Source organism: Varanus komodoensis, unplaced genomic scaffold (assembly GCF_004798865.1).
Source record: "Varanus komodoensis strain SLA01 unplaced genomic scaffold, ASM479886v1 scaffold53, whole genome shotgun sequence".
NCBI classification, from domain to species: Eukaryota; Metazoa; Chordata; class Lepidosauria; order Squamata; family Varanidae; genus Varanus; species Varanus komodoensis.
The window spans coordinates 3007199-3079287 of record NW_025336126.1 but is presented as its reverse complement, the minus strand read 5'-3'; the positions used below and the strand labels follow the sequence as shown (position 1 = coordinate 3079287).

The 72089-nt window shown below is 44.3% G+C and overlaps 3 protein-coding genes across 3 annotated transcripts in view; all 3 read left to right on the top strand.

The window, feature by feature from the left end:
- Nucleotides 1–19551, top strand: part of CACNG7 (calcium voltage-gated channel auxiliary subunit gamma 7) — a 22916-nt gene extending 3365 nt beyond the window's left edge. Inside the window, exons 3-5 of the mRNA XM_044448074.1 lie at nucleotides 9830–9970; nucleotides 14072–14217; nucleotides 19294–19551. Of these exons, the coding sequence (XP_044304009.1) occupies nucleotides 9830–9970; nucleotides 14072–14217; nucleotides 19294–19551 (545 nt within the window). The remainder of the gene's footprint in view (nucleotides 1–9829; nucleotides 9971–14071; nucleotides 14218–19293) is intronic.
- Nucleotides 19552–46416: 26865 nt separating this feature from the next.
- On the top strand, nucleotides 46417–57241 carry CACNG8 (calcium voltage-gated channel auxiliary subunit gamma 8). Its single transcript, XM_044447976.1, has 4 exons — nucleotides 46417–46666; nucleotides 50666–50749; nucleotides 54484–54624; nucleotides 56598–57241. The coding sequence occupies exons 1-4, from the start codon at nucleotides 46444–46446 to the stop codon at nucleotides 57239–57241; spliced, it is 1092 nt and encodes a 363-aa protein (XP_044303911.1). The 5' UTR covers nucleotides 46417–46443.
- A 12336-nt stretch (nucleotides 57242–69577) lies between these two features.
- CACNG6 (calcium voltage-gated channel auxiliary subunit gamma 6) overlaps nucleotides 69578–72089 on the top strand; it is a 25399-nt gene continuing 22887 nt past the window's right edge. The window contains exon 1 of the mRNA XM_044448069.1: nucleotides 69578–69902. Within this exon, the coding sequence (XP_044304004.1) occupies nucleotides 69578–69902 (325 nt within the window). The remainder of the gene's footprint in view (nucleotides 69903–72089) is intronic.

Sequence of the window (72089 nt, the reverse complement as noted above, 5' to 3'; positions counted from 1 at the left end):
GAACAGCGTCCCCAAATCCGGTGACTTCCAAAGGAGTTTGAATTACAACTCCCAGCATCCCTCAACCAACTGTGCTGTCTGGGGGCTGCGGTGCATTGCAGGAGAGCACCAGGTTGGGAGAGGGTAGGAGCATGAAGGGTCCTCCCTCGCTGGCTTCTTCCCACCTTCCCACCTGCACACCTGCATCCCCTCCAGGTTTTCACAGTTTAAAAGAAGGGCCTCTTTATGAACTCTGATTCTCAGTTGCTCAGGGCTGAAGGGCTCCCCCCACCCCAGCTATCTCCTGCATTATTATTTTATCCCACAACAGCTTGTCCTTGAAAGGAAGATATTTCCTCTCAGTTAAAGAGAAGCTAGAACAAAACAAATCTACTTGTCCTGCAATATACTAGCAATTGCCTGCAACCGCAGTGGCTGCTACTGCGTGCCAAATGGGAGGCAGAATTGTACAGTGGTTCAGCGTTCATCTGCAAGCTTTTCCCTTCACACGGACTAGAACGGATATCTGCCCACCCACGCAGAGATTTGCAATGGGCTCTGGGGTGGCTGAGGAACCATGAGCTAGAGATCTCGGATTGAGAGCTGAACCTTGAAGAATGGTAGTGCTAGCAAATCACACCAACATCATTTTAACAATCCATTCTGCCAAAAAGCAATCCCCAAGAATTTACTTATATTCCATCTTTTCTCCAAAGACATTCAAGGCAGAATAGAGGTTTCTCCTCCATGCATAGTTTCATCCTCATGGTGACCCTGTGAGGTAGGGGAGGCTGAGAGAAAGCGACTGGCCCAAGGTCACCTGGTGAGCTTCATGGCTGAACAGAGATGTGGATACAGGTTTTCCCTCTCTTTTTCCCACACTCTGACCATCAGATCACACTGAATGGGTCTGGACAGCATGATAACCCACACTCAGAGGCTGAATATGTGTTGAATTTGGGTTGTTGTTGAAATATGGGTTATTACGGTAATAAATAAATGTTATGCAACCATGCTGGCAAACCATGGTTTCTTAACCAGGAACGACCAACAGTTCACAAGCCAGCAACAAGCCATGGGTTGTCTTTATGGGTTGTTTGTGGTTAATAACCCATGGTTTCTTAGAGCAACAGGGTTCAAACAACTTGATAACCCATGTTTCAACAACAAACCATGGGTTATCTTGTTGTCTGAACCAGGCTGCTGCTCTCTGGCAGAGACAAAACTGGAGCGATTATTATTTTTTTTACAGATGACAGCATCTAGCAAATAAGCATCGCACGAGCATGTGCCTCTGTGGACGATGTGCCCTAACTTCCTCTTTGCCTTAGTCTAGTGTAGTGCTGAGCTGCATCAGGGAGAGTGAGGCTTCCTTCGGGAAGCAGGTGCTGACCAGCACAAGCTGCTTCATTCCACCTGAGCCCACGGCCGTGCCGCTCCCTTGGAGGACAGAGTTGCACCCTCCAAGCTCGCCTGCAAAGGAGGTTGCCCCCCCTTTACCAGCATTCATCTGCCAGTCTGGTCAGCTCCTGCATCTGCCAGTGGAGCTGGGGATGGGCCCTATCTTGTCCTTTCCCTCAAGCAGAAAAATATTTTGGGCCTGCCCTGGCAGCAAGCAGCCCCTTCTTGCATGGCCACTTGGAAGAAAGCCCGGCCATTAAGCATAGACAGGATTGCACTGTTGTGGGGGGGGGGGGAGGTGGGGAGTCCCCAGTTCAAATCTCGTCATAGCTGTGTGCTCACTGTGTGACTGGGGTCCAGCTGCCAATGTTTCAGCCTCAGCTGCCCATCTTAAAGACAAAGATCACAGTACCAAGCTATGCTGCAGGGCTGTTGTCAAGATTTGCTGAGCTAATGGCCCAGTTCAGATGTCACAGCCAAATTATACTTTGGCCATTATGAAGAGGCTCTGTGCTTCTGTTCTTTTATTCCCCGGGCTCCAAATCCTCTCCATATTTCTTTGCGTTTGTTTCTTTCTTTCTTTTTTTTCTTTTTCGCCATGTCAGCCAAACCAAGCAAACTGTGATGGGTGCAAACGGGTCCCCTCCAAACCCAGACTAAAAAACCTACTTTCAAACCATGGTTTCCGATTCTGGTTTGCAGGCAGAATGGGATCGGTGATGGTTTCTGGGATTTATGTTGCCAGCTCCAGGTTCTGGAGTGCCCTTGGAGATCTGCCCCTCAGTGAACCCACCTTCCCCCAGCCATCGCTGCCTGCTGCAGTCGGCCTCCCTGCTCCTCTTTCTCCACAGCTACTGCTGCAAAGAGCAAGCCGGCAGCAGCCTCTACTGCTTCTCCTTCCCATCCAGTTCTGCTTCTGGGAGGTGGATGAGCAGGCTTGTCTGTGAGCCCATGCCAGGGTGTGGGCCCTCAGCAAATGCCCAGTCATGCCTGCCCTTGACACCAGACCTGCCCTCTTAGCTGGCAGAGCAAATGATATAGTTCCAGGGACCAGAGAGTGAAGATACAGATTGATGTGAATTGCACAAGGGGAGAAATGGGTGGGGGGGTGGAAGAGGAAGAGGTGCACCAGCAGAAATCCTGCTGGTGATGCTCCAGCCGGGGTTTGGCTGCAGTACCTCGAAGCATAGGAAAACCATGCACTGCAGCATATCATGAACGGCCCTCCATCCGCTTAGACCAGGATTTGCAAAGCTGGCCGGCTATAGCTGCTCAGGCTTCCTGGCTTTTCCTGCCCCACCTGGGAGATGTCAAGAATCAAACCCAGGACCTTTGCATGCCAAGCGTGTGCCCCACCATCGAGCCGCAGCCCCCTGCTAGCTGAAACAGACTTTGAAGTGCTTTGAGGAGGAGCTATCTAAATGATGTTGCTGTTGCTCTTTCTTCTTTGTACTCCGGCCTCAGGCTGCAGGTCGGTTTTATCTGTAGCCATAGGACTGCTCCTCCCCCCCCCTTGGCTCGATTCCAGCTTTGCCCAGCTTCCTTGCCCTCCACACCAGATACATCGGACCTCAACTCCCACAACCCTCAGCCAGCACAGAGAGGTGCAACGGCTACATTCAGGAAAGGCAGAGCACCCCACCATGCAAGCCCCCCTCACACCCATTCTGCTTCACATAATGGGCAAGCAGAACTTGCTGAATTCGACAGGGCACCCTTCCAAGGAAGCACTAGCGCTCGGTTGGGCAACCCGGTCATACGGGAGCTTGCAGGAAGGCAGCTTCTGCCATGGCACGGACGGTGGAGCTGGTTGGCACCGACTCCCACACGCATCCAGCATGCTGCGCAGGCGCAACTAGATTTTCACAGCGAGGATGCAGTGCATTGTTGCCGCAGAAATCCACGGAGAATTGTGCATAGAGGAAAGGGTGGGTGGGTGGGTGGGTGGGTGGACAGATCAATACAGCAATAGATAATTGGATATATAATTACCTTAAGCCTACACAGCATGTGCTGCTCAAAAGGTCTCACTTGCTGTTCCAACGAGGCCAAACCTCTGGTTTTTGCAGCCTTCTTGGAACAAGGCATGTGTGTGTTTGTGTGTGTGTGTGAGAGAGAGAGAGGGAGAATGAGAGAGAGAGAGAGAGAGAGAGAGACCTGGCAGACTGCCAAAGATGGCAGGTGGGCCTGATCCCAGTGTTTTCTCCATGATCTTTGAGATATAGGCAGTGCTTGAAGGGGAGTTAAGTGGGGAAAGAGGGGTTAAGCATTAGGACCAGCACAAGTAGCTTCCCATTTTCCCCTATTGCAGAGCCTCTGTGGTTACTTGAAGGAAAGATACGGTTATCAGAATGCTTTTTCACATATAAATTCTAAAGAGCAGTTCCTTGACAGAACTAGGGTAGAGAAGAGAACTTTTAACTCCACCAGAATCAATAGGACATGCTTCAGAGGAGAAAAATACGGTACGGATGGGAGCGTTAATGTGAGCTATGCCGTCATGTCTCTTTCCAGAATCTATCATGTGGCACGAAAATCACTGAACCACAAAAATGCATGTTGACCCTTCTGTGCTCTCCCAGCTAATATTTCTTTTTCTGTTGCCACCACTTCTGTCGGCCCAGGAGGGAGGAGATGCAAGCAGCCTGTGGAAGCTCGCTCTCCTATTCTTCCCTTTGCTGAAGAGAGCTATGCAATCTGGTTAATGCTGCCATGTGCCTGAAGGGCCAGGAGAGGCGATGAAACACTAGGCAAACTGTGTGCATGTGTGTGTTTGTGCAGGGAGTGGGGAGCTGTAGGTTCGTGGCTGCAACATCAGCAGAGCTGTGTATCCACTCTGGATTTCACTCCGAACATTAAAAGAGCTCGCCTGTACTTTCAGCACCATGGATAGCTCCTGCAGTTTTCAAAGTAAAATCCAAAGTGGATATACAGCCCTGCAGATGATTTGGATCATCAGCCTCTTACAGGCAGGCAGTGGCCTGTAAGAGAAAACTACCTCCATCTCTGCTTCTCATCAGAACTTAGGTTTAAGCTGCCAACTTTTCAATCAGCCCCTGTGCCTATGCAGGCATTAAGAGGTGCCGGCATTTATTGCTAAGTCCTGAAAATCTTTTACCTGCTGATGTCTTCTAGCAGCCACCTGTTTTTAAAGGCACCAGAGCTGGGCAAACCAGCATTTTTCTGGTCAGGAAAAAAATTGGTTTTCCAGAACCACTGCTGTCTGAATATATCTTCTGGAATTTGTGAAAAGTTTCCCCTTTGGTGCACTGACTCTCTTCTGCAAATTTATTACATGCTGAAAGAGATTTCAGAGTGAATGTGATCTTGCAAAATAGAAAGGGAGGGATGTAGACTGACTCTCTCTCTCTCTCTCTCTCGCCCAAGAGAGAGAGAGAGAGGGGGGGGGGGGGGGGGGGAGGGGGGGGAGGGAGAGAGAGAGAGAGAATATGAATATATCACTGCCCCCTGCTGGAAAAAGGAAGAATAACCCAGCTCTTATAATTCAGGCTGGAAAAATATTTTGAATTTCCAGGCGCTTGTGTGAATTACAAAATGGTGCAGTCACAGCATACACGGAGTGAGGAAACTTCTGCAGCTGTCATTAGTGACATCATAAGCAACAGCCCATTTCCTGAGAGAAATTGCAATAGGAATGGATGCAGTTCCCAGGGTACCCTCATTTTCCCATCTACAAACACCTGCATGTTCAGTGACAGGAAAATGCAAAACACCCTCCCAACAGACATACGGCACCTTTAGAAAACAGCCACATTGCAGGTGGTGGAATGTGCACTTTAAATGAGAAATGAGTGCACAGGAAGCGTGGGCAAACACGCATACATGTGCGTCAGGGTTGCAGGGAAGGCTGGTGTCAGTGGGGCTCCTTTTCCCCTATGGTATTTATTTTGAGCTTTTTTGGAGCTATCCATGATGCTTCGTGGAAGTAGACCTATTTGGGGATGGAGTTTAGCACCAGGAATCACTCCTACAAAGCTTCAAATGAAAGTTGGAATGGATAAAGGCCCCACAGATGTAGGCAGCACCAGCCTCGCAGGAGGGTTGGGGAGAAACATGAAACATGCGAAAAAACACTTCTGTGTCTTTGGTTGGAATGAGATGTTGCAGGCAGCTGCCAAGCAGAGTGGCTCTGTGCCTCATTCTTCCTTTCTGCCCAGTTACATCTGGCAATACATGAATGCAGGACTCGACATCCTTGTGGGGGGCCAAGTTCTCTGTGCTCACAAACAGCACCTCATGAAGAGGGTCAGGAAAGGGGAAGTTTGCGACTTAATTGCATTTATATATTCACGAAAATCTTATAGCACGGTGTCCTTTTTGGATTGGTGAACAACAACAACAACACAGAATATTAGTTACTGAGTGGAGTAGAAGATAGGAATAAAATCAACATATACAAAAATCACAGAATGGATGCATTCACACAGCACAATAAGGAACCTTGTGTGGTTACCACAGTTTGCGTGGTGGGGTTACCATGATCGACCCGACAGATGATGATCCCTGCCTATGTCATCAGCCTTTTCCTCATTGGTCCACATGCAGAGGCTGGATAGCTTGCGAGACTCCTGCAGTCGCCTCTCTTTCCAATGGACTATATGGTAGTTGCATACCAGCCCTTTGGAAACCATGATCTTGGGTTCAGACAATACAATATGCCATAATGGCATGGAGATACCATAAAACAAACTGTTGTTCTTATTCCAGTTCCTAAAAACCAGATTAACCATGGTGCAATACCACAACTGTTTTTGGACAAACCAACAGTAGTAAAAAAAAACAAATCATGGCTTGTCATGTTGCCTGAACCCAGCCAATGTATGTTGTGTAACCCCGGAACAGGTCCGTGTCAACTGGAGCCAGGCATATGCCCCATCCCACACATGCATATTTTAGTGCAGAGGGATGGGGACAGATGCCTGTACACGGACATCCTGGGATTACTATATGGTGATAGAGGTGAAAGTTTTTTGGAAAACAGAGTCATTCCAAGTTACCTCTCTCTAATCCCTGGCAAGCTCGCTGTCGCAGCATTGCTAACAGAGCAGGCACAGCTTTTTCTCCCACTGCTTCAGCTGGTCAACATGCAGCTTAAAGGTTTTGCACCCCTGCTCTTGATTGTGATGGAAGGAAGGCAGCAAATTCCAGCATCTGTCATACTTACAAGTATCATGCATACAGCCACATATTTTTTACATTTTGTATTTTAGTATCTGGTTTGGCATTTGCTGTGACATAAATTGTGACCCTCCTGGAGAGTTTTGGTTATTAGGCAGTGTGAAATAATAAGCATCATCATCATCACCATCATCATCATCATCATCAGAATGAGGTGGTGGAGTGCTGGGATGGTAGAATGGCCCAAATGACTTCACCCTGCAGCACTCAATCACACTTGAACACCCTCCTGCCTTATGCAAAGGGCCAACCTGTAAGCAGAAGTCAGGCACAGCAGAGGGAGGGCTAGGGACAGACCTTGTTCCCTTAGGTCTCTTGTTTACTACTTGTAGGGAGTTTTTACATGGAAGAGCATTAAAAATGGTATCTTCCACCCGCAGTCCAGTACATGCTTCCTCCTCAGATATCCTCCCAACACCATCCTGTGCATGGGCCAACCCTACAGAATGAGTCGTAAATTCCTAAGGTGGCCAAACAAAGGTTATCACATCCGCTTGCAGCTGGTGTTCACATTTTAATGCTCCCCGTGAAAGAAAACTCCTTGCAAATACAAGCAAACAAGCACAACAGGTAACAAGCTGGGCAAGCGCCTTTCTCCCTCATGTTATAGCTGAGGTTTGTTTTTTAACTTATAGGGAGGGTTGCTTGGTTTTGAGTCTTCTGCTCAATTCTGAGGAATATTAACAATGCATCACACACTGCCTGACACACACACAATACTATAGCACACCTGACTACCGTCTCAGCACTCGGTCACCACATTCTGCTTCGTGGGCCTGAATCACTGCCCCAAAGGCCTGCCTGTCCAGTGTTTGGAGTCCTCCAGGTGCTTTGGAGAGCAAACTGCTGCCGGGCAGCTTCAAGGCCTCCTCTGCTATTCCTGAAACTGGACTTGGACAGTCAACTCATCAGGTGGAGGACCCTATCCTGTCGAGGCCTTGTCTCTACCAGCTCACCAAAAAAGAGGACTGTCCTCCATAAAGTAGGGCATTCAACCACCCTGCTGGGAAAGGCCATACACTCTGCATATATTATATCTTGACATTGTCCAGGGAAGCACCAAGAACAGGGCCGAGCCCTTTGTTCAAATGTGGAGCCCTTAGGCCAGCTGCACGTGTGTCTTTGCAGAGTCACCATACACAACAGGGCAGGGTGAGATCCTGCACTGTTGATACAAGCTGGGGAACATTGGCAAATGCAGCTCATCCAACAGGGGTCAGAGTAGCTGCACTTCACAGATTCCTTCCTCTCCACTGTTAAAAGGTAGAGGAGCTCCCCTCTCCACCCGTCATCCAATCCTTTGAGGAAGGAATCCATAGAAATTTCAGTCCCCAACTGGGAGCAAATGAGCAATAGCAGACAAGCCTTGATTGTGTCATCTTATCAGCAACATCAGTCAATAAACTTAAATTGAGGAGTTCCTGTAGAAATCTAGCTTTCAGGGTGATAAAATCTCATGTTCCCAAAAACCCAGTAGGGGAAAGCCTATTTCCAGTGGAGAGCTCAGTCCAGATTTGGAGCTGTGGTGGGCCAGCAAACTGGAGCCACCTCTGATCACACACTCAAACTGAACAGTGCCTTCAGAATTGGTTTCACACCTGGTTTCATATTGGTGCAGGTGTGGATAATTTCTCCAACAATGAGGTTGTTTTCGTAGGATGGCATATGTCCATGTAACTGCAGAAGTGTTTGTTTAGTGCTGCCTTCTAGCAAGGTGTCCTCTAGATGTCTGAGACTACAAACTCCCAGCACTCCTGTCCTGACCTCATAAACTATCCTGGCCGGGGCTGATGGAAGCTGGAGTCCAAAACATCTGGAGGATACTAAGTTTGTAATATAACATAGCTGTGATTTGAAGAGTGATGAGCACAAGACTGTGTACTCATAAAAGTGTGTACTCTTGTGTGCAAGGACAGAGCTGCTGCTGGTACAGGGGGATTCCCAGTTGGTGTGTTATGCGTAGGGGTATATGGGGGTCTTCAATGGGCTAGTAATTGAATTAGGCCCAGTATGGCTTGAACACTGATCTATGTTTTAGCCCTCGGGTGGAGGGTTGGGTGTCTCCATTTTTATGTAGCAGCGTGTCGTGAGCTATTTTGAGCACAATGTGAACGAGCATTAAAATGAATAAATGAAGACTCTGCATAATCTCTGACTGGGCTGGAAAAGACAGACTGATGCCACATCTTATAGGCTGCAGCCTTTGCACAAACAGGAATGCATATGAACTGCATGCATGTGTGGGAACACACTAAAATGCACCCACCTGCAGGTGTTTGAGGTGTGAAGTACTTTTGCACATCCTTCTGCAAGGAGGAGTCTCCTAGTTGCATCCAAGGAGGCTGCAGAAGGATCTGTACAGACACTTTGAGCTCTAATTGGATTTTAAAGGCCCAATTTAAAGCAGGCTGGGAGTTGTAGGCCTCTTTCCTGTCTAAATAGGCACAGGATTAATTGCACCCTAACCCAGCCCTACAACCACCTCAGACCATTCTGCCGACCACCAGTGAAGTCTGCCCTCCCCACCACCCTGAAATGTTGAGAAATGTTGGACAATCTTTATGGGTTGCCAGAATTAAAATTTTATCCTTCCTGAGAAGATACATAGATTGCTTTTGGCATACTACAAAAAATGGTCTCCTTGCTGGGCTCCGACTGGCTTTCTATGTGGACCTTTCATGCATGGTGTTCTCACATCTAAGCTGCGTCCCAAACAATGCAAGAGCACAGGTAGTCAACTTGGGATCCTCCAGATGTTTTCACTTACAACTCCCATCAGCCTTAGCCCACATAACTAGTGGTAAGGAATGACAGAACAGAAGGCCAGAACATTTGAAGGATCACATGCTGCCCACCTCTAGGGTGGGCTATAAGTCTTGAATACAGGAAATTGTACCCAGTTCAATGGTGTGCTTTAGGCATCAGATTCATTTCTCAAAGAACAGATCCCAGGTTTAAGCTCATCCATAAACTCCTGCCTCTACTTGTATATAACATGATTCTGGGAGTGTCAGCACCAGGCTGGGGGAGGCTGCTGTATAAGAAAACTGCCTGCAATTATTCACCAGGAAGGCAAAAAGATCTCTGCATAGCTTCACATACCACAGGGCTGAGCCTTCACACTTGCAACAGGCTGTGGTGCTGAGCTAGGATAGCACCAAGTCACATTTAACCTCAGGATGTCTGACTTCTTTTTCTCTTTTCTTCTCTCTCTCTCTCTCTCTCTCTCTCTCTCGGTCTGTCTGGGCAGAGACGATTCGCACAGCCACCCCTTTCCCCATGGTCAGCCTCTTCCTCGTCTTCACAGCATTTGTCATTAGCAACATCGGACATATCCGCCCCCAGAGGACGATCCTGGCTTTTGTGTCTGGAATCTTCTTCATCCTCTCTGGTGAGGCATGCAGTGGGGGGGGGGGGGATTCAGCAGAGGGAAATTTGCCTGCACAGTAGGAGCAGCTGTGCTCTGAGGAGAGCTGACAGCATTTTCCAGTGCGAAGCAGGGAGAGATTGTAGGGAGGGCACCAAAAGTATTTGTTTATTGTGTTAAATTGAGACTGCCTTTGAGAACCCTCTCAAGATAGCAGGACAGGGGCTTCTGGAAAGAAAGCACAGGAGCCCAGTGCTCTGAATCCTGAGAAACACTTAAAATCCACGTGGTATAGTTGTTTGAACATAGGACTAGGATTCAAGAGATCTGGGTTTGAGTCTTTGCTCAGCCATGAATCTCACTGGGTGACTTTGGGCTAGGCGCTGACTCTTAGCCTCATCTACCTCACAAGCTTGTTGTAAAGATAAATGCAGATAAGCAGGACTTTGTGAGTCACTTTGGGTTCCTCCAAGGGGAAAGAGACTTTTGTTAGTAAGAAGTGGAAGCCATTCTTGCTATTCTCACACCCCGTCTCTTTGCAGGCTTTCTGTTTCATCTCCCTTGTTGTTTTGGGAAGTCAGATCACTTTCTGGGAGTGCAGGAGGGCTACAGGGAAGAAGGGACATTAGCATCCATGTCCGCATCACTACTCTCTGTTAATTGTAAAAGAGCAAGTCTGGCTGTGGCTGATAGTTAAAACATTTATGCAAAATAAAACACCTGTGCCCTCCTTTCCCCATTTTGAAATCAAAAACAGCAAAACAGAGTTCTGTGGTTTGGCTTGTCTCAGGCCTGGGTTGCCTGCAATTAAATAAACATGAGAAGAAACAGTTTTATCTGTGAGAACTTTACTTATCACTTTTCTGTATTCACAAATAGCTGAAGCTGTCTGGGCAGTTCACAACAATTATAACCATAAAATGCAGGACAATAAAAGATTAAGTTTGGAAAATTTAAAATGACAGTATAGAGCCTAGCTGTAATACTTGGAAGGAAATGTCCTGATCAGGAATTTTCTACATAAGGCCTTTAACTCACCTTTTGACTGAGGCTTCTGCTGCAGGATTCTTTGCAGAACTCAGACTGGCTCCTTCACGCATATTTTTTTCCTGGGGCTTTTCTCTCTTCGCCTTTCTTTATGTTCCATTACACAACCACTAGGTGGCACCATGTGATAGTGGAATTGCACAACTAAATGGGAGCTTAATGCTGCAGATAATACCAGATTTTTTCAAACTAAAAACATGGTGGCAAAGAACAGGTGGGATCCACAAACTACTGTGAGTGAGCACTCATGAGTGCACAGGCGTCTGCCTGCCCAAACTGGGTGGGCCTCACCCCACTATCATCATGCAAACATTGCACGATTGTCCACAGCCTATTCACACACATTCACAAGGCTTTTACAGCATCATCACCCTGCCTTGTGCACATCATTTTATCATGTGATTGTCTGTGCCTTTCTAGATGTCACTGTTTTCCACTCATAGCCCTCCTGCATGTGTCCAATCTTTCTTCCACCATTTTCCTTATTGTACCCACATATTCAGACAAATCTCCTAACATACACGCAGGTAATCCCTATTCACTTGCCTATATTTACATGTCCCGCCCACACACCCTTACTCTCTTTCTCATGCACAGACACACATGCGTGCATGCACACAAACACACCCCGGCCTAGTTTGGCCTCTTTGTTGTGTGGTAGAAAGGAGGCTTTTCACATTGTGAAGCACTGAGGCCAGGGGATCTGGATCTGGATCTGGAGAAGGAGATTTCCTCTTCTTCTATCCTTATTCACAGATTACAGTCTCTTTAGACAAAAGTGTGATCCTTTAATTTCTCATCTGGTTTTTCAGGATTTGTTAAAACTGGGAAATTCAAGTATTGCACCACAATGGAGGAAATGACATTCTTTTCTCCTATTTGCACTGTGCTGCTATGGCATAGCTCCATCTAGAGGTTGTGCAGTGGAAAAGCAGGAAAGGAAGAGCTCTGCGCAGTGCTGGTGTCGATGCTGCAACAAAATTTAGAGTAAATACAGCAAACAAGAACCTTCTGCTCAAAAGCTCTGAGTGCCAGTGGCAGAATCCGCAGTGCTCTTCCCAGGGAGTCCCTGGGCTAAACTATTTTGCTACATTGAAAGCCTGGTGTGCAGCTGAAACGGCATTTTTTATAACTACATTTTGTATAAGCACTTATTGGGACAACTGTGCATTGGTAGAAGAGATTAAATATTCCCACCCAGCCACTTTCTCCCCTAAATCTACCTCACCCCTGGCTTAAGGAGCTAAAGTGAGCCAGAAAAAAACTGTACTGGCACTTGTGGAGGTTTTTTCCCTTTCTTTAGCCCTCAAGTGGTGGGAAGGCAGGGAGGGAAGCAGCTCAGTGGGAAGGTTTAAACCTGCACATAGTAGTCCTGATCTGGACCCAGATGCATTTGCATGAGAGAGAGAGAGAGAGGGAATGAGAATGAACTTAAGATCAGCTGCACAGTATGCATTCAGCGTAACAGGTAGCTCATCCCTGAGAAATCATTGCCTGGATCAGACATGACAACCCATGTGCAAGGACGGAGTATGTGTGAAATGTGAGCTTTCAATGAATCATGAGTTGTTGAAATTTGGCTTATTGTGCTGTTTCAATGAGGCATGTTAAAAACCATGGTGAACAACCCACAGTTCATAAGCCAACAACAAATCATGGATTCTCTTCATGGGTTGCTTGTGGTTAACAATTCTTAGTTTGTTGGCACAGCTGTTTTCAGACAGCATAGTAACCCACATTTCGACAAAAACCCACAATTCACCTACAACCCACACATACTCAACCCTTGGGTATGAATTATCCAGCCATTGCTTGTAAGAGACCTATAAACAGTGCACAGCTACGCTCGTTCTTTTCTCCACTTTTCACCATAGTTTGGTTCAGAAATTCAGTAAGCTGTCATTGCTACCAGCATAAGACTTGGGGGTGGGGGAGTAGAAAGGGAGCAGTGGAGAAGGAAAAGAGCCCAGGGCTGCTGTATCCGTCCCTCCATTTTCGTCACGCTCCAGCTCCGGCTTGATGAAAGCTCCAGAGCATGACTGAAGTGGAAAACGGCTTTTAGATTTACGATAAAAGTCTCTCTTTTCCTCCTCCCTCATTTTGCTGCTGTTGGCAATTCCTGTGATGAGGAGGAGGGAGATGAAACTGAGCGCAGCTTCATGTCGGCTGCTATAGGCCTGAGCGACATCTGTGTCAGGATGCAAGCGAGGGCTCGGAGGAGGGCTGCACAGACAGGACCGCTCTGCCAATAAATGGGAAGGGCCGCAGATCGGAGAGGTGGCGAAGGGTCTAAAGCAGCCTCCCCCAAACCGGTGGCTGCAGACACACCGGTGGTTGGAGTTGCCATCCAACACATTGGGAGAACACCTGGTTAGGAAAGGCTGCCCCAGAGGAGGGGCCTACGAGGTGCTTATAGCCGTGGAGCAGAGCCAGGAAGACTTGGGAGCACTAATTCCAGACTGGACTTGCTCAGTTCAAAGAGTCCTGACGGGGGAATGGGCAGTGCCGCTTTCAACGCTTCTCCAGGAATAACTTTGTCCTCAGCTATAGAGTGCAGCAGGGGGCATGGAATAGAAAGCTAGAAGAGGGCGGCACTGCGGCAGCAGCCCGGCTGCACCGTTGCAGCGGTCGTGTTTGCTGCGCCTGTGCTTCCTCTCTTTGACGCATGTTGTCATGACCAGTGCACAGAACCAGAAGTGAGGCTTTGCAGATGGAGGGAGTGTGGCGATGGAGAAAGGAGCAGGCTGGGTCTTCAGGGGCGCTCGCTAAGTTCTAGAGGAGAACATCAGCTGCAAACTGCAGTTTCGAGGCAGGATAGCAGCAGAGAGGTGCCTCCTCCCACATCGAGCAGGAGCCAATGGAAACGGGGCAAGGGAAGAATCTACAAGTGCCCCAGTGGTGCGGCATCTGCACATGGTGCTCAACAGGCTTCTTCGTGAACAGCTCTGATATCCTGCCTCGGAGTTTGCAAGCCTGAGATAAGAGCCATCCAACCTTCCTTCCTTCCTTCCTTCCTTCCTTCCTTCCTTCCTTCCTTCCTTCCTCCTCATCCCTCTCCCCTTCTGTGTTCCTCTGCAGGGCTCTCTCTCGTGGTGGGCTTGGTCCTGTACATTTCCAGCATCAACGATGAAGTGATGAACCGCCCCAGTGGCTCAGAGCAGTACTTCCAATACCGCTATGGATGGTCCTTTGCATTCGCGGCTTCTTCCTTCTTGCTCAAAGAGGTACAGGAGAAGACGAGCCCTTTCCACTTCTCAGCAGGCACTGCTCACATGCACCCTGTCCCACACCCTGTCCTGAAAGAGTCTGGGCTGTGGGAGCCACTGGGGGGCAAGTGTTCACTTCCTGGTCTTAAAGCCCATTCAGTCAAGGAGCCCCTTGGGTGGCCAGTGCTTTCTTGCCGCCATCTCCACTCAGGGACCTTCACTCCACTTCCAACCCAGAGAGCCAGATCAGTGTTCCTAGCAGCCATTCCTGCTAGGCAAGGTATTCCGCTCTTCTCCACACCCTGGGCTCCCAGTACATTTTTTCCTTTTCTAACTTGCACGGTACACTCAGTGGCGGCTGAGCATGGCTGCTCCCTTGCTGGGCTGCTTTGCAGCACTCAGGGTCTCCTGAACGGGAAACACGTGCCTCTCACTCCTCTGCAGGCCCGTGCTGGCAACTGTCCCGCTGGCACGCACCGCCTCAGTGGACGGAGAAAACAAGAAGTAGCCTCCAAGGCAGGTGTCCTTGCTCTGCCTTGGGAATGACTTCATGTAATAGATATAATTAGCTTTGAACATCTAAAAGTGTAACCGCTCTGCAGGCCGGTTAATGGTACACAACCCTCCTGTATAAAACGGGGGGTGGGGGGTGCCGGGTGGAGGTCTAAGGGGGCAATTAAGCAGATTGCTGCAATCAGAGAGAAATGGTGAATTTTTGACTGGGAATCCAAACCAGCCTTAGCCCTACTTCTGAGCTGCAATATGGACAGCTGCCATAAACTAGTCCCTCTCAGCACTGCCCCTGCCTCTGAGAGGGTTTTTGTACTCTCGGCCCCACCCGCAATGCAAAAGAAAAGGATTACACTGCTGTTCTGACATAAGCGGCTCCCTTAGATCTCAGCCTGCGCAATGGGCCATAATTCCCCTGGATACACTGTGTGGTGGTTGTGAACCATTTAAAGCCTGATAGGAGATCTTCACTGTGAACAACACTGCAATGCAGTCATAAGGCATCCTCTTCTGGCCACGCCCCCTTCCAAATAGGAACATAAGGACAGTAAATTGCATCGCTTTAGAATGTGCATTAGCAGGATTTTTTTTTTTTAAAAAAATACACTAAATAGAAGGGCAAAGCAGAGTTTCCACCAGTTTGGAGTTTAGGAAGATGGGGCATTTGGGCACACTCTCACCTCCATCCCTGGGAATGTTTAAAAATAGCTTCTCTGTGTGAACCAAGAAATAACCTGTCTAGACAATATGTTGGTTCTCTCTATGCTTTTAATCTCTTGTGTCTCTCCTCCTCTGCCCTTTTTATCCATTTTGGACAGAGAAGGGAAGGCAAAGACGACCATAGAGGGAGGCTTGGATTTAATGGTCCATCTTCCACACTCCTCTTTATATACTTGTCCTCTCTCGGCTGGCAGCTTCTGCCCATTTGCCAGCTTTTCAGTGGTGTTTGAAATAATCTTCACCAGCCACTTCCATCTCCCAGTTTTCTCTTGCAACCATCTCAATCTTTTGAGGCTACTGACCATGTCTGGTCCTCATTATGGTGTCTCCCCCCCACCCCATTCTTTTTTCTTCCCAAAGAGGTTTTGGTATATGCATACGTGTATGTATGTCTCTTTGGGTGCCTCCACATCAGATGGGCTGATATGTCCATTTACAGTATCGGTGGTGTCATTCTGGCTACATAATGACCGGTGCTCATCCTTCCGCATCACTAATAGAGAAAATCATGAGCCAAGACCCTTGTTCATAACAATGAAGCAGTGGCACAATCCATAGAGCCAAACTCTGACAGGGAATCCATGAATATACCTCATATTTGTGCCTGCTGGTTTTATTCTACAGAGCAATTTGCAGGTTTTTTTGGAGGGGGATTGCTTTTTTTTGGTTTTTTTTGTTTTGGGGGGGTGCTGAAGAGATTAAGGTAAAACACCTTTCCCCATCTCAAGCTGCATGTCTGATCTTTCAGTGGATGCACAACACTTATATAGGATAGGTCTGTCAAAAGGATGAGGAATTATTCACCAGGATGTATTTTAGTTCCTTCCTCTCTTGCCTGCTTGCTTCCTTCCCTTATTAAGGTTGCATCCCACAAGCCTTTGGCATGCAAGTGCTGTCAGGGTGGTTAACAGCAAAGAATAAAGGCAATTCGGGACAGCCAACAAAACACAAAGTCAGAGTAGCTAAATGGAACCACCATACGCAAAGGTGGTAGATATTTCTAATGTTCAGGCAGCATGGGATCCAGTCAACCTCCTCACTGCAGTCATGGAAAAGAGAGTGTGGGACAGGATGGCAGCTTAGCTGGTTTGTGCAAGGCAATTCTCAAAGTTTAAGAGGCGGCTGGCAAGTCCACAGTCATGCACAGGGCTTGAAGGAGATTTGGGCGCAGTTTCTTAGGCCAGTATTAACAATGCCAGGTAGCCACCTTCCTAATTTGCCATAATGTGGCGTTTGCCCTCTGCTCCTTGCCAAGGAAGCATTGCTCCAGGGCATTGTGGGATGTTGAATGGAGGCCACCCAGTGATGAACCAAGGCGGGCACTGGCAAGAGGCTCTGTCTTGCCAGGGTGCTGCAGCCCCTCACTAGGGACACATGGCCCCCTTCCAGGTGCAAGCATCAGACGCTAAACACACCAGTATCCCACACACAATCCAGCACTGTTTCTTATTCGCAGGCCTCTTATTAGTAACCCTCTTCACTAATGAAGAGTATTTTTAAAAATGGGGTGTGAAGAATAAAATGAGCGGGCCAGGTGTACGGGGAAGACTTTTCAAGAGCAGAGTCTAGGAATGGCTCCACAGAATCCCTGTATTTCGGATGCCGACCACTTAAGCAGTGCCTGCTTCAGGTTCTTATGGCTGCTGCTTCCACCATGCTGTGGGCCAGACCAGCAGGTTGCCATGGCGAGGCAGTGAAGCAGGTTTGGGGGATTCTTGCTAGTGGGCAGTGGGCCCCTGGCAGGTATCCAGCTGCCTCCCCTTGAGGGCAACCCTACTCTTAGCAGCTGGAATTCTGGAGACTGGATGTATATTTCCCAAAGAAGTCCATAACACTTTGGGATTTAGAATATTATAAAAGAACCGGGGGTGGGGGGTTACACCTTTAACAACACAAATTCATGTAACGCATGGTAATAACTAAAATTAAAAAACAAACAGCTGAGTGGCCTTGTTAAAGGTATCAATCTTTTTCCCTCCCCCACGGGTGAGTTTGTTTTGCAAACTTTGCATATTTTAAATAATGTTTACAACTTTTAATAATTCTTAATAATTAATGTTTTATTTATTTTGCAGGTGGCATCACTGATATACTAATGTTGGTGTATTGCATTTGGCAAATGGGGCTGAAAGGCTGGGTATTATCCTTTATACGTTATATGAGATTTAGGATAATTGAAACTTGATTACACCACTGAAAAAGACCAAAAATGGTTGAAACACATTTGGTTGTTTGTTACATATGAAGTGATCCGTGTCCATTTGCCCATGAGTAGCCATTAGTGGTTGTTTGTTTCACATGAAAGGGTTCCTGTTTATTTGTCTGAAAGTGGCCATTGGGCTGTTTGTTCTTGATTTTTTGCAATTATAAAATGTGTTACATGAATTTGTCTATTTTGTAGTTTTTAAAAAACTTTTTTTTAATACTGTATATCCCAACTTGTTGTATGTTTCTTTGCAGTTTACCTGTTGGGTGTGATTTCCATTTGTGTTTTCCTTCTGACTGGATGTGAATTTCCCTCAGCTGGAATAAAAGATTTATGTATGAAATCCTAGAATGGGGTTGGTTGTTCTGCTTGCACAGGTAGTAGAGGAAACTAATAGGCTACTCAAATATATGCATACTGTCACAGATACATGTAAAACAATAGTGACATGAATTCTAACCATAGACCTGGAATGGCTAATATGGCGCCCAGGCATAGGCACCTCTCCTTGAGCTCATCAGGGTTCCTGCCCCTCCTGACTTTTATTTTATTTCTTAAGACTTTTAAATTATTTTTAAATGGGGATGCTGGGATGCTCCAAAGCAAAGAGCATCACCTTTATTCCATTCAACAGAGTAGTTTGTGTGTTGGGAACCAAGGTTCCATTTAGATGTCAGGAAGCACTTCCTGACAGTCAGGACCCCGAGGGTGTGGAACGGGCTTCCACGAGAGGTCGCTGAGGCCCCATCGGTGCGGGTGTTCAAGGAAAGGCTGGACATGCACATGGTGGGCATGTCGTGAGCGGAGCCGGCTGGTGCCGGAGGACAGACTAGATGGCCCGGGAGACCCCTTCTGACTCACTCTGTTTCTATGTGTCTGTGTTTTGGAGCTCAGACTTCAATGTGGCCATGCATTTAGGTTCTCAGGCCAGTTACTTTTCCTACAGCCTCACCTGGGATGGTTGCCTCCTGGGAAATGATTGCTTTGAGGCTATCATGTCCACCACTAGAGCATCCATTTTGTGTGAGCACCCACAATACTGTCAAAATTCTAAACATGCCCATCAACCCTGGCCATAAGATAAAGATGACATATATCGAACCAAAGTTTGATTTAAGCTATGCACAAAACACACAGCTAGTCCAATGCACAGCTCAAAACATGCCCAGTAATAAAAAGAGAGTCCCAGCTTATACATGAAAGGAAAGTAGGTTCTCAGGTAGGGGAAGCATTGCACATTTCAAATTTGATATAAAGCCCTAAATCCCGTGTTCTTTCATTGTGCCATTTATACTTGAGTGACATGTAAATCAGTGAATGTGCTCTGTATGTCATAGTGCCCCAGCAAGCATGTGAAGAGTATTTTGGGCAGAAAGATCCATTTTGCCCCTGCTCCCCCACAGTGTGAGCTCCCTAAAGCATCCAGAAGAGGTTCCAGATTGAGATTAACCCCACTGGATTACTGTCATAGCATTTAAGATAACAGGCATCCATGCGTAAACCAAGATGCTCTAGTGTAAAGTTTACTCTGCAAATTGTCCCACTGGGAGTTGTTCATATTGGTGACACATTCCCCAGTACTGTGACTTGTGAGAAAGTACAGCAGCATGCACAGAGCCTTTCGTAACTGGGATCCCTCTCTCCATTCTGTTCTGCAGGGCGCAGGCGTGATGTCTGTCTACCTCTTCACCAAACGCTATGCCGAGGAAGAAATGTACCGCCCTCACCCAGCTTTCTATCGCCCGCGCCTGAGCGACTGTTCTGACTACTCTGGCCAGTTCTTGCACCCCGAGGTGTGGCACCGTGGGCGCAGCCCCTCTGATATCTCCAGCGACGTTTCCATCCAGATGACTCAGAACTACCCACCAGCCATCAAGTACCCTGAACATATGCACATATCCACCTCCCCTTGCTAGACGCGACAGAGAACATGCTGGACAGAGAAGCCAGCCTTTGCTTGCAGACTATACCGTCCTGCTCCTACCTGCCTAGGAGTTTCCTCTACCAGTGGGGGTCAACTTTCCCTCTCTGAAGACTCTTTACCACCTGCTCTGCTCGAAGCATCCTCTCTTTCTCTCTCTCCAGCTGGTGGGAACCATTCAACCAAGTTTTGAGATGGATGATGTCTCTTCCCTAATTTCTTTGCTTCCCTTGCCACCAGATTGAGACTTTGCTTCCAGATTGAAAGTCACCCTCAGAAACTCATATGCACCCTGCTCATCTTCCATACTGCACTGGAAGAGGCAAGGCTAAGGAATATAATTCCCAGTTCAGTTATGCTGCCTCAAAATACCTCTCCTTTCACTCAGGTGGTTGGAAACCCGAACAGGAAGTGGCTCATCTAGCATGGTCCTCTCAACTTTCTCCTTGAAGAAGCTTTAACAGGACGTAGATCCCCAAAACATCTGCAAATCTTGACAGGAAGAAGCCCAGCAGCCATTTGCCCCCAATCCAGCTCCTGACAGGAGGTAGTTTCTTGCCACAGTTTTTTTCTGGCCATCCTCACTCCTCCCCATAGAATAACACATTTCACAAGAATTAATTTACTATTGTTGTCATTGACTCTTGTTTTCTGACTGTAAATGACATCTTGCCATTTTATCCATCTCTAAAAGGCCATAATTCTTCAGTCATATTCACTTGGAAACAATAATCTTTCCATCCCAGCTTCTTAGGTAATGACAGGAAATATATTAGACTGCTGTTGGTTTGACCCAAATTTTTCAAGTAAACTGAAGTATCTTGCTCTCTATTTTCACCATTCCAGTTTGTGATACAGCTCTGAGAGCATTACTGTTTATTTGACTCAAAATATCTAACCCTAACAGAAAAGTTTTTTCCAGTTTATACCTGTCAATATCTTAATCTCAGCCAAACTCTAGCATGAAATGGTTCTCTTGCCACTTTTCTGTGTCCTAAATGTACTGACCAGGCCACCATTTTGGTATGCTTAAAAATGACTTATTTTGACACTTACTGTGTATGTTGTTATTGCCTCAGCCGCTGTCCCTCGCAGCTGGAAAGCAAACTGAGGCACCATCTTGGTTGACTAAAATATGGCTTCTTCCTGTCAGGAAATGTCATGTTTTTCCTCAGTTTGTGTTCCTGTCATAGAAGAAGGAGGCTTGACATCTGGAGTTCTCCTGAAGCCTCACACCATTTGCCTTCTTGCCACCTCTATGTTCTGGCTCTTCCGCCATCTTTATATTGTGAAGAAGAATCCGCAGTACTGTTTGAAGAGACATTTGTAATTGTTACCCCCACAAGTGAGAGACAACTGAAACGCAACTAGAGAGGGGTGAGGAAATAACTGTCTTCCAGTCATCAATGCCTCAAATATTCTTGCCCTGCCATTTGGTTGTCCATCAGCAGGTGCCACCGCTGTGTCATGGCACCAGTAGAAACTCCTAAGAACTCAAGACTCTTTTTCAAGCATGCTCCCTTTAGCCATGATGCATGGAGCCATCAAGGCTAAAACAAAAAGGGGAAAAAGCAGAGAGAGAGATTGATTGATTGATTGATTGATTGATTGATTATATTATCTGGGTGCCAACCAGCTGTACTAGGCCTGGAGCATAGAATTTGTGTGTGCCCCCCTCTCCACTTTCCTTTCTGTTCTATTCTCCTTTCCTAAATTTCTCACTCTTGGTGCCCCTTTGTTTTGTATATATTCAAAGGCTTCTCACTTCTGCTTAATTTTGTTTGCTTGCCAATCTTTTGTTCCCTCTCATTCTTTTGAAATTCACATTTTTTTGTTTCCTCATTATTGTTGTTTCTAATTCATCGCATTTTCATCTTCCTGTACTTTCCCAATTATTTTCTTGCCAGCTCACTCTTCCGTAAGGACTCAAGATGCACCACCATTTTCTGGTTTTCCTTTCTCACATCTGCTCCTTCCTCCCAATCTCACTTAACTCCTCCTAACATTCCTCTGCTTTAAATATATATAGTTTTCATTTCCTCTTTATTTTCAATATACCTTCCTTCCCTTTCTTCCTCTATGTTACTGAGCTGCTCCTGGGCCACTCCAGTTTCTTCAACAGCTCCAGCCCCTCACCAAAGAGGGAACAAGGTTCAGAAAAGGGAAAGGAAGGCTGCAGTGAATTCCGGAAAGAAAGATGGCTGACACAAAAATGGCAGGGGAAGGGAACTGCTGAGGAAAGTGAACTGAAGGAATACAAGAAAGAGGAAGGGAATACAAGAAAAACATACACTGCATTTGGTGGAGAAATTGTAGGAGACAGTAAAAAGGGAGGTACTTTTGGGTATGAAATTATATCAAAAGAAGGGTCTTAGAGAAATCTTGAGTTTCTGGCTGTTTGGGGATGGCCAATTTCAAGGAAGTTCAAACCATTTTGGCTGCTCAAATGAAAATGAATATTGCATGACCCTAACCCTGTCCCAAGTGGTGCAAGAGGGCAATTGCATTTTCTTTTTTTCTTTTTTCCTCCCTATCACTGGCCTCTTTTGCTGCTCCATACTAGCAAACAGAGTGAAGGGGGAAAACTTATGCTCCTTTCCTTTAGGAGCTGCAGAAAAATTGGCAGGCTGGGCCACCCCACCCATTTCCTAAGGGATTATATGATTTAACAGGAAGGGAAGTCTTCCCGCTAGGAATTGGAAAAGATTCACAATATTGGCAATCAGTATTGCCATATACAGCCAGGTTTTCCTTGTGGCACTGCTCCCCACTTCTTTTCCCAGGTCAAAGTGGGCTTGGTTTGTGCGACATTAGAATCCCTCTGAGCAAAGGAGGAATTCTCCAGGGAGGCTGCAGTGTGGACCATCTTACCCAGATTCGGTAGAAATCAAGGGGAAGAGATGGGAGCAAGGACTTTTGAAGGGTAAGGAACAGATGCCTGTGCCTGCTCTCATGCTGTGGCTGTGTAAAGGGATGGGAAGGGAAAATACCGCTGAATCAGCTTTCAACACAAAAAAAGTTCTGATTATCTTTTTCCGCATGTCTTCTGCTCCTCCCACTGCTGAGTCAGCACCAGCTGCAGCTACGGTCACCTTCATGCATTGCTTCAGAGACCAGAATCCAACACTAGCCCTGGTGTGTGTGTGTGTGTGTGCGTGCTCGCATATGCGTACACTTGCTTTTCCTTGCCATCTATGCAGTGGGCTGTCTGCAGTATCACTGATTGCCACCTCTCCACCTCTCCTTTAAAGCAAGCAAGGGTTGATAACTATTGCATGAGTGTGTTTCCTGTTTTGTATTGTTCCCTCCTTCAGGGAGTCATATATCCCTGCCAAAGGTGAATTAGTATTAAGTAGCAGTGTCAGAATGTCTCAGAAACCAGAAGGCTGGGAATGGAATACATAATCATATAACCAGTACATAACCACATAACCACCTGCCCTCTGGAAGGTACTGGGGGTCTCCCCACAGCATTGCATGCAATCTTGCAGAACAATATTTTCCCCACAAGACCACATTTCTAGTCCTCATGACCTCACAGAGCTAGGGCTACACTCCAGGCAGTCTTCACTTTCCCATTTGAAAGCTGCTGTTTTGATGTCAGGACTATGCTGCAGATAGGGGGAGTTGCTTTCATCTCTGGGTAGCAAGCTCTCTTCGACTGGCACAATTTTCCATGCCAGCTCCAGATTTGCGGGGGGCCTACACCAAGTGGGCTCCCCTTCTTGCTAATTTTTCCATCAACCGGTCATTTGCCCTTTCTCTGTGGACTCAATGAATTCCACACAAGCGGAGGCTGCTGCCCCACCTCTTGGAGAGGACAAGTGAATACACATCGACAGGAAAGAGAAAGAGGTGGATCTAGAAGTCTGCAGAACTAGGGGATGCAGCTTCTTTTGCATCTTCAAATAGATGCAGCTGATATCAAAGTGAAAAGGGGCGCTCCTTATTCTTCATATTTTCACTTCTCTTGGAAAACCCCTTGAGCCGGGATGTTTTCCCTTTGAAACGGGACATCTGGCCCTGGTGCTTCTAGAGGAAGAATGGTCACCTTGCCTCCCTCATCAGCTTTGACAGGAAAGCTTCCAGATGATGATAACGTCCTGTGTCATCCCTCCACTTCTTCAATCTTCCTTCCTTACCAGGGAAAACCCATTAATGGAGAAAAAGATGCCGTTTTTGCACCACACCTTCTGATGGTTAGTGATAGGCTTCCTCCTCCTAGAAGCACCTCCGGAGCTTCAGCTCTGTAACAGAGGCATAGATAAAAAGCCTGAATGTCCCCAAATTCACTGAGGTCATGGGAAAGTTGCAAGCAGGGGGTCAACTCTGGGGGGTCACCAAAGCTGTGCCTTTAATAGCAGCTTGATGTTAACAGGTAGTCAGGTTATGAATAGGCATGAATAAAAGTTTAAAGTAAATTTTACTACTTGGTCCTATGCATGTCTACTAGAAGGCAATTCTCACTAAGATCATACTTCCTGTTCAGAGGGTTAGCTTTAAAACTCTATGCAGTTACCCATTAAACCAAATGGAACTTACTTCTATTTAGACATGTATGGGATTGTATTGTTAGTCAATCAAAACTGCATAAATGTGCATATAAAAACAAAATCATTCTAAAGAAATAAGCACATATTGTTTGCACTTACTATTAATTGGGCATTTTTAGTCAACCAAAAATACTGTAACTCGTTTCATGAAAATGATTGATTCAGCTTTGCCACCCTAGTTATGAATATGTTATTTAAAGGAAACAGACTTGAACACCTCCTTCATAAAAATAAAAGATCCCATTCAGAATGTTCAATAAAAACAAATTATGGAGATTTTTATACACCAAACAAATGGCTCTGGACAATATACAAAAAGCTGATCAATGCCAAGTATATGAAACAGCCATACTCTTACACAGAGTTCACACATAGGCGGTTTGAATGCAAGTTCAAGTTGTCCTATGGAAAAATGCAGCACAGCCCCACTGCGGTCAAGGGAAGGGGCGTATTCACCGGGGAAGGGTGCTAACATTGCAGCCTAAGTGGGGGGTGGGGATGGAATTAAACTGCTTAAATTAATATATGATTAAGAAGTACAGACTGCACATACATACTGTTTTATGGATTAGGAAAAAAACATATAAAACATGCATTCATCCAAAAATAATTTTAGAGCAGTGTACATCCAACAAGCCAAAAACAATACAATGTTAAAAAATCTAAACAGACAAAAACGAATTGGCACAAAACTATCCCATTCAGCTAAAAAGATACAAACGTTCATCTCTAAAAATAGGGTTGGATCCAGACTTACACTGGATAAACTGCACTGTCCTCATCTGCTCCTTCCCACAGCAGTTCACTTTTTAAAAAATGTTGCAGTCTGGAGATCCTGCTGGATAGAGTGAGCTGGGAGTAAGGCCTTCCACAAGCTGAAGGCAGATCTTGGATCTAACAGATGAAATGTTTGGAAGTTTCTGTGCGAATTAAAGGAGTACAGTTGGTTGTACAAAGAGTACAACCAGGCAGAACTGCCACTGGAGGGAATTCCAAATTGGAGGCAACAAAAGGTTCTCTTTTGTAGATGTTAAATGTATTCTTCTCATGGCAAGGATGCAGAGAAGGGCATCTAATGTTTTTAACGTGTGGGAATCCACAAATACAAGTGCTAGGGAACTGTATTTTCTTTGCACATTAAACTGTACGGTCAAGATGCTGCAATTTTTATGGTCGGCTTCCTCAACGTTAAGTGCTGCATGAGGCAAAAATCCATCAGCAGAACCAATTCCTGGCTTGCAGATACAGCAATGTGTTGGAGGAAGGGGGGCTGTGCATTTTTGTCAAGCAACTCTTAAAGACGCAGAATGACGGCCACTGTTTTTCTCAGGCATCTGCTATATTCCATGCATTCCAACTGCTGCAAAGATCACATAAAGTCAATCAAGCTCCCTATTGCAAAATCACTGTTGTATATATTATTCAGGGCACAGATAATACGTATTGCTTGAGTTCTTGACTGATGATTCACTCCTGAATTTGTGTTCCAACCAGCTCTGCTGAAAAAGCAGTGTGTGGGGTTCTGATGGCTCATTCTCACACAGGCAAGTTGCCCCTCGCAGCCACCAAGCAATGACCATGCATGTGTGATCCGAAAAGGACTTCCCCTCTTCTTGTCTCCATCTCTCCATGTGAACAGGTGTTCCCTTCTCCGCATCAGCTGAGGTGCTTCTGAAGGAAGGACAGAATCCCATATAGAAAAGAAGGCAAAAAACATTTGAGTAAGATTGGCAGCCCAGTCTCCATGAGACTTCCTGTGCTGTTAAGAGTTTTACAAAGGGGAAATGCATCATGCAGGAAAAGCCTCACATCTGGCAAGAATGTCTCTCCTGTGCAACTCCTAAAAGCATGGGAGTCCTCTCCAGCATCTAGATTTGGCAATCCTGCTTTGGGGGCATTGTACAATGCAGTTTTACTAGAAAACAGAAAAAGTAAGCAAGCAAGCAAGCAAGAAAAAAAAAAAGATTTATACTGTGTTCAGTCATTTGCCACCTTTCAGGGAGCACAGCTCCTGGACCTTCTGCAGATGCATGGCAAACAAAAATTCAACAGGTGATGCTTTCATCATCCCTGCATTTCCAGGCTTAGAAAAGTCTCTAAACCTTTTAAAATTCTATCCATCACAGAGCCATTAAAAGGAACTCTGCAAGAGTAGCACTTCTGCATTGTCATGAATTTTGGTACTGAAAGTACTTAAACATGTTTTAAGCCTCACTTCCCCCATGCATGACACAGACTCCCTTTTGCGTGGAGAAAGTCTTCTAAGGGCTAAATGCCATCTTGTACATTTACACAGAATAAAGAGAATGGGAACATTTATCAGCAGTGAAGTTAGAAGGAGTATTGGGAGTATGTGGCATTTCCATATAATTCCCAAAGACCAAATATTATTATTACTTTTTATAGCAATTAAATCTTAAAGAGAGGGAGAGAGAGAAAGAGAGAGTCATTACATCAAGAGAAAGTGGGAAAATTTTGGTGGTGCTACAAGAGTTAAATTTGCACATATGCACCCATGCACGCACGCACAGGTCTTGGAGGCAGCAGCTGAGAATTTTTATTTTCTATAAGAAGTTAAACGTAACTTTAAAAATAGGTGGAGGTACCTGCCACTGTGAGAAAGGCAGAGCTGAGGTGCTGGTCTAGGTGGGGCACTGATTCTATTTTCTTAGTCTGCATCCTAGAATTTTGGGGTGAATGGGGTCAGGGGGCAAGGGGAATCTAGGGGGAGAGGGGAGGGTTTAATTAACCAACAAAGAAACCTGTTTTTTAATCAATTACAAGAAAATTGTTATTAATTATTATTATTAATTATTATTATTAATACAACGTCCCATCCTCAATCTTCTCCTTGCTCCAAAGGAGGGATTGGGTCAAAAAGATCTATTATTTACTCTGTATTATAATGTAAATAAGACTTCAATAAACTTTATTTCAAACAAAAACCATAGCTTCTCTGCTTGATCGCAAGTTTGCCTATGAAGAGGGATATTGATATATTGACAGTAGATACCAGAGCACAAAATTGGTTACCGTAAAGCTCTACATAATCACTTGGAATCCTTCTTTCCCAATGCCACATTGGCAAGTGCATGTCATGTTTTTCGAGCTATTGGAGTGTTGACCAAATGGTCCGCGTCCTGGCGTGTGTACGCCCAAAATACACAAGAGAGAAAGGTTTTCTTTTAAAGGATTGATTTATTCTTGAGAATAACCCGCTGCCAATGAATTGTTCCAGATGGTGCACCTGAGCAGTCCTCAGCTGGCCCTTTTATACATTGATCATTAAAGGGTTACATGTAACACAGTTAACACTTTCCAATAAGTTACAGAAGTAAACAGATGCAATGGCCTGAACTTTCTTGCAAACCAAAGCAGAAAGAAGATGCTGGGAAGGAGGGAGGAGGATGGGGTGGGTTGGTGTGAATTGCCCTTTGTCTATGGTTACCTGTCAAGAGTCAACTGGCCCTCTCTGGAATGGTGCCTGACTAAGTTCAATTACATTTCAAGGATGTTCACATGCTGATTTCTAGAAAAGAGGGCTTTCCTCTGACCTAGCTATGTGTCAATGATTGCATGATTTTACCAATGATAGATTTTACCTATTGATCTGTACATCAGGAGGGAGCATTCTGTGTGTGCTAAGAGGCACTCTCATCTTTATTACTGTTCATATGTTCCAAAGCTCAGTTGTATGGGATGAAGGAACAAGCCAAAGATGGCGGAGTGGTGTGAAGATAAGATCTCCAAGGTCCTCCGGGAGTAGGCCAGAGGATACATCACAGCTGAGATTCCTGTTCTCACCTGGGGGAAGAGAGTCTAGGGGCCACACTACACGCCAGGACTCTGGTCTGGATCTTTCCTGCAACAGGCTTCCCTGTTGTTCAGTTTCCCCCAGTTTCCATCAAGCACTAATAATGGGAGCAGAAGTCAAGGGAGAACCAACAAGCTACACAATTTCAGGAAAGAAAGGGAGGCCTAGCAAGGAGAGCAGCATCCTGGCAAATGTGGAAGGGGTTAATGGTCACCATGGCAATGAGCTGGGAATATGGAACCTTGGATGCACACATGGCAACAGAGGAGCTGGTAGAAATTGTGCCGGATACAGGAGTTGGGAGGGCACAGATGAGGTGAATTGTGGGCCAAGGAAGGATGCAAAGGATGTGAGATGCTGGGGAGGGGGGAGACAGAAGTAACTTTTATAGGGGAAGGGGAAAGAGAGCCGAGACTGAGATATGAAAAAGAGGAAAAAGAGAAAAAAAGGAAACTGCTGAAGCAAAAGACATTGGAGACATGTGGGATTTTGGGTGCAAGATCCAGGGTTGGGGGAAAGTTCTCCAGAAGGCATACAGAATCAAAATAAAGGGCTATGTGCTGAGAGCAGATTTCTGGAACGAGGACTGCAGCTGAGTTAACAGAAGGAGAAAATCAAATGCAGAGAAAAAAAAGAGGGAAAGAAAGAAAAGCAAGCTGGGGCTGCGGAAAAGAAAAATGCGGCAGGGAGAACGGGAGGAACATGGAGAGAGAGAAGTCTGGGAGATGAAAAAGAGCGGGGGTGGATGCAGTGGTGGTGGTAGCATAAAAAGAAGCAAGGGATCTCTAGGAAAAGGTAAAGAGGAGGATGGAGGGAGACCCTTTGCTGAGAGGGAAAACAATCCAAAAGCAAAGAGCGAGGAGCTGGACAGAATCTGCAGGGTGGGGGGAACTGAATGTATGCAGAATTAAACACAGAGAGAGGCGGGAGTGTGGAAGAGCGGATATGGGGGAAGAGATTAGGGTGAGAGGATGTGGGGGAGGAAATTAGGGGAAGGAAGGAAAAGGAGGAGGAGGGGGAGCAGAAGAATAAATTGCCTGTCTAAGAGACAGTCGAAGCCAGGGAAAACTGAGTGGGTGTTGGGTGCTGGGGAGGGGAAGCCAAGGAGCAAGGAAGGGATGAGGATGGGTTGTGAAGGAAGGGTCATCAGGGGAAGACGGCCCAGGGGTGCTTCCAGATGCAGGGCTCTTAGTGCCACCCAGTCAGAAGGGATCGTGCAGCTATACTGTCTTTTTGTCCTTAAAGGAACTTATGTGATAACAAAAAAGATGGAAGAAAAGTGCAAAAACATGGGAGGGTTATGAGTGGAAGACGTTTATTGGTTTGCTCATGGTTTATTAACTCACAAATAACATAGAGTTTACAGGCTTGAAACAATCCAGAAATGGAGTTAGTAAGTGTATAGGAGAACAGCATTCTTCACTTTATTCATTCCCAGCAATTCCTGGGTTAAACATTTATTTATTTAAAGTAATTCGGGCTGGAACCTTCCCAAGCAGCATATATCAGTAAAACGTACAATAAAAATCAAAACAACAGGAATAAGCAGTGTAAAAACAAAAACAAAAAAAAACCAACACCAAACACCAGAATAAAATAAAACTTAAAGCAAACAACTGCAACTACAATCCATTCTGATAAAACATAATCAGATGAAGGCCAGATGAAGTTGTATGTGTTCACCGCCCTCTTAAAAGCCTGCAAATATAAGGCCCAGAGGACAAAAGGCCTTCTCACAGGTGGGTAAATAAGAGGGCCTCTCTTCCTGATCTTAAAAGTGCAAGTAGACTGATACAAAACCCTAGAAATTGCAGAGCCATATGAAAAACCAGGTCACTATCTCTCTACAGGCCCAAAAGTTATAGTTTGCTTTTCTGGGCATTGCAGAAACTTACAAGGTGCAATGAGCATGAAGTCAATAGATGCCTATAATCACACAGCAAGAAATGGAGACTCTGGGTTCTTGTAGACAAAGGTGTTCTAGTTTTAACTATCAGAAGGCATCACACAGTGCTTTTGCTTTTTTTTTTTTTTTTTTTTTTGGTGGGGGGAGTATGGAAAAAGAGGAAGAATTGTTAAGAAAACATGAGAGCTACAAATGGAACACAAGATGATTTAGACCCCATCCTGTTAGATGCTATGAAAGAAATAAGGTGATTGAACAATTAAAAGTCATCTACACAGGAAGGATATTGAGTTCAGAAACTAGGAAAGAGGCACTGGTTGGTGGATATTGTTGTTGCTGATAGGTGCAATCAAGTTGCCTCCAACTTATAGTGACCATATGAATGAATGCCCTCCAAACAGACTTGACACATTTGGTTTCTCACATCTCACATTTGGTTTCCCCCTTCATCTTCTGCCTTTGACTTTCCCTGGCATTACTGTCTTCTCCAGTGAGTCTTGGCTTCCCAAGACTCCCAATGTATTACAATGTGCCCAATGTGCCCAATGTATTACAGCCTCAGTTTCATCATTTTTCTTTCTGGGCAAGTTCTGGCTTGATTTGATCTAGGACCAATTTGTTCATTTTGTGTTAGTTGAAGGTATTTGCAAAGCTCCCTTCTACAAGCATGTTTCAAATGTGTCAGTTTTCCTTCTGTCAGCTTTATTCAGTGATCTGCCTTCACACCCATATGTAGTGATTGGGAATAGAATAGTGTGAAGGATCTTGGCCTTGGCTCAAGTGAAATATCTTTAGGTTTGTTCTTTTCTAGTTCCTTCCTTGCTGCTTTTCCAAGTCTTAGTCTTCTAATTTCTTGGCTGCAGTGTCAATCTGAGTTACTAATTGAGTCACGGTGGGTGAGGGCCCCACACAATAATTTAGGATATGGTAAGGGGAGAAGGGTGTAGCAAAAGGGAATGAAGAGAAGTGGGTTCAATAGGTATAGTGGGACCAGGAGCAGGAAGAGATGTTGAGTGTATAAGGAAGAAAAGGGAGACCTGAATCATTGAGGAGACACCACTGTGTAAACTAATTTAAATGGTTCAAGCTTATATGGTACAAAAATCTTGTGGTCATTCTGATTCCATTACAAACTTTCGACTACCATTGCTTTTTCTCAAGAATCCTGGCAACTACAATTTGCTGTAGTCTTTACATAATGCACACCCTTGCTTCACAGAATTACAATTCCCATGATTTCATGAGAAGAGGAAATATCAGTCAATTTGAAGTTGCAATCCTATGTTCACTTAGCCAGGAGTTAAGCCCACTGAACCCAGTGGCTGCATTCACACAACATAAGGTACAATCCTGCATAGTTATAATCTTTTATTTTTTTTACCATGATCTACCCAACAGATGATCAAGTGGCTTCTACCTTATCATGGTTTCCATCCTCCCTGTTCTGTTCTCTCACGGTTGGCATGTATCTAATCAACTATTGTACCAGAAATTCAGTCCTAAGGTACATCCTGCATCTGTTTCCTGCCTCTTCTTTGGTGATCCACATGAAGAATCTGAATGGCTGCAGCAGCTCCTGCAGTTCCTACCCTTTTCAGAGTACTCTGTCTGAACTGCATACCAGGGCCACGGAAACCATGAGCCTAAGTTCAGACAACCCAACAAGCCATGGTGGTACAGAGGAACCACAAAACAAACCATTGTTTGTGATCATGGTTTCTAGAAACTAAACTTACCATAAGGAAATACCGTGACTGGGTTCAGCTGACATGACAGCTCAATGGTGGTAAAAAATCACCATGGCTTGTCATGCTGTCTGAACCCAGCCAGTAACTTTTACTTCAAAGCACAAACTGCATGCCATGCTTATAGAGTAGTTGTACTTTCTATAAGAGGAACAGGACAGCACTGAGGAAACCTAGAGCTTCACACAGAAGAGGTGAGGCAAGGCAGTTTGATGCCTGAAACGCATTGTACACACCAATGGAAACAGAAGGACACACTGAGAGCTCCAGAAAGTTCCTGGTGAAGTAAAGACAGAAATTGCTGCATTTCTAGATGTAGGGGATAGCACAGCAGACAGCATGATGGTTGGGGCGGGGGGGGGGAGGAAAAGGGAAAAAAGGGTTATTAAATGAACTATGAAGAATGAGAAGGAGACCAAGAGAAAAAGATTATAAATCAAAGCTGAAGAGCCTCGGTTGAAAAGAATGAGGATGGAGTGGGAAACATCTTTGCTCATTAATGGCCATTGACAATTGGCGATCACAACCATTGGTCAATAGAGTCGAAGCAAAAAATGGGGCGATGCTGCAGCATTAAAGGAATGTATAACTCTCCCTCCCTCCCTCTCTTTCTGCCACCCCATATCTGCAGACATGCCATCCCAGGACTCGGAGCTTGAAGGTCACATGGAAAGCCTGTGCAGAAAAATAAGGCAAGGATGATAAAAGGCAGAATGTGCCTGGAAAAAATAGGAAGAGTGCTAATTGGACTATTGTTCCCTCTACTGCAGAAGGAAATGATCAGCCTTCCTATTCAGAACTACAGCTTGTTCAGAATTTAGCAGTCCCACCTTCTCACTGTGTGGAACACAGGTGCAAACCAGGGTGTGGGGGTGCACTTCAAATGTAGTATTCATCCCTTTTTGGGAGTATCAATATTTTGCTGCCTCTGCTCACAGCAAGGAGAAAGAAAGATATTATGCATCAAGTATTCCCCCCACCCTTTTGTTGTCAAATTTCTCTCAAGGACTGTTATTCCAACATATGATGCTAAAGTTTATGAGAATGGCAGGTGGCAGACGATGCATTCAAGGGCCTGATTGAAAGAATCCGTGTATCCTTTGCTGACATATACCATGATCCACGGTGCTATCAGCCCATGTTTTCCTGACACAGCGTTGTCTGAGGAAAATGTGCTGTTCCCAAGCTGATGAGCCCTGACATTCAAAACAGGCGCAGGGCCGAGTGCCTGCTCAGATTATCTGTGGCGGTGGCACAGGAGAAGAGGAGGCAGGGCATTCTCCATCATGACAGTCTTGGAATCAGGGCTCTGCCCAGTCCCCAGCCTAGACTCTGAGCCGGTTGAAGCAGAGCCGTCAGCACTGGCATCTGCTGAACGGAGATACAGCATTCTGGGTTGCCATGGCAACTGGAGCACGTTGGGGGGAGGGGGCAGCAGCTCAGAGATGCCGGCTTCCCAGCCACGTCTGGAGCCCACACGCCGCAGCATATGCTGAAAGAACAGGGGCAGGCCACCGTGTGCGGCAACGCACGGCGCGCCATGTGCACCAAGGGGCACTGCATGGGATGAGGTGGTCTTGGTGGGATGCAGCGCAGCAATAAAGAGGGACGCGACTCCGCTGCACAACGGCACAGACACAGCAGGCGGCCATACACGATGCTGCGTGCAATCCGTGTGCCCCGAACAGTGATACACAACAGCCACCATGTGCAAGGAGGGTGACATGAAGCTGCACCGTGCAGTGGTGCCTGATGCTGCATGCACAAAGAGACACTGCACCCAGCTGCCGACCAGTCACCCATGAGTTGCAATGCGGGAAATGCCACAAAATGCACACGACAAAGAGTGCTTCTTGTTGTGAGACACTGATGCGTAGAAACATAGAAAACAGAGCGAGTCAGAAGGGGTCCCCGGGCCATCTAGTCTGACCTCCAGCACCAAAACAACAAGATGATGTCTTAACCTGCAGGGGTGGCATTTTCACGCCTATAGAGCCATGTCATACCACCAGTGTGGTATAGGGAGAGCCAGGTTCTGGTCCCCCCCTTGGCCATGAAGCTCCCTAGATGACTTTGGGCCAGTCTTTGACTCTGGGCCTAACATTCCTCAGAGGGTACTTGTGAGGATAAAATGGAGAGGGAGATTCCTTGCAGGAAAATGATTAGATGTAAATACAATAAATGAATAAATTAAAAACATACCTTTTGCAGTGTACAAGTATCAAGGATATGGTATAAAATGCATTAAGCAGGGAGTATGAAAGGCACAAAGGGACATGATCCTCACACACAAAAGCACCTGTTATAAACACACTGTGATAACAAGTAGTCACCCAATACTTAACTTTTGTCAGTTTGTCACAATCTGGCACCATCACAAAGGGGAATCTTGGGCAAGCATACAATGAAAGAAGTAGATACGGTTCTTAATGGCTTCTCCAGAGCTCTGTGTGACACAGTAAATACACAGTCATTTGGATACAGACAAAAAGTGGGAAACTTGCTGTATCGCCGGGTCTTCTTGTATGATATAGGCCTACATTCATTACTTCTTGTCACCATTATGGTGGGCATGCTCAGCTTTTGTAAATGTTGGCATGCAGATTACATGTTAATCCAGAGGAATGCACACAGACAAATCTATTAATGGAAGTGCAACCTCTTTCCATGCCCTTCCCCTTCATACAAAATTGAGAGAGCTGTCAATAGCACTCTCCAGATGATGGACCCAGGAAGACTGAATGAGTAGGAATGGGACAAGAGAGCCAAAATGGCAAAGGGCTCTACTCCCAAACTTGTGTATTTACTCAACTGCAGGAGCATATTTCAGCCATTGCATGAATGTGTGGAGAAACCTTGCCTTCTTGATTTCCACACATTCATGACAAGAGCTCAAAGGAGCTGTATGCACAGAGAACTTTCCCCACATGATGAAGACCCCTGAAGTGACAAGACTGATTATCATAAGTGAAGAACCCGCAATGTGAACCCACATTCTTTGTACGGGGCTCTTCCAGACATTGGGCTGGATACAGATTTAAGCCTGAGTAACTAGGCTGAGATAAGCAGACTTTCCCACCCTTCTCTGCAGCAGCGCCTCCATCCTCCTCAAAATGCAACACAAGGGGTCCCTGCCGAATGGGGTCAGTTGTGGGGCAAGGGAAAGCCCTCCAAGTCTGATGGAGGGAACCTTGCTGAGTGAAGCCCTTCCATCACCGGAAGGCAGATTTGGGATCCAACCTCCTTTTAGAAATCATGTGGAACTCAGGTAGGTATAATCCCACTCCTTTGGAACAGACCCTAGAAAGTATTTGCATGACTGATTCTCTGTGCAGGAACAGGAATTGTTCTGCAGTGCGGTAGCTACTGAGTTTCCTATCCAGGTCAGCAGGTTAAATGTTATGTACCTCTGAATTGTGTGCAACCATCAATTTTCCCCACATCTTCCAAAATGTAGGAGTTTTTAAATGGTCTTGTGCTTGGAACATCTGAGTTGCTGAAATGGTATTGCTCATTCCTTTGTTTCTGAACACAATAGAAGACACTGTGTTTTCTTGTTTTGACCTATCAAGGTCCACACAGCCTGAGCATTACATGATTTAAGGGATTTTCTCTCCTCATGTGAGTCCAGCCACCTAAATCTTCAAAGCTTTCTTACATGTCACAGGGCCTCTGTAGTGGAGGCCCCTCCATTCTAGAGCATTCTTTCAAATGAGGATGACCTTTCTGCCTTTAGAAGGCAAGGGAAAAAATGTTCCTTTCCAAGAAGACTTTTACACAATAGTGTAGTTTCTTTGACTATTTTGACTGTATTAACCTTTAAGAATGCATGCACGTTCTGATTTATTTTATTATTTTTGTGAGTTGTCTTGGAACATTTTTAGACAAGATGGACAAGATATCTTGGAGACAGTGATATCCAAAAAGTGACTTGAGCATACCTTACTCAGGGGAGGGGAAAATTCAGAAGTGCAATTCACAGCAGAAACCACTTATGTAAATTGCATAATGATTAATCATACCCTGGGGAGGAAGCTACCAGCAAGGGGTGCTGTAGACAGAACTTAAGCTTGCATGAAAGTGTTAGGGCACTATATATGCCATCACGTTCAACTGGAAAACCATATTTATCAACATATAACGAAGCATGTATGTTCACTCACTCTGCACCACACATGAATGCATGGTTGGAACATTCAGTCTGGAATGCTGAATTTGAGAGTCCTGGGTTCAAATTCTCACTCAGGCATATGGATCCTTGGATGGCCTTGGTCAGGTTGTTCTCTCTTAGCCTGTCCTGGTCAAAGCATTGCACAACACACAAAGCTGTGTGCATATTAAGTATGTTGTTTCCAACTAACATGGCTAAGCACCCGCCACACTGATACCCACATTCACACAAATACAAAATTATGTTACCAATGCCATACACCATGATATAGAAACACGGGAGATCATACATGCAAACAGAAACCATCACATTGTGAAACTGAGAACTCCTGATTTGCAGAGTTTGTGTGTATGGGGAAGAGGCTAAAACACAGAAAAGCAAAGAAGAATGTGCAAGAACCAGCAACCACTAACTACCAACTGCATGTTCACAAGAACAGTTGAGTGACACCCACCTCCAAGGTCTCACAGTTTGCTCAACACTGAAAAGAGACAATGCAGTTTGCAACAATGCTTGAGTGGTGCATCCACAGCAACCCATCCCGGTGTGATAACCCAATGCAGAAACACACACACAATGCCTAACAACATGCTGGCATCACACAGCTCCCTCCCCCCTTTCCTACATACACACATTCCAACCCTATATGCCTCTCCGTTCCTTTAACCAGCCTCTTTCGTTTGCTGCTGCTTCCTTTATTTCCCTTCGTCCAATGGTTTCTTCCAATGACATAATAACAGCATGCTAGCATCTCTCTCCTATACAGCAAAATACCCCTCGATATAAAACGCCATTTCGCAGAATCTTCTCTGGCTGGTACCACCGACAACCCACTGCTGGCTGGGGGGGACAAGGAGAAGCTGTCTCTCACCTCCCACAGCGTATGACACCTTTGAAAAGCAAACCTTTTTATTTTTGGTTGTTGTTCTTGCAAGGTAAGCCTGCTATGTCTCTTTCAACATTCTTTCCCCTCATCCGAAAAGATGTATGTGCGAGGCATTAGGGAGTTTGGGGAGGGGGTGGAATTTGCCTGTGATTTACAAGAGAAGGATTTTATAACTGTATCAGGATTCTCCCTCTCATGCGCCGAGGAATACATCCAAAACTACCTGGTTGCTAGAATGAATTTCTAGTTGCAGGCGCTGCCTTTTTCATCTTTGCTTCAGGTGATGACCATCTCTGGACTGTCTTTGCTAAAACATATATGCAAAAGATCTATTCAAATAAATTTCCTTTGATGTCATACTTTTCTGTGGATTTCTTTCTTTCTTTCTGAACATCTGTGAATTTCTTTCCACACTGACTGCTTACACACATGTCTGCATGTGCAGAGGGAAAAATAAAGCACTGATGGTGGGTTATATTGTACGTTGATAAGATTTCTGAGTTGCTTTTTTGCTTGCTTTTCTTTTCTTTTTTCTTCTCATCCATCCATCCATCCATCCATTTATTCCTTCCTTTTCTTTTTTGTGGATCACATTAGGAATGGCAGCATGCTTTGAGGGATGTTGGGGTGGGGGTGGGGGTAGAAGAAATTCTCAACAATGCTGCGGGGTTTTGGCCTCACTGAGAGAACCACTGGTTGGGAGCAGCTGTTGAATAAAAGAGGAATTCAGCAGGACAGACAGAGAGGTAATCAAGCGAAGGAGGAGATATCCTAGCATAACATTAAACTGTACACAGAGCTGCCACTTGGATGTCAGTTTTCCCTGGCACTTCGCATCAAGGCTAGGAGAGTCATGCCTTAATAAGAGCATGGGAATCACAGCCCCTATCCCCATGCCTTTCCAAGAGTTTGGCAGCCGATGTTAAGGCCCTGTCCTGCAAAGGTACTATGCATCCAACAAGTCGCCGATGTTTCTCTTGGTTCCAGGGTTCAGAACAATTCCCATATAGCCATTTAGCACTGGCCCAGACATTTTATTTGAAAAGCCACCACAATATTGGAGAGAGGGAGAGAATCTCATAAAATGCAGAATGCCAAAGTGCTTGCAAAGGGAGTGTGGTTTTGAAGGAGGAGGCAGGGTACCATTCCTGGATTTTCTTTCTCTGGGAGAGAAGTGAAGATTGGCAGGCTGTAGTGGACCAGAGACTCCTGGGTTCCACAGAAAGAGAGTTGAGTCTATGGGCTTACAGCACAGAGTGCTGGAAGAAGGTAAGATTACAGGGTTCTCTTGGAAAGAAAAAGGCTTATACAGAGTTAAAAATCAGATAATGCTGAGGGCCAAGTATCCAGGGCCCTCTGCAAGGGGAACTGCATATAACTGCTAAATAAAAACAACCAAACAGGACTTCTAGATTCTATTTGGATGCTTTACTGTAGAGTCCAGAGGGCCTTGGATTCAGACACAGCTGCTTCAGACAGATTTCAGCCCATAGCAATTCAGAGCTCATATATTCTAACTGGCAGCTGAAAATGGCTTTGACTAGTTGGTTTATGAACCTGCTGATCTCGTTGACAATGGGAGAGAGAGGGAGGGGAGCATGGGAAACTCTGCCAACCTTTGGTTGAAAAAGATCTTTGAAGATTACCTTGAGTATGAAGAACTGCATTATATTTACTTTTCAAGGGCCAAATGAGGTGATTTGGGATGGTTTTTCATCCTGGTTAAGATTCTTTTAGCAACAATAGTATTAGTGGTGTTTTGATGCTGTCTTTCATTATCATTTCGCTATATAGGGATCTAAAACAGCTGTAAGCTACTTGGAGTATTTCAAATAAAGTAGATGATTAAATGAGGATAAGAACTGATGATAAAAAATCTCTGCCACTTAAAGGAATACAGAAAACTGATGAGCCTTAGTTAGGTGCCTGTTAGGGCGAGACATGATGAAAAGGTCAAGCCTGTCCCTGGCGCTGCACCCTCTTACAACTGTCGTAAACTGGTTTGGATATTTTTTTAAATGGAAAGTGGTATGTGAATATTTTAAATAAATAATACAGTATTTGTCTTTGTAAATAGATTTTAACCCCATCTACTAGTCAATTCATCTTTACATTCAATCTTCCATCATTAAAAGCTTCCCTTCCCCCTTATCATCCATACTCTCTTCTCACTATCCATTCATCTGTCTGTCTCTTTCCCTGTCCATTCATAAACCCTCATTTATATAACAATCTACCTTCCTTACCTTCCTTCCTTTTTTCCATCCTTCCTCCATATATGCTAGCTTTCCATTCACCTAACAACCTACACCCAGACATATGCTCATTCATTCATCTTCAAATGCTGCATCTGTCCTTCAAATTCTCCTGTCTCAAAGGCTCAACTCCAGATGTAAACTGCTCTTTATTTTATTTTATTTAGCTTTCTCAACCAAAGTTCTCATTTAGCAAACAAAATGGCTGAATGAATCCTAGGAGACAGCTGAAAGAACTGAACAAAAGCAACTGAAATGAAATTCAGATTGTGTTTTGTCCGTATTGGTCAGGTCATATCATCAGCAGACGTTATCAGGCAAGTGAGACAAAAGATGACAAAGAAGTAAGTCTTGAATGGTCTAGTTATAAAGTAAAAGCTCATTAAACAGTACCGATATTGGGATATTGCATACAATTCAAATAGAGATATTCATCCATCTGAATATATTAGCAGACCATTCTCAAAAATCTTCCATGTTTCAGTCATCCACCATGGAAAAGCAAATTCCTTAATTTACTGTTTTGGCTTCAACACCATTAAAGATGGCATCAAACTGAAGAGTCTTGGTTTGTCCTGTGTATCCCCTTTTCATCTGCATCTCCACAAGCTGTTGTTCCCTAGGCCTAAAGAGTCCTAATCAGGGGGGTGGGGCATTAAACACTGGTACCAACATTTTATAAATGGTATCCATGGATACTGTTAGGATAGATTGCTTCCCACCCACCAGGGGCACTCTAGCAAAAGAACAGATACCGTGGGTTGGGGGCTATGAGCTACCACTCTCGGATTCTCTAAGTGTAATCTGAAGATGAAAAACGCAAAATGAAACAGCAGAATAGGCCCAGGGGACTCAGAACTCCTTGGTTCTCTGTCAGAGCAGTGCGAGTTTGGCATAGTTTTTAGAAGGGATGGGATGGAGGTCAGAGAACTGTTCAATTTTTCCAAGAGGAAAGAGGCCCACAGGATAAAAGAGGCTTGCACTCCTATATATGCTTACCTGTGATTAAGCTCCAATGAACTCAGTGGGTTTTACTTCCATGTAGAAATGCATAGGATCTATCTCCTCCAACTGTACCTTCCAATGGGCACCAGTTATTTTCTTAATAGGCACTTCTGCACAGAGGGCTCCGAGTGCTACCCGTGAGAAGACACTGCAAAGCTATTCTATCTGTTGTTTCTTAACAGATTATCTGTTGTAAGAGAAAAGAGAGAAGAAGAGATAGGAGAAGATTTTTCTTTCTTTCTCCTAAAACTGGATCCTGGAGTCATCCCATAAAGTTGAATGGTGGGAGACTCAGAATAATTAAAAGGAAGTTCTTCATACCATGTGTGGTTATGGAATCCACTACCACAAGATCAAGTGATGGGCACTAATTTTGATGGGTTTAAGAAGAGATTACACATTCATAGAGAAGAAGGCATTCAGTGGCTACTAGTCCTCCAGTAGGAGAGGCACCATGCCCATGAATACCAGTTACGGGGGAACACAGGAAGGTGGGTTCTGTGGCACTCTGGTCATGTGTGTGACAGCTGGTTGGCCACTGTTTGAACCAAATGCTGGACTAGACAGACCAGATATAAGCTCTTCTTATGCTCTTAAGAAAAAAAATGGGAGGAAGATGACATCTGGCAACCTACCCACCGCTGATTAAATGGAGTCATAAAAGACTCATCTGGAATATTCACCATGTGCACACCAGCTGCTGTTCTGTAGTTAATTGGTAAGGAACCACCAAACTGGCCTGCTTCTCTAGCACAGGGTGCTTTCAAACAAAAGTTAACGGGCTACCACCGTGCCTCAGTCATGCAAGCTTATGGGGGGGGGGTGTCTTCTGCTTGTGATGCTCCTGAGCTCATCCATGGTTTCCTCCATCTTTTTTCTTACTAGAGAAAGTCCACCAAGGAGAAAAAGACCTAAGACTGCACAATGCTTCTGCACTTCTAGTACTTGGAGCCCTCAGCCTTGTTGCCCATCTTTACATGGAGATAAATCTTGCAGTCTTCTGTATGTCTGAAAAACAAAATAATTTGAAAGTAAGAGATGACTGTAACATAGAAATCTAAATCCAGGAAAGCTGGAGGAGCAGACTCCTGGTTTCTGTGCAAGGGAAGAAGCATCTATCCAGAAGCCTGTGGCAAACCAGGCACAAGATGACCCCAACGTTATTTATTACAGACATTTATATCCCGTTCTTCCAACAAGTGCTCAGGATGGCTTACACGATATAAAATTACAATAATACAATAATAAAAGATCCTAACCAAGGATCTAACTCCATATAGGACAACTTCCTATGTTTTTATGAGTAGTAGCTATAGATACATAGTAAAGACACACCTGAAGGCTGCTTTCACAACTGAAGGCTGAAAGTGAACTGGCACCTTTGATTCTCTGGGCCTCCTTGCTCTTTTAAAATCTCTGCCTTTGATTGGAAAATGTTTTTCAACTTTCTGTCCTGCACTACCAACATACACAAGTAACTCAGATGTCCCATATTTAAACCTGTTCTTATTACTGCCTATGAAAGGCCTTCAGAAGGAGAGACCAAGTGATAAAAGCTCCCAACTTCTCTAGAGAGCAGGAACAATTGATAGGAACTGAGTGGCTTAAAGACAGGGAGATCAGGACAAGAGTCAAGTCACAGCCATGGCTGCTGGTCCAGGTAGATGTGTGTTACCTCCTCTAGCAAGGCTGCATGCCTCTCTCAGTACAACTTGCTGAGCAACGTAAGTGGGAGAATGCCATTGAGCTTATGTCCTGCCTGTGGACTTCCCACAGGTAGCTAGTTGGCATTTGGTCTAATCTAGCATGGCTCTTAGGTTCTCATGGGTCTTTCCTCAGTCTTTCCTTAGGGAATCTGGTCTTCCGATTTCTCCATCCATGTTTTCCATTTAAAAAACAATCATCCTGACTCAAGAAGCCCTAAGGAACTTTTGCTTCCACAGAATGTTATGTTATTTTTCTTCTTAGTTCTGTTTTATTTCAGATGCATCTCCTATGTATCCTGCTCCCTATCTTATTTTATTGATCATACATGTTTGTCATCTTTCCACAATGTGTTCAAAGCGACATGTGCAAATTTAAAACACACAATAAAAGATATATATTTTTAGTATAAACAGAATTAAGGACAAGCAAAGACAATTTCAAATTCTAGGCTGGCTTCAATCTAGTAAATACATAACAAGATCTGACAATCAGAAAGATGGAAATTCAAGCTGTTCTCCTCACTCAGGCTTGAATTTCCATGTCACTGGCTGCTTCCTGCAATCCACAGTAGGGTTGTTTGCCTGTGTCTGGATAACACAACAACCCATCATAGATTCAGTAACTCCCTGGAACAAGCTGTAGGATGTCAGGATGCCTGTTACTTGCAACAAATCACCCTTGCAGGGACTTGTCAGGGTTCATAAGACACAACCAAGATAGATTGTTGTGCTGTGTGAATTCAGGGTGGGAGAGAGGAAAAGCAATTTTGTTCCTTTCAAGCTGATGGAGTAATATTCCTAAATTTGTGCAAAGGAAAGTAATTACAATGCAGTATTTCATGCCCCAAAATTGTCCTATTTTTATTCTTTTTTTTTTCCTCCAGTATATATACATTCCAAGCAAGTCACCTCTGAATGGTTTTCTTGCAATAATTTATAGATTTATTCTGCTTAGCAGTTACAGATGTGTGACAATTCATTCACAAACTGTGAACTTCTTTGCTATTAAAGATGGATGCAAATAATCATCACAGTATAACCCCAGTATGTAACCAGCAAGGGTCTATCTTCCCTGCAAACCCACAGTCATTTTACAATAATTTAGCAGTCATGGCTTCTGCAAAGAAATTTGGGAATTCTAGTTTGGTATAAGGATACTTAGAATTCTCTGCTCAAAATCCTTCCCTCGCTCACCAGAATTACACTTTCTAGGATTCTTTGCAGGCAGGGAATGCTTGGTAAACCAGCATTCATGTCTGCAGCGTAGATATGCATCGAGTATTTTATAATCAACAGAAGTTTAAGTTTTTCTGGAAGCGACACAGCATGCTAAGAAATAACATTTAGCAGATGAAGAATGACACTCTTGTGTCAGGTCATCCTGTCTATGAAGAAGTAAATGGCCTTGCTTGGAGCCTTTTATGTATTATTTGGCTTGCCACACCAGTGAATGGTGGTTTGGTTATACATCACATAAATGTAGAATGTAAACCAAGCTAGTAAATTAAAATTATGTTCCCTTTGAATAAGCTGTCCTGCAGTAGATGGGTAGGAATCTAGTTGGTAGTCCAGCATATGTCGTGATGATGTGAAATTATGCACATACCAATCAAAGGCACATTCATTTAGTATCACTTTATGTTGCTTGCCTAAGGCCCAGCACTGAAAATAATTTCCAGGGCTGTGCCAGTGCTCAAATTGACCGGCATCTATCCCCATAAAATTGCCATGGCTGTAGCATCTTTCTTGCAATCAGGTTCTGTTTCTGGACTGAACCACTTCAGACTATGAGAGGGGACTTATAACAGAATGCTCTTTCACAACTCATCACTACCATTAAATCTGTTCTTGTACTGAGCATGCCGGGGCTGGGGGCGGGGGGGGGGGGGGCAGGTGCATTATGCTGAAGACCTCTCTGGCATCTAGCTTTCTATAAGCAAGTATTTCATTTTTTACTTGTTAGTATTGGGGGCATCTATAATTATGTAAGCTCCCACTTGAAGTCAGAATTGCTACAGTCCAGAAGCAGGTTACTCTTCACCTGGTGTCTGCAAGCCAGGGGCAGCGCTAGGTGCTGAAAAGATCTGGGACTTGGGCACTCAAGACAAATGCACCAATTTGCCTATGCTGATTGACATTTGCTCAAAAGTCTGTGTGATTGTGTCTTTAAATGACTTCTTTTCATGTGTGGACGGGAGAAGGTGGCATTTGATAGTTAAAAAAACTGCAGGCAGAAAGATTCAGAGGGAGGTACCAGGAGGTGAAGTACATGTGGGCTAGAGGGGAGCTAATCCAAGGGGAACAAGTGGCAAAGAGAGATCATCAGGACGCTTGCACCTTTATTTCAGCAAGTGCCCATGAACCACGGGGTGGTGGGGCAGATGGCCTCCAAGATACCTGGGGCTCCAGTATCTTGTGGGCTACACTCTAACAACTAGACATGATGACAGGGTGCAGACTGTGCACTATCTTCCTTTAACTGAAAATTCTGGATGCAACACAGGAAAATCCCAATTCAGTGATGCTGGGCCTGACTGTAAAGCTATTTGAATCTTGAGCCTCATTTTAAAGCCTTAGGGTATGCAAAGGAGGGATAAGTCTGAGAACCTACCAGAGGGCAAATGGCCTACAGTGCAGAGGGGCTGCATGGCATTGCGTGTTTATTAAGGAAGAACCAGAGCTAGAAACTTCAGTCTTCATTAATTTTAAGCACCAGCTCATCAAATAGATTTAAGCCATTCGTTCAAGTACAGAAGCACCCCCTAAATTTGTTAAAAAAATATTGTGGCGGGGGGGGGGGGGGGGAGGAATCGAAGTAGCAGAATACTCAGCAAAATTCCTGGAAGTTAAAAGCATTTAACAACTTCTTCTTCAGCAAATTGTTCCAGCTCTAGGATAGAATGAGAGTCATGAGGAGCTACATGCCCAGGATCTTCAAACAGCGTATAAGGTATTTGCAGGGCAGGCTACTGAGCCCTATGTCAGTGGGGCTCCTCCTCCATTGCAGCAATTGTTTTGAGCTTTATAGGCATGATCCATGATGCTGAGTTTTACCCAACAAAAATAGGTGGGTGAAACCTACAATGGACAACTCCTATAAAGTCCAAAATAAAAGCTGTGATGGATCAGGATCCCCACTGATGTGGAAGCCACTGGCCTCCCTTGGATACCTGAGCATCTGAAAAACCTCCTTCTCCCACCTAAATCTTCCTTTCAATGCAATATGCGCCAACGGCCATTTTGTGTTGCCCCCACCTGTGCTCATGTGGTGGTAGGTCTCCTTACAAGGGGCCTTTTCAATGGCAGCATCCAAACTATGGGCATTCCTCTGAAACTAGGTGAGGCTGGCACCAGTTTTATTATCTTTTTCATGTCAGGCAAAGTCTCTCCTGCTTTCCTATATTCTGAATGTTACTCTCTGTTTCCACTGCCTTTTTGGTTGTTGCAATTTTTAATGGTTTTATTTTTGGTATTGTAAGCTATCTTGAGGGTGCTAATGATAACTTGGGGTAGGACTCCAATTTATGTATACATAAATCCGTATTTAATCTAGGAGCTGATATGCCTACAGTGCTCTCAGGGCATCAGAAATTGAGTAAGGACTTTTTCCCTACACGTGTCTTTCATGCTTAATTCTTTTCTGTCTCTTCATTTTTCCCCTCTTTGCCCAGAAATCATATAGTCACACAGCCCGTTGACTCCTTGTCATGTTGAGTCAGAAAGATGGAGTGATCCTCGGAAACCAAAGTGTGCCTCAAACTGAAGAGCAGCAGCTGTAATTCAACATTTCCCAACTCAGTGGAACCCCCAAACGAAGGAAACAAAGCGTAGAGAAAGAACAAAGGAAACCAAGTGACCGTGACATAAAGAAATTGGGAATATTCCTTGGCATTTCTGAAACATTTCTCAAGCAGTGTAATTAAGAAGGAACACAACTTTTAGAAGGCATTGTATCTTTGACCTATTTTTTCCATAGGACCACTACAGGTTTCTTAGTTGTCATCTAGAAATTTCAAAAAAGTGATCTAGAGACTCTCCAGATTTTTTCCAAGTCCCTAGTAGCTCTCTAGATATAATTCAGTAGCACTCCATAAAAGCTTTTGTAGGCTTCCAGAACATCTTCGGTAATTATATAGATATTTCATAGTAGCCTTCTGGTATTCCACCAGTATGCACATAGATGCTATCCTCTAAAAGCCTTCCAGAGGTTTTTCTACTATCTCTTCAGGATTTTCGTATCAGTGATTTAGAAGCCATCCAATGATCTTCTCCTAGCTATTGCTGACATTTCAGTCTGCTACCTACCCAAACCTTCATCTTCCAAGAGCATCCTCCACATAATATGCCTGGCTAGCTCTTGAAAAAATTAGTCATAAACTATCCATATGCTTTCCTAAAATATCTAGCTAATCTCTAGAAATTCTTCAGAAGGTTCCTATAGCTTCTCTCGAAATTTATCTTGAAGTCCATTTAGAGATTTTCCTGCTCAATATTTGAAGAAAGGAATCTCAAAAGAATATAGTATTTCAGAAGCAATCCAGAAAAAACTCCATCAACATTCTTCATAAGATTCTCAAGAATTTTACAAGAACTATTCAGACAATCTTCCTTGCCTGTCCTATATCCAGGGTCCTTCTATTCATCAAGCTAGGTAGAAGACAACACTACCCTGCAGTTGCTTCCTAAAAGTTCTTGCATTCCAGATTCTGCCTTTTGGAAGAGAAAATCATCCACAAGTAACCAACTCCTTGATCATCACCACTGTTGCCACTGCTTATATTGATCACTGCTGGTCTTGTTTCTTGCCGCCAAGCTGGAGTCACTAAGGCGCTGGAATGAGGAGAGGATGGTCTGGTGTGAGAAAGGTGTTCAGATTCTACTCACCACCGTGGGGGCCTTTGCAGCCTTTGGCCTCATGATCATTGCCATCGGCACAGATTACTGGCTCTATGCCCGTGCCTTCATTTGCAATACCACCAACATCTCTACCGAGGAAACTCCACAGAAGGACAAGAAAGATCCAGGAGGACTCACCCATTCAGGTCTTTGGAGAATATGCTGCTTAGAAGGTGAGAAGCCCAATCCAAAGAAATCCATTCAATAGAAATAAAAATTTAGAATAGGCATCAGTCAGGGACGATCAGGAACACAGAACACTCTCTGCTGGGAAGTAAGTTTAAGAAAACTTGCTAGAAGATAAATTTAGGGAAATAGGAAGAGAATACTTCCTAGGAATTATCACCAAGTATTGCATCAATTTGGAAGTAACCCTGGCAAAGGTCTATGGAGGGACTGGCAATTATTGGAGGAGTCATCCAATAAGGGGAAATGCCTGATGCAGAGGACAAGAACCTTACATCAAAAAGTCTAAGAAAAAGACTTAAATGCTTAAAACACTGCATTTCTGTACAAACTAGCTGGGTTAAAAATTAAGATTATGTTAGCAAATGGAGCTTTTTAGTGCTGCTGAGGCATCCCCCCCCCCAAATTATCAGTGTTTCCATATGGTACTTAACAGTGCATTGTATTATCCAACAAGGCCAGTCCTCATAGTTAACATCTGCATATATTCCCTGCAACTTTAATTAGAAGCTTCCTTCCTGCTTCCTGCGCAGTGCAACATTAGCATTCCTGATGAATTCTCTTGAATTAGTCAGATCTTGCTTCCTACAGAATGGGAGAATTGAAACGCTGAATTGCTCTTTTGTCTTTCTTTAAACATTATGGAATAAAGTTACTTTGCAATAGAAAAAAGAGGAAAACCAGCAGAAGGAAACTACTAATGAAAGCTTCTTGCCCTCACTAGGAACAGAGGCTGACCAAGGGGGCAATAAATTGCATTTCATAAGCCACAGAAAACAAACAGTGGCAGAAGTCACAAGGAGGAAGCTTCTAATTAACGACACAGTAACTCTGAAACACTTCAGTAATGCTTTTCCTGTCCGAGTCGGCACAGGAATTGCATTTCAGTGCAAAATAAAATAATAAAATAAAATAAAATAAAATAAACAAGCGAGCCACAAGTCGGGTATAAAAAAAAGATAGGAAGATAACACAGAAAATACTGGAATGCAACTCCATTTGGATTCTTAGTAAAACTAGATTAAACAAAGGGTGGCAATTTCGGACCAAATTCAAATTCCATCATAGAAATATACCGATTACTGTTGACCAATGAGGGCTATTGGTGAGTGGAAGCCAGTTCAAACAGAAAAGTGTGTGTGTGTGCATGTGTATGTATATGTGCATGTATATATTAGATACAGTGTGACATAGTGGTTAGAGTGCTAGACTGGGAATCAGGATGTCTGGGTTCTAGCCCCACTTAGCCATGGAGCTCCCTGAGTGACTTTAGACCAATCATGGCTTCTCAGCCTAGCGTACCTCACAGGGTTGTTGTTTAGAGGATAAATAGAGAGGAGAACCTAATAAGATGCTTTGGGTTCCTTGTAGGGGAAGTAGAGTCAGGGTATATGACAAAAGCCAATTTGTAACGTTCTGTCCATACACTGTGTCACAGTTTAGTGTGGCCAAAAAGGATAAAACAGGATGGAGCAATGGAACTTAGTTTTTTCATTGCTGTGGTCATAAAAGCAAGGTGCAGGGTTAGTTCCCATCTCAATTGGAACGCGCTTCTTTACTATCTCCTGCATATTCACCCATAAAGGGAAATCTAAAGTACTATACTTAAGGATACTTGTTGACATGAGGATACAAAATCCACTGCATCGCCCACACACACGCGCGCGCACACACTTTTGGCAGTGGGTGATTGGCACCTCGATGCAAGGGAATCCGGCAGGTGGCTATTTCCTCCTAGGGCTGGGAGATCCCTTTCAAGCTGCAAGCCAACCTTCAACATATTCTGCCTTTTGTGACAGGCAGTACACTAAATGTATCTCCGTATATGATATGAATATGGAACAGTCTCTTGCTCCTGAATTCCTCACCCTACCCACATCACAGCAAACAGGCTGTCATGTTGCCCACACAGGACTCCGACAGAGATCCCACCTTCTCACCTGGAGTCAGTGCCTGAAGTCTAAATGCTCTGTTGCCTTGAGCAAGGCTGCAGACACCATACGTCTCACCTCTTCTGCCTGCCCATCCCTTTACTGTGGGGAAAATTCAGGGGCTCCCATACCAGCTTTGGAATTGATTCAGTTCCCTTAACCACCTGGCCTTGTTGCCAAGACTTTGCATTAGAGGTTTTCACCGGTTGTCCACACATATTTTAAGATCAAACCAGACATACATGTCAAGAGCATCCTTTAATCTAACATGCATGCACAGACATGGAGAAAGTAGCCACTGCAGAGAGGATACTGTTAATGATCAGAAGTGCAATAGACAGAAAGGGAAACCTAAACCGTTTTCTTTCCAAATGCCCTTCTGACAAATATTGCTCCACCTGGAGCTTCTGCTTACTTTGGGATGAAATCTCTCATGGAACACATGACACAGAGCCATAAGATGCATCCAGACCTGGCACTAACAATCAGAAGGCATTATGAAGCATATTCTGTCTTTTCCTCTATAATGGCTTTTTCATAGTAGGAAAAACAGCAGAAGCAGGACTGAGAAAACACAGCAGGTTTACAAGTGGAAGACCTCAAGAGCTCGTGTGCACACACCTGCAACACTTGATGAATGAGAAAGGGGAATATGACATAAAACTGGAAACACAACTGGCTTGTGGTGGCATTTCTATGAATGGATTTGCAACACCAGCTTTTCTTGTGGAAAAGTGCTATTGTACTGACCCATCTAGCATGGGCAGACAGTGATGCAGTCCAAGTTGGGGTGCATGGAGGCCCTCTGGTTCTGTATTACCTCATGGGACAAAAAACAAATCAACCCCCCCCCCCCCCAGCTTCCCATAGCAGTAGTACTGTCCACTTTTTGGTTTTCTTTCTGGATAGGATTCTGAGGTAAATATAACAGCATGGCAGGTGCTGTGTGGGATTGTAGTGAGAGAGAGGCCTGCTTCCAGACTATTTCTAATTGTCTCATCAGCACTAAAGAGCTTTGGAGTGAAAGGGGCCCATCCATACAATGGCCTCAGGGAAGAGGCATATGAAGAAAATGAAGGCATTTGCCTTCCCTCACTTTTACCTCACAGCAGATATTATTTGTGTCCTATGAACAGAGAGTTCCAGTCCTATGAACAGAGAGGTTATGTGGCTGCATAACCATCAATAACCTCTTTATCATCATCCTTGTATTTCTTCACCTTTCAGCAATGGCTGCTAAGTGTATGGTCAAGCTTTCCTGAAATGGCTACAATTAACTTTATTTAATTCTTGTTCGTTCATTGAGGGTGTGGGTATTACCCAATATAGACACCAATTTACTGTTGTAAGCTAAGTAGTTTAGAAGGAAATACCAAGGGTAATGATCTTTGCAATGAGCAGAAAGACACTTACCTAGGTCTGTGTATGTATAGACTGCAAAAAGTCTAGGGTTTTGAAAATATACGCAAGATGCACTGACTCGAGAAACCTACTGGACTCACGAGATTAAAATGAGGCTGACCACAAATCAAACAGTCAAATATTGGCATGTGATGTGCACAAAGGCTTCACCCCCTCCCACTTCCAGGCATTTGTCTTGTCAAATCTTTGGCCGTCGCCACGTCTTGTGGGAGTGAAGTGGAACACTTAAATGTTGCAGCGACATTTCTGGAGGAGGATTGAGCAAGCTCAGGCTTCCTTCTGCACATGCACTGTAGACGCCTTGCGCAACCAGCCAGCCATGGCTCAGTTTATTGGGGGAGTCTGTTAGAAAAAGGGCAGTGTCGGTGACTGCCCCTGCTTTCCAGAGCTGCTGTGGCAATATGCCCTGGTGGCTCGTTGGGCTAGCCTTTAGATGTGGGTCTTGGCATGGAAACTGGGCCCCGTTAGCTTGGCAGACTTGCCTGGGAATGGGCCTTGGTAGGGAACGCTGGGCCACAGAAAATCCAGCAAAGGGGCTGGCTATGGAGTTGCATGTCAATGCTGTGCTCCAGCCTAAAGCGGTGTTCATGGAACTGCTTTGAAGCCTGTCATTTCTGTCTTCCTTCCTCCCAGGGCTGAAGCGGGGCGTATGCGTGAAAATTAACCATTTTCCAGAGGACACAGACTACGATCACGACAGTGCAGAATACCTCCTACGTACGTATAAATTGGGGACTTATTCATTTGCTTTCCTTGGCCTCAGCAGTAACATGTCTCCACTGTGCTTGGTAACCAGGGGAAACAGAGTTTGAATATCACTGAAGCTCAGTGTCAGAGGTTGCTGCTGGGACTGAGAAACAGAATCGAGTCTCAAGGTTTTCGTGCGAGATGGACAGCAGCTCCTACATGCCAAAAGGGATGTATCAGCTTTCAGATCTGGTGGCCTGCTGCCCAGGGCAAGTGCTGGGGAGGTGTTGTCATGTTTCAGATGGGATGCTGTCGTTTCTCAGCATTGGGGATTCCTTGGAGTCTGTCATATAGCAGAGAGGGAGTTGCACTCACATTTGAGTGCTGGAGATCACCAAAAGTTATAAATAGGCAGCAGCGAAGCGGACATGGCTGTGTCAGGAATGCTAAGAATTCCCAGTTTGCTAGTACAGATTCTTGCCACCCTCCCCTCACCTCCAGATGAATACCAAATACACAGCCAGAATCATCATTATGCTAACTACTCTCTGGACTTGGGCTCCAGCCAAACAGGGTTCTGCAGTGACTTAATTGCCTTGAGTTTGCAAAACCTAAAATAGTACCCATACTGTTTCCTACAGTGAATATCCTTCCAATATTCCTGAGGCACCTCATCATCTGAAGGCTCTACCTTTTTATCAAACAAGGCACACTACGGGCCATTTTAGCAGAGGTAGATAAATTTAAAATGCACATTGCTTTGTTCAAAGAAGATGAGAAAAAGTATGCCTGTGTGCTGGCATATAAACAACTTATGCCCTAGGAAGGGCATTCTCGGAAAAGAATGCAGCACCTATGATGATTGTTCATGATAGCCAATTTCAGTCTCCATATTCAGAATCAAAAAAACTTAGATTAGTAAGAGGAGGAGAATGTTATAAGCCACTTTGAGTTCATTGGAAGAATAAGTGGGATATAAATCTAATAATAAATAACTATATATATAGAACAGGATGCTGGGAGAAAGAGAATGCTGATTTCTACCTCTTTATAGATCAGGTCTAGATCAAGTTTATTTTTACAGCAATTTTCCAAAGCTGCTTACATTTAAAGGATTTCATTATAACAAGACTAAAATGAATGTTTTAAAAGCAAATAAAGCACTATTCATTCATTGGTTCATTCATTTCATTTATATACCAAAGCTCCACAGCCAAACTACTTGTAATGATACAAAGCACCAGTAAGAACTAGCAGAATGCAGAAAAACAGTTGCCCACCATTTTTAAAGCTGTAATAAATAAATATATAAGTAAAAGCTGTCAAGCAAAGATAAGATTGGTAAGTAGTATGGGCAGGGTCTTCTCAATGGTAGCACCACGTTGCAGAACTGTCTGAAAAGCTCCCTCCAGTCCCACTTTTAACACTGGGAAGAGAGTGTCCTTGTTGGGACCTCGCAGGGAGAAAAATCCATAATGGTGGGATTCCCAGTGAAAAAGCCCTCCCTGTCCATGATACCCACTATTCAGATTTGCACTAATGATGGATCAGAGAGCATGGCCTGAGCATATCTGTATGGACAAAAGTGTTTCATGCATTAAGCACATATTAAGGCTCTAAATGCTCAGGGACAAGATTATTACCAACACTTGAAACAGAACATGGAACTGCTAGACCAGCACTGAAACAAAAAAAGCAAACTCTATTTTATTCTGGTAGTCATAAAGGTGGTATGATTTAAGTGACTTTAACATTTGAGACTGCGTATGTTCAAAAGAGTTTCATTTTAATCAGAGTTGGCAAATATTTGTTTACTAGAACATATGAGGAATATAGAAACAGTTGTAAAACATGGAAGAGTGGTGGCAGAGAGGCAGAAGACTTTGCAAAAACTTTGTTTTGTAAGCCTCCCTGAGGCTTTTTGCAAATGGGGCAGCATAAAAATGTCTGTCTGTCTAAATAGACAGACAGACAGACAGATAATAGTCACAACTTAAGCAGTAGATACAGCCATGTAAAAGGGATCATTAAGCTCAGGGTCTACAATTCAGACTCTGAAGTCACCTAGCTGCACTGCTGGAGTTGGCACTGATCTTTAAAAAACGAGGTCAGGCCAAAAGTCTGATGAAAGGCAAAATGACATCAGTGAAAACACAGGAGCCATTTGATTCCCTAATGACATTTTGGGCCTCACCCCGAAGTGAGTAAGCCACATGTGGCAATTGCACACTAAACTACAAGGCTGTGTACAAAGAACCCAGGGAAAGGAGCAGGTGGAGGGTTATCCCTTCTGTGGGTATGCTCTGTTCCGCATTCCAAACACACTCTCCATTGTTCCTGTAATGACAAGTATTCAGATTCTGACTCCAAAAGGATCCCAGCCTCATTTACTCAGGACTCTACATCTACTTGTAGCATTTTCCTCCCAGTGCCCTGTATATTTATTTGCTCAAAGATTTGTTTGCTGCGTTTTCACTTTAAAAGTTTTTTTTTGTTTTGCACTCCTCCACCCCACCCCCCAGAAAGCACCAAATTGAGTAGAGCCCTTCCTTCCTCCTCCCCTCTCCCCTCCACCCCACCTATCCACTTCCAGGCCCAGTCTTCCAGCCAGCAACAAAACCCAAACTTCAAACCTATCTCAACCGTATGGTGCATGATAATTCAGTTGCTGTCAGTCATAAATCCCTATGGAAGAAACATCCTCTACCCATCAAAAACCATTGAGCAAGCAACTTTGGGTAGCTCTGAGGTGAAAACTAGACCTGAGTATCCACTCATAATTGAGCAAGTTAAACAAAATATGTTCAGGCTCCAATTTAATATAAAAGAACTTTCAGTTGCAGAAAGTTGTCGCTGAAGATTCCTGTTTACAGCTGACATCTATTAGTGAAATATGCCATTTCAGAGAAAGACAATTGTCTAATAAGACAAGTTCTCCATATTGTTTACCCATTTGTGTCTCTACCTATACCTAGCCATTTCCAGTGTGACACTGTTTCACCAACCCCTTTAATGCCCTATCTGTACCCTGACAGATTACAACTAATAGAGCAAGTAAGTTTGGCTCAGGAAAGATATGATTGGTTCAATCACCAATAATATAAAACATACCAACAGCAGAATCTTGTGGTACAATTCTCACTGGAACGTACCTTTAGAGAGTACAGATGCAAGATGAGCATTTTAATACTTCTATGCATGTTTACACAAATGGCTGTATGTATACAGTAATATACTTCCACATGGAAAACTAGCCTATTAGGAGGGTCCAATCTTGAACCCTGTGTGGCATGTCAGTTTACTCTATGCACAAGCTGTGCTTTCAGGGCTTCTCTACATGGTTATTATTGCATTGCATTTCTATCCCACCTTCTTTCCTCCTGTGAGGAAGCCAAGGCAGTTTACATAGATCCATTTTATTCTCACAACAACTCTTTGAGGCCGAAAGTGAAGGACTACCCCAAAGTCACCCAGTAAGCTTCATGGCCAAGTGGTGACTAGCTCTCTCAGGTCCCCAGTCTAACCACCACAGCACAATGGCTGTCAGTACAGGTGGCTTTTGCTCCAGGTTGCTGCAATCTAAAATTTAATACCAGACTTCCTCTACAAACATAACAGTGAAAAAGGCTAGAAAACACAGGAGAGGCTTTGAGGGAGACAACAGTATGAAAAGGCCCCACCAGTTTCCATGACTGAGGGTTCACCATTCCACAATAAATGCCATTTCCTGCACAATAATTTCCCATTGCCTCCCTTCCTCACAGGTGTGGTACGAGCCTCAAGCATTTTCCCCATTCTAAGTGCTCTCTTGCTATTGCTGGGAGGATTCTGCGTGGCTGCCAGCCGTGTCTACAAGTCCAAGCGCAACATTATCCTTGGTGCTGGCATCCTCTTTGTGGCTGCAGGTGAGTAGTCCAACGGAGCCAAAAGAATACCTCTCTGGCTCTCCAGTGTCTTTAGGTATATGCCATTGTCAATTCACTGGCCGAGATGTTGCTATCCACCATTTCTTACTCTGCCTTCACCATTTCGTGCACCTGTCTTCAGGTGCACATACATTTACTTCCTCCTCCTTTTCCATTCCCTGTCCATTTGTTATATGGCCTCCTATGCTCTGATGGAGTTTCTCAGAGGGGCTAAAGTTCAGTATAGGAGCAGATGCTTGGCAATGTGAAAGAGGTAAATTCATGTGTACTATGAATCAAACTTCCATAGGTTCATACAGGCAGTGCTTTCCCTCCATTCTTCAGTTCTTCCTTTATATAAATTATCCAAGCATTTTTCATTTCTCTCCAAAATCAGCCATCCCCGCTTACACCCTACCCTACATACATTTATATATATATTATTTATTATTATATTTATATCTCACTTTTTTCTCTTGTAAGGAACTCAAGCCATAGTACCCCTCCTCTCCATTTAATCCTTACAACAACCCTGTAAGGTGGCTTAGGTAGAGTCAGTCACTAGCCCAAAGTCACCCATGGATGAGCAGGGACCTAGATCCTCCAAATCCTCGTCCAGCTCTCCAACCACTGTACCACCCTGGCTCTGTATGAATCTCCCCAGACTCCTCCTCTCCCTGCTCTTCTCATAATACGTTTCCAAACATGCATTCTCTATCACCAGCCATCCATCTTCTCCTTCAACTATCATGATAAGCCCTGCGCTGCAGGCAGCCATCAGGTTGGAGTAGGAACCAAGAATCAGAGCCAAGGCAAACAAACGTCAGAAGAAACCAAGGGGGAGAGACAAGAATCATTGCATTGGCCCATGCAAAATCCCAGTCTGAACAGAAAAGCTTTATAGCACTTTCTGTTGGACAGTGTTGCAACAGTGACTTCCATGATCACACCAAAAAAGTGCAAGCTAAGGTTTAATTTATTATTGGAGTTTTTAAAGTTGTTATTAGGCAGAACAGCAAAGGTCACTCAGGGTAGAGAACTAATTAACAGGCACAAATTTGAGGGGGGGCAATTGCCCCCCACCCCAGCAGACAATTTATAAACATATTTTTTAAATAAGAGCTGTAAAAAATTGTCTGCTGAGCAGGTGACCACCCCAGATCTGGGACTGCTTGGATGCATCAGAGAAACTTGGGTGGTAGTATCAGGAGTCACAGAACAAAAATCTTGCTTAGTAGACAGGTAACGCCAAGTACATTTCCTTTTTGGCTGGGTTTCTTGTGCATAAAAAGATTTGCATGTTCACTATGTTCAGGGATGCTGGTGCTAGTGCTGGCTTTATTCTGTTAGAACCTTATCTGATTTTTTTCTGCTGTTTTTGTACTTCTGGTTGCTTAGCTAGGGGAACAGTCTGCTTATGGCTCAGTAAAGATTGCAAATGCCTTCATGGTCTAGAGTTTCACTGTGTTTTATTCAGCCATTTCTGTTAATGCACAGCCAGTGGCCAGCCTGAGTGGATGGAGTGACTCCACCACCTGGATAACACTTGACTAGGGAGATGCTGTAACCTGCATGTTAACTCTAGCAGCTCACTATACGGGGAGGCCATGCATGGAGCCCAGGACTCCCAGTTCTAGCTCTAACTGGTACTGATCATAAACTGGTTGAAGAACAGAAGACAGAGGGTGGGAACAAATGGCATTTTCCCCAGTGGAAAGATGTCACCAGTGGGTTCCATGGGGTTCTGTATTAGAAATTCTTAAGAACATTGTGTTCAGTAGCCTCACCTGAATAAGGTTGTAACCGAATGGGAAAAAATATGGAAAGGGCAACTTCACAACTTCTATTCATCCCCAAGTCCTCATTCTCTCTCAGAGTCATCATCTTCAAAAATATCTTCCTCTCCTCTTTCCACTTTATCTGTCCATCCCACAACCTTCTTTGTTTCACTGTCCTTTATTTCCATACCCCAGGCCTTAGTAACATCATTGGTGTTATCGTCTACATCTCAGCCAATACTGGAGATCCTGGCACAAAACGTGATGATGAGAAGAAGAGCCACTACTCCTATGGATGGTCCTTTTACTTTGGCGGCCTTTCCTTCATTCTGGCTGAGATGATTGGGGTCCTAGCTGTCAATATATACATTGAGAAGAACCGTGAAGCCCATTGCAAGAGCCGCACAGAGCTACTGAAGAACACTTCTTCCTCCTCGTCAGCCATCTTACGCCTGCCCAGCTACCGTTTCCGATACCGTCGCCGGTCACGCTCCAGCTCCCGCTCTACTGAACCATCACAGTCTCGAGAAACTTCACCTGTTGGCCTGAAAGGCTTCCCTTCCACTGACATCTCCATGTACACACTTTCAAGGGACCCCTCAAAAGCTAACGTCAGTTCACTCTATGGCGGTGCCAGCGAAACAGCATCAACAGGCGCAGCAGCCCCGGGTGCAACTGGCACTGGTGGTGGGTTCTTGCAGTTGCATAACACTTTCCCCAAGGACCCTGGTGTCACTGTCACAGTGACCGGGCCTGGGGTAGCCGGGGCAACGGGCACCCTGGGTAAAGATGCCTCCTCCAACACCAACACGCTCAACAGGAAGACAACACCAGTCTAGGATGGAGTAAAAGAGGAGAGGGCATAGGAAGGAGGAAAGGTGAAGAGAAGACACAGCTCAAAGTATGTCTGGAGCATCAGAATGTTTTGAAGTGAAAAAACAATCCACATATATCTTTTCTTTCTTTTTCCATTCCTTTCTTCCCTCATTCTTTATCTCCAGCCTTCCTTGCTTCCCTCCCTCCTCTTCCTTCTCTCCTTCCTCCCTCCCTTCCTTTTTTGCCATCCATCCATCCACCCATCCATCCATGGACATATGTTGCCTGTTTTTACCCATCAGTGGGACCTGAGATCATATCTCGTATCTTATGGGAGAGAGATGGAGGAGCACATTCATCAACAGGACTTTCATGAAAGAAGTGGCAAGGATCAACCTTTCCTCCTACCCAGTGTAAGAGAAGCAAATCAAACATCACTGTCCTTTAAGCAAGCACCTTGAGGACACCCAGGATGGATGTTTTTCCAGACTGGGCTTACAGAGGATGACATACTGTTGCTGCAGCTCAGTGGTGTTTGAGGAAGGAGGTTAGTTCTTCTTTCCTACTTGGTTGCGATCTCTAATGGACAGCCAGAACTCCTGTAAAAGAGGAAGAAGGCCTGAAAGTATTGTGCATGGATGGAAGCCCAGGCTCCTCCATTCATAAGCCTCCTACAAGATGGCTTCCACAGCGTACTGTGCCAAATTTGGGGCTGCAGTGAGGATCAAGAGAGCATTTTGTTCCTCACTGGATATAAGGGAACCCTCTCTTTTCCTCTGCTGCAGCTTAATTAAGGGCTGACAAAAGTTTGTGCCAAAACACAGTGCCAGGAAAAAAAATCAAAAGGTGTGTGTGTTGGGGGGGGGGGGGAGTTGTTTGAAAATCTAGAAGGATTGATTGCCCCCTAGTGGCTGTCAGATATATTTTTAATCCACGAGGCTTTGCCGCATCTTCTTCTAATCTCCGAGTGAAGTTTATTGTTTTGTTTTGGCCCATCTCTGTGTCATGACTGAGCCATAGCTCTTCCTAAGGTGAAGCTGTCTCTGGGGAGGAGGGAGTCTCTACAGGTATCGCTTTTGCAATTTGAAATAATAGTCAACTAATAATTGCTGACTTATTTCTTTGTCTTGTCCATCCAGTAGAGAGGTACATCAATAGATTTCCCCACTTTTATCTTCTTTTCAATATCTGGAAGAAGAACTCAAAAATGAAACAAGGAGTAACAGAGATGGATTGCACTGCTGCTCATCCCTACCTACCCCTGAATCAGCTTCCTAGGGAGAATTTTTACATGTATTATAAATATATAAATATATATATATAGATATATATATATCTATACACATACACACTCACACAAACATACACAGACATTTATGAGGAGACTAACAAAACGATTGTGATGTTTCTTAGGACTTTGTTAATTGCTTTTGGTTGACAGTGGAAGTACTGTTTTCCCAGAAGAACTGATTCCAGTTGGAAGCAGTTTTGTGAAACAGGATATTTCTGATCCTGGTATCTTCTGCCTTGAACCATGCTCCACTTTCTGTACTGTGCACATGCAGACATGGCTCTGCAGATCCTCACTGCCAATCCAGATGGATTTCCTTTGTGTGCAGCAGAGATCTCACGTGGACCCATGCAGAGTTTATTTGCACATGCCCCTTCCTATTAAAAATATTTTCTGCCAAAAGCTAGTTTATTTACTGTTTTCCTGGGGTCATCTCTTGCATTTGGCACATGAACAGAAGTGGAGCCAGTTAGTACCAGGATTATGAAAATTTATCCCATGTGCACTGCCTGACAGTGAAGTGTCAGCTCAGCTTCTATTTTATTTATTTGTTTATTTTTCCAGTGACTATAAAACATGGACTCAGGGAGGGTTAAAATTAATAGAATTATCAACAGTGAGGAATGAGCATTCCAAGTAATGGAAAGTGTGAGCCGTCCCGAGGCTATGTAGCAAGGGGATGGCATATAAAAACGTTAAATAAATGAATAATAAATAAAGGGGGCAGTGGAGGAAGTGAAAGCAAATTTTTAAAAATAAGTGCAAAAGTTACAAGATGAGCTATCAGAATCAGTGCTGCTGCCAGGACAGGACTTTGGGAGCAAAGGATCAGGCCCCCACACATCAGAATGAGCAGAAGGGCCTCCCAAATGCAGCATACCAGGAAAATACACATTATCATCTAAAGAAGCGGGAGCATAAGACCATTAATTCTAGAATCTAAAATTCTCCAACTGCACCACTCATCATAGACGTGTATCTTTTCCTTGGATGAAAAAACTATGGAGCAGGATGTTTCACATTCTGAGAGCTGTTCTAATAAACTCAAAGAAAATTATGTAACCAAACCAATTGATACAGGCTACTGCAACCTTAATCAACCTTTATTAGAGAGGTAAGTGCTGTTAGATTCCGTAGGGCTTAATGCTGAGTAAGCATGTTTACTGTCTGACTGTTAAAGTTGCAGAATTCTGATCGCAGGATTTTAGTTTGGAATTCTCTAGTTGCAGAAGTAACAGAGCAAACTTACTAGGGAATATCAACTCGGAAATAAATCCTGCTGCATTCAGTGGGACTTACATTCTAGTGAGTGTCCTTATGGCAGCTCTAGATCCAGCTGACACAGACGCCCAGACCTCCCAAATATAATGCGATTTGCTCATAGACAATATCCAAAACTTTTTTTTAATGTCCTAATAGAAACACTGCTTGCCAAGGTGTTCTTTAGAGATATGCTTTCTTCTTTCAGTAGTTAATCTTCTGGGAAAGCCATGTCTGAAAAACAGTTAGAAATTGTGATTGTCTCTTTACTGTTTCCTCTAGCCTTTTGAGAAGTAGTATTTTTTTCTATTTGTTTTAATGAAAGTGTATAATTTTTGGAAGGGGGAACTTAGAATTATGCAGGGAAGGGTGGGATTTTTTTCTTCAGTTTTTGTGGCAATGAGAGGATCAAACTTTTTTTTAATTAAAAAGTCTTCAGAGAAAAGTGGACAATTTAAACTGTGCAGAGTGAAAGAGGGAACAAGTTCAGTGGAAAAGCATCACCTGTTCCAAGTTTTTTCCTGTGTAAAGTGGGTTTCATATTACAAAAAAGAAAGAAAGAAAGAAAGAAAGAAAGAAAGAAAGAAAGAAAGAAAGAAAGAATAATACAAGAACAAAAAAATGGCAAAACCCAGTGATTATGCTACTTACTGGTGAATATAAGAAGAGAAACTCATAGGGGAAACAAACTGACAAAAACAAGAACAACAACAACAGCCTGTCTGTCATAATAGCAACAAAATGCATGGATTTTTACTGGAATCTACCTTTCAAATAAAGTCCTATGAAAAAAAAAACTGGGGGTTGTTATTGAAGGAAAAGAAAAGCACAGCCAAACTTGCAGATTTTGGAAAGGATGATACCGTGCCAGAGAAGCATGTGCATCCAAGCTGCTTACTAGGGGAGAGCACATATGCCTTAGACTTGATCAGGCACACACGTTGGGAATTTTGAAAAGAATAAGCCCTTCCTTTTGCTTGGGTGTAAGTGGCTTGAGTAAGTTGCTAACCCAAACATACATTTCTTTCTCACTGTTTTACACCTTTGAGTGACACATCTTTACTGTTGATGAGCTCCCTGCTGGGAAATGCTTAAATTACCAGAGAAATTGTAGGAGGAATCCAAGTTAAATTTATAAACACACGCCAGTCTCCTCCCCAATTTTAGCCAAAACAGGAGATTGAGATTGACAGCTTCAGGAGATACATTCAAATATACCAAGAGCAGTTAGCTCTTCAGTCCACTGAACAATTGGTGTTTATCCTTTCAAGCTTGAGGTATAAGTCTCTTTGCAATTGTACGGGCTCTCAGCATCCACTTCTGCTGTCCATTTGTTAATCCCCACGTCACAGAGATGTAATTTAAAAGTGCTTGGACATGTGCTACTATCACAGATTTTCTGAAAACAAAGTTTATATGAGCAATGAATTGCATCCCAAAGAGGAACCCACAACAGGACAAACCCATGAAGCTCAATGAGACCTTGGTCCACTCACTCACTCTCAGCCTAACCTACCTCATAGGGTTATTATAAAGATAAAATTGAGCTATATAAGTTGTTATGGGCTCCTCACAAGAGGAAAATAGGTGGGGTATCAATGTAAAATATAATCTAAATATAGAAGAGGAGGAACCAATGAGGGAGTGTCCTCATTTCATTTTCATCTGGAAAAATAAGCCATCTTAAAATATCTCAGTGGTGTCCAATATATGTGAAACATCCATTTTTGTTGAATCTGCCTTAGTTTCAGATCTACAGAAATTTGCATAGAGAAGATAAGGCAGCTGTATAGAGTATTCCAACTCCTTCTTCCATTCCTCTTTGACATCCTGAACATCTGCTTTCCTCCATTCCAAAAGACTTTTATAAACAACTATTGTAAGCTTAGCTTTATGGAAAAAACCAATTAATTCCTCCATCAGTGTGGGAGGTATCAAAGCACTCATCGCTGATGGCCCATAGATAGATTCCAACAAATGCTTCAGCTGCATTTGCACCCAACTAGCACTAGACAGTAATTAATTTCTAATCTGCATTACTGAAAATGGTAAAACCCCAGTATCCGATCCTATTAACTGATCTGAAGTATCTATTCCACCATCAGCCCAATTCCTCCGCATAAAAGGCTGTCTATTTTCAAGATTGGTTTCTCCCATAAATTTAATTTAGTATGGGAGTATGATTAAGTTCATGAACCATTGCATGCCAAGTCTCTCTCACTGCTGTTCCATTTCTTTCTCCTTAAAACCTCCAACTCTGGATGCCTGCCAGCCAGCCAGCCAGCCTGCCAGATACCAAAAAAGAAAAACAGAAAGGGGTGCGAACACCCATAATTAAAGGGGGTATCTCAAAATGTAAATGGATGTTACACAATGCAAGGGGAGCCTGCCCTTCTGGACGAGGCAATTCAAAGACTTCTGCTAGGCTTCCAGCACACATTGATGCTGTTACCCCATTGCCAGAGACACAAGAAGAGGCCTGCAGGGTCAAACCAAAAGGCCGTAAGTTTCAACATCCCACCATCCCATGGTGACCGGTCAGATGCCCTTGGGTAGCCCACAAGCTCGTACCCATGGTGAAAAAAAGGGAGGGGAAGATGAATATTTATGCTACGCAGGACATTTATATCATTTACACTTACGTCTATTTGATTTTAACTGCCACCAAGGTTCTCGATCATGTGGAGAGTTTCTGTGGATTCAGGAGACTCCCCCACAAGCATAAAAAGGCCACACTAGATCAGACTAAGGCTCCACTAGCCTAGCATTCTGTTCACGGAGGGGCCAGCCAGCTACCCACCAAGCTAGACAGGACTCAGTGACTTTAGGCCAGTCGGAGACTATCAGCCCAACTTATCCCACAGGGTTGTTGTTGTGAGGATAAGACTGAGAGGAGGGGGACAATTATGTAAACTGCCTTGAGTTCCTTGAAAGGAAGAAAGGAGGGATATAAAGATAATAAATACAATAAATAAAATAGCATCTTCCTGCCCAAAGTTCCTATAGCCTTGCATGTAGCCATGAAGGCTAATGGCCACTGATAGTCTTATCCTCCATGAATTTGTCCAATTGCCTTCTAAATTGACGGCCATCCACCATGCTTCATTTAGCACCATAGTTTAGCTATGTGCTGTGTGAAGATATATTTCCTTATATCTGTTCTGAATCAGCTTCATGGGATCACTCTCAGAGGTTTCTAGTATAATGAGAGAGAGAAATGTTGTCCTAGCTACTTTTCCCACACAATGAATAATTTTGTACACAGTTGCTCTTTAGGAGATGGGCAATAAATGTGACAACAGAGGGGACTGGAGCTGAAGATCATGTGAACAGGGCTCACATAGGAGCACTTTCTGATATGGGTGGAACACTGAAGCCTGCTTTAGGATCGGTCATCACTCTCCAGGGTCTCAGGCACAGAGAGGCCTTTCTCATTGCTTGTGCAATTTCCAGGTCTTTTTAACTGGAAATTCCAGGGGTTGACCTAAAACAGTCTGCATGCAAATCATGTGCTCTATCACTATGCTGTGGTCCCTGAGTATGAGTAACTCCTGGTCCAAAGCATGTTTTGCCTACAGTTCTGAAATATCCTTTGGAAACTGCATAGTGATGGGCCAATTTACTCAAGCCCATTTACAACCATGGTTAAAAATAGATTTGCAAACTGTCATTTGAGTTAAACAAGATTCATGAATTTATTATTATTATATTGCATTTATATTCCATCATTTTCTTCTTGTGAAGAACTCAAGGTGGCTTTCATTGCTCCATTTTATCCTCATAACAACACTGTGAGCTCATCAGAAGATGTGTGAGGTGAAAATGAAATAAAATAAACTATTATGGATTGGATCTGAATTTCACCATGTTTCGGGTAGACCCACCAAACCCAATGGACTTAAGTTTGTCATGACCAGGATACAGCCCACTGATTTTAGTGGGCTTGCTGCTTTCAATAAATCTAAGTATGCCTAAATCTGGATCCTACTTCGTAATGATTTCCCAGAATGTAAACTCCTGTCACTTCTGTGCTTGGATGGAATCAGCTGCCATGGTAGCTTGGAGTCAAAAAGCATGTGCCAGACTGCCCAGCTCGTTGCTAGGGCAACAAATGTGGTGTAGCCTACAGTAAAGCTTAATAGGCCCCATGGTACAACCCAGTTAGGGGGGTAAAGAAAGCAGTGCATACAAAAAAGAAGCACTCAATTCATCCCTCTTCCTGGCAGCACTGCATGTACACTTGCTCTTTGAGCTGCTCCTTGCAGATCTTAACCACCGTTCTCACGCCACTCCCTGCCGCACAACTGGCCGTTCATGCCAATTCAGTGCTCTTCCTACTTCATGTTGTGCTGGGCACTCAGTTGCTCCCACCCCACGCGGGGAGAGCGAGCGAGCGAGGGAGAGCAGTAGGACAACAGTGGCACCAGATGCTTCAGCCTGCTCATCACTGCATGGAAGGACATCCTAAAATTTCTACTTAGTGCTCTGCAGATTTTACGGAATGCCTTTAAGGCCTGGATCCAGTTGTTGCAGACACTCTCCCCTTATTCCTTGTCAAAACTGTAGTCTTAATGGGGAATCTGCCTCCTCACAGCCTGCAGAAGCGGACCTTGGGCAATCCAGGGACAAATGCCCAACTCTGTTGCTAAGAAACCCCAAGCACTGCGGCAAGATCAGAACAATGCCTTCCCTCTCTCCAGTGCTGAACTTGGGTGGCCTGTGCCAATCAGACTGCAGCCAGCTACCCACAAACAAAATGGATGTTCCAACATGCATGGGGGAACCCTGATGTATGCAAGGTAAATAAAATAAACTCAGCCTTTCCAAGAAGGACACATTCCTGAAAAAAGAAAAGGAGGCCTACTGCACAGGTATGTGGAACATATGTGGTGCTGCTCAGTTATTGTTACCTCCTGCTCCGTTCAGGGCTTGTGCAACAGGTTTTCCAAAGCAGGAGACAGGAAGGGGTAGAGGAGGTAGGACAGAAGCAGGATGGAAAGCAAGAGAGAGGTGGACAGGAAGGTTAGAGACGGGGGTCATGGGACTGCATGGTAAGACAAATAACAGAGCAGGAAAGAAGGCAGAAGGAGCTGCATGGAATGCAAGAGCAGCGGGTATGGAGAAAGAAGGCACTGGGAACGGAGCAACAGATCATGGGAGGGGAGTGCAAGGCAGCAGATGTGGAGCTGTGTGGCGCACAGTAGGGACCCGGTGCAACCTTTTCTTGCAGATTCAGCTTGTGTGTGCGGGTTCTATGATAGAAAAACACACATGCACAGGCTGGCAGAGTGCTAGACCTCATGCCACTTCCAAACTCCAGAAGTTCAAATATGCATGCAGCCCATGTAGGATGCTGTGACTTCCGTCATCCATGCCTGGTATATTCCCATTCAAATTGCTGTAACACATAATGCACGGGGCTCCCCGTAAAGACAGCTCAGATGCTTCATTTAGCACCAAATATGACATAGGCAGTACTGACTAGAATTGGCATTATCATCCTATTTCTGGCTCCAGGTTTGTGTGCAGGCTCAGCTCAAAGTGCTGATTTTACTCCCCAAAGTCCTTCATGCCTTAGGGACAGAGTACCGGAGGAACACTTTTTCCCATATATTGCAGCCCATGGGACAAGATCATCATCAGAGGCCCTGATCTGAACAACACCATAGACTAAAATTCAGCAGATGGACACTTGTGGTGAGTGGCCTTTTTGGTGGGAGCCCTCACAACTGCAGGCATCGTTCAAGTGCCACATGAAGAAACTTTGATTCCCTCAAGCACTTTAGCTTGTTTTACATTTTACTGTTCAGTTGTAGCTTAAAGATGTATCTTTGAGCTCTTTTTATTTCTCTGGATATTTTTATTCTTTTTTTAGTAATTGCTGCTTTTCACAAGTTAGTCTTCACTATTTAAAATTATGTTTGTGGGTGCTGTTTGTTTTTAATTGCATTTAATTGAATTGTATTATGTTTCATGTTGACTTCTTGTATGTCCCCCTGAGAGTTTCTGGCTGTCAAGGAAACAGTAAGTTGAATAAATTGATGATGAAGATGATAGTAGTAGTAGTTAGTCATGGTAATTGTTTAGTTGTGTTAGTGAAACCTGCACCATAATGATGCAGTGAAAATTCTACCACCAAGAGGAGTGATCAACTTGGAATAGGATCCTGGAGTGACAACACTATCTAGGCCTGACAGGAATGTGGGGTACACAGCCTCAAATAATGCATTTTGCAGTTTTACTGAAGCAAGGGGCATGCTCAAGTGAGCAGGAAAGAGAAAGTGTGGGTTAGGATTCCCCTTTCTTTCCTCCTGAAACATCCCTGCATTTTGCAAAAAGTGCCATTTGTAACCTCATAGTCTACATTAGCTATGCCTAACTCCACACCCTCCAAGATATTCTTCCTTCTCTGATACACATTTTAAGTGTCTCCTCCTCCTCTACTCTAATAACATTTCATAAGATCCTGGAAAGCTCTTAAGTCTTTGTCACTCCTACAGAGGGAATTGTTATTTTTCCCTTTTACTTTAATATTTTCAAACTTAAATATTTCTGCTCACCTAGGGAGAGCCTAGATACAGAAAGATACAGAGCTTAGATACAGAAAGCACTACTTTATGCTGGTTGGCTCAATTTCACTCCATTTCTTTTTCCAATTGTCAAAGAAAAAGAACCTTCACTCTGCATTTAGGTTCATTCAAGCAAGCAGGTTTAATCAAGTCTGCACACCAATAATTGGAGGAGAGAGAGTTGAAACTGACAGATGTCCCATGAAAGCAACACGTGTTTCTCCCCACAGAGGAAAGCCCCGTGCTTACATGATATTCCTTGGTTATACAGAGGGAAACAGGAACTTATCCAATTACTATGGAAAGCAGACTATAGTAACCACAGTTGCACCAATTAACAAACACTTATCTACTTGCTTTGATGTTAATTTGCAACAGGCACAGACTCCATCTTGTGTCTAAACAAAATGTGAGACAGAACAGACACAGACTACATCCCAGGTTATAACACGGAGGTGTGATTGACTACATCCTGAGTCTTCTCAAGAATATGTACTAATTGCCTTATCAGTACATACATATGGGCTTCCTTTTCCACCGGGCCTAGTTTACCAGAACATTCTACACATTCAGCCTGAGTTTGCAGTTAGAAGTAATAATAGTAAAATATATTTGAAAGTAAAAAGTGCTGAACAAGAGGGAATATGAGGACTTTGTTTCTATTTTTTTTTTTTTAATCTTTACTGATGCGGGCTGCCCTTTGCAATTGTAGCATGGCACCACCATCAAAGTGTGTGGCATTTTACAGAAAAATTAGAAGTTCTGCATAGAAGCAACAAGCCGAGGTGAATAGGGGAATAATTTGGGTTTATTCAGTTATACAGAAGTTTCCAGGTAACATTACATGTTTGCTTAAATACTGGAATATATTGCTTCCAATGGTTTTAATTTAGTTAGCACAGCCCCCTATCTGGATCAAGACCACGGTGTATAGAGAGGGGAGGTTTAATCATTCCCTGCCCAGCTGTGACCCCCCCACCAACCTCACGTGGCCCTACATTTTGGTAGGGACAGGGGTCCTGCACTGGGTCACAGCTCCAGAGGAAAGGGTTAAACTTCCAGTCCAGACTGAGGAGAGGCATGTACTTAATTCTGAAGACACAAAAAACAGGGAGCTGACCACCACATAATATAACAGTGGAGTCTGATTTTCATGTAAAGCTTGGTGAGAGCATTCTACTGTAGTTGAAATTGGGGTCCCGGTCATGTCCTGATCTTGATCTTGATCTTGAAGCTGGATCAGGGAGGTGGTAGAAGTTCAGTGGTAAAACAGACGTTCTGCATGCAGATTCAGTCTCTAGCATCTCCGGGTGGGGCTAGAGAAACTCCTGCCTCAGACACTGGATCACCACTGCTGCTGTCAGTCAGTGCAAACAAAGCTGAGCTAGATTGGCCTGGCTGGATATCAGGCATCAACCAACTCGTTTGTGCCAAAGACTTCATATAGAAAGTGAGTTTGGAAGGAAGGAAGAAAGTCAGGTAGCATCACATGGATGTTCCTGGATGCCATGTCAGGGATGGGGAGCAGCAAGAGGAAAGAAAGGATAGAGCAGAGGATCTTAAGATGGCTGGAGGTGGTACTGCTGAGAACACAAAGGGATGTACTGGGATAGGGAATACAAAGAGAGGTAGCAGTCCATTTAGTTATTCATTCATTTATTTATTCAACTTCTATTTTGCTATTAACCAGTCCAAGGACTCTCTAAGTAGATTAAAGGTACAGTGGAGAATCTAATTCATATGAATAATAATGTTCAGTATTTCTGCATTTTAATGACTCTAAGTCCTCAGAGTAGTTCCATGCAAGCCTAGGGATAGGGGAAATTAATTCACTTTATATTTCAATGTAAAGCCATCTTATTCTGCATTTTTGAACCAATATTGAACGAACCTCAGATATTCTTCAAAAGCTGTATTTCTCTGAATTTTGCATTGAGTAGCCCAATCAAGAAATGCATAAAATGTGTATGAGACAACATTCAAAATGCATTCTATTAGCATTACCTGCAAAATGTGCATATTAATATATACAAAATACATAAATCCAGAGAAATGCACTAAATACACACTCAAAAATTCATGCATTTTTTAAAACTTGCAAAGTCCAGGATGAATCAAATTTAAGACTGGTAAAATGAGAAATTGAAACTGACAGGTTCATCCATGCTTATATGTGTGACCCTACAAATGCTAAAAGGTTCCCCAGTGTTGTTTTATCCCATATTGTTTAGCATGGGGAAAGTGAAGCTAAAAGACTTTAGATTTGCCTAAGACAGTGGTATAGCCCTCCAAACATTTTCATCTGCATCTCCCATCCTCCCTCACCATTTGCTGTGCTGGCTAGGGCTGATGGAAGATGTAGTCCAAAAACATCTGCAGGACCGTAATTTCCCCACCCCTGCCTATGGTAAATTAATGACAGAGGTAAGCTTCATTAGACCAAGTGCAGAACGAAGGAGTGTTAGCACACTTGCTTGGAAATAAGTTGAACTGTTGGTTTCTATGGGACTACTAAATACATGCATTTAGCCATATAATTCAACTGTCTCAGGCTTACTGCTACCTTAGGTATTGTGGGAAGAGGAAAGGGATTTGATGCATGAGAAAACACTGACAAAAGCTTTTCCCATGCCCATCATGTATTAAATGCCGCCTAATTACTGTTAGACAGTGGCAGTTCCTGAAGCAGTACTATGCGTACTTTGCAACCTATGCAAGTCCCAAAGGGCCCTGAGCTATTCTGATTCCAGCAGGGCGTGTTGTGGGAAGCTGGGGCAAGAGGGCCCCTTGCTGCTGGAAGGAGGCGCAGCAGCTCAGTTTTGGCTTCTGCATCTTTAAAAACTGTCAGACGCATCCACACACATCCAAACTGTCTGTGCACCCCGCAGCCTTAAAATAACCCTTATTGCTAAGGCAATGGGTGAAGAATGGTGACAGGTGCTCCAGACACTTGCCAAGGCTGCCGAGGGGCGGGGGTGAGGCAGCGCCTGTTCCACCCCCCGGCCTCACCCTGACAAGCCGGGGTATTGGGTGGAGAAGGCAGGGTGGGGGGAGAGTGGTCGAGCAACTTTTTCAGCACTTCTCACAGCATGTTGACCTAAATAAGACCCAGGAGCAGCAGTGTGGAGCCCTCGCAGGAGACCAGGCTCTAAGCTCAGAGTGTCACAGACAGGGACTGGGCACCCTCTTTTGCAGCCAAAATAGATACCCTAAACAAGCAGCGTGGAGGGAAGGGGGTGATGATGTGGCCTAACTTCTTCCTTCAGGACGAGGAGCGGCGCATGGAGATGCGCGTGCGTGGAGCAGGCAAACGGCGCAAGGTCCTGACGGACGAGCAAGAGGGCAAAATCAAGCTGGCCTTTTTCGTGGCCATTGTGGGGATGACCCTGACAGTGGTGGCTGTGGGCACAGAATTCTGGGTGGAACTCAACACCTACAAGCAGAACCACACGGTCGTCTGTGAGGCCGCCCACTATGGCCTGTGGAAGTTTTGCTACAAGAAGCTCTGGATAAATGACGTGGAGGAGGAGAGAGCCACCTGTGGACCTGCAGAGCTGCCTGGAGGTAAACAAGTATCTTGATTATCTACCTATTTTCCATTCTCTCCCTTCCTTCTTCTCCCACTCACAAATCAATGCGTACCCCCTTAATAACCCTCACTCAGCTCCTTTAGAGACGGTCCCCAAAGGTTATGTTCACGTGATGCATTCCCTTTTGACTGGCCCATTAAACCTCTTCCATGGGCCTCCTTCCCTTCTACTTCCCATTTCTGTTATCTCCCCACATCTGCTCTATGTCCAACTTTTGCCCCCCACAGGTCACATGTGCTGCAGGTGGTAAGTCAAGTGCCACCTTCTGGTTGGTGTAGCCAGAAGAGGCAGTGGGTGGTGCTTGGGCTGCTTGTGGGTGTAGCCAGAGATGGCAGCTCCCTCGCCCTCCCACCTGCTAGCACAAACACACACCCTTGCCGCACACATAATCTTACATGCACGAACACACAACCTTCCTCCACTCAGACACAGACTTACACATTCACGGAGAGGACTGGTACATGATGCGGATTAAGCCTTCCCAAGCACTGTGCACTGTACACACTCGTTTGGTGGGCTGTGGCAAGCACAGTATTCGTGGGGGAAGGGCGTGTGGGAACAATCATTCCCACACACCATCTCCAACGAATATTGCATCATTTGACAGGCCGTGGGGAGCTTGCATTCATGGGGGAACTTGGCAGGGGCTGAACTGAAGGCTTCCAATGGACACAATTTTCCCACACCTCCATGCACAGTAGACACTGGTATCCTAATCCTGGCCATCAGGTTTCCATGTTAAATACCACATATGCTGTATCATATGTGATATCCTAAGAAATAGCAGGTACAGGGCAATAAGGAGATCAGGCAAGGACCACCAGCACATGCAGGGCCCGAACCCTTCCCAATTTTAGTGCGCAATGGTGACCTTGCAAACATTAAGCCCTCCATGACCAGCCCAGTGCTACTCTCTTTGCAAGCCAGCCCCAACACAGCATCCTCACTGGACCTACCTTTCCCCCGCTACCCCTCACCCATGTCAAAATCATACAGATCAGACCTTCATGTGACCCTTAATCTCCACTCTGGTATCTCTTTGCAAATCCAGGCTTAGCTCAAGCACTTTACAAGCAACATTGCTGATCTGTTTATCTCCTGCTAATGAGGGTCCATCTTCTTGCCTCTGCTAGTCTCTCCCAGACTCTTGTTCTACATAGTTATGCTATGCTTGAATACAGAATCACCCTGCAGCTTTTATGGGAGTACAGTGAAAAGTAACATCTTCGCTTTGATGAATGGGTCACAGTTCCTGGACTTAAGAGCATATGCAGGGCCACAGATGATGAATCTACCATATTGCCTGTGTTTTTTCATTCTGTGTGCTCTGTGTCGCTACAACCACTGTGCAAGGATTTGAGCTTAGGGAACAGAGCTTCTGGGAAAGGAATGTGGCTGAGGGCTGCCCATCTCAGTTATTATAGCCTGCATCTCCAAATTTTGAGTTTCAGTTTTCTTTGTTAAAAAAAGTAAGGACCAAATAGACACAATTTCATTAGTGCAATTGGCAATTGTGTGAATGCTTTGTATAAGTAAACTGTAGCTATGTGAGGCCACTGATTCAGGTCAAACTGGGCCCAAATGCAGTTGCTATTCACAATTACTGGCTCTGCAATTAACTTCAGATCTGCTTTTACTTTAAGTCTCTCATTATTTCACTGGTAAAAATATACAGATAGTATTCCACCCATTCACTCATGAAGAAAGAATATAGTAAATAATGTGAATATGAAATCTCCTGTTTCTTATTTCAGCAGTTCTGGCAGGCCCCAAACTCCCTGGCAACAAGTTTACACGGATTTCCGGCAGGCACATGAAATGAGGCATTTCCCGTTATAGAAATTGGCCTGAATTGCACTTAATAGCGCCCATGATTTTTATAAACCTTGGGTTGTCATAAACGGAGCCCCAGGCTGGTGCATGCCACCCAGTCATGGCCACTGCAAGTCTGTTGGAAGCCTGGTTGTTGTGGGGTGCAAGCTGGGTCATTGGGAAAAGCACCCCATCAATTTGCCTGTGCATTTTCCTTTTCTTTTGGGAGGATGCCACATATTTTGCCTTTTTTATGATCCACTCCAGCATAGGGAACTTTTTTGCTCAGTCCTTTGTATACCATGCGGCTGGGGACATGCTCAAGCTCAGCAGTACAATCCGATAATTT

Coding starts and splice junctions, on each gene's coding strand:
- CACNG8 (XM_044447976.1), top strand. CDS start 46,444: ATGGTCTGGTGTGAGAAAGGTGTTCAGATTCTACTCACCACCGTGGGG. Junction 46,667..50,665: donor GAGAATATGCTGCTTAGAAG/GTGAGAAGCCCA, acceptor CCTTCCTCCCAG/GGCTGAAGCGGGGCGTATGC. Junction 50,750..54,483: donor CAGTGCAGAATACCTCCTAC/GTACGTATAAAT, acceptor CCTTCCTCACAG/GTGTGGTACGAGCCTCAAGC.